The sequence below is a fragment of the Podarcis tiliguerta genome (assembly GCF_965153285.1).
Source record: "Podarcis tiliguerta genome assembly, chromosome: 4".
NCBI classification, from domain to species: domain Eukaryota; kingdom Metazoa; phylum Chordata; class Lepidosauria; order Squamata; family Lacertidae; genus Podarcis; species Podarcis tiliguerta.
In genome coordinates this window covers 82324690-82396400 of record NC_139537.1, presented here as the reverse complement: position 1 = coordinate 82396400, position 71711 = coordinate 82324690, and the positions used below count along the sequence as shown (strand labels likewise).

The 71711-nt window shown below is 45.5% G+C and overlaps 1 protein-coding gene across 2 annotated transcripts; it reads left to right on the top strand.

Moving 5' to 3' along the window:
• The first annotated feature begins 23027 nt into the window (after window positions 1-23027).
• Window positions 23028-52180, top strand: OBI1 (ORC ubiquitin ligase 1). 2 transcript variants are annotated; one of them, XM_083437790.1, is made up of 6 exons: window positions 23028-23215; window positions 35216-35351; window positions 36769-36860; window positions 38331-38579; window positions 41343-41431; window positions 49613-52180. In XM_083437790.1, exons 1-6 carry the CDS (start codon window positions 23144-23146, stop codon window positions 51174-51176), a joined length of 2202 nt encoding a protein of 733 aa, XP_083293916.1. In that variant the 5' UTR covers window positions 23028-23143; the 3' UTR covers window positions 51177-52180. The 2 variants fall into 2 exon arrangements, with proteins under 2 accessions (XP_083293916.1, XP_083293917.1); XM_083437791.1 differs by lacking the exon at window positions 23028-23215 and adding an exon at window positions 23394-23806.
• The last annotated feature ends 19531 nt before the right edge of the window (window positions 52181-71711 follow it).

The window sequence follows — 71711 nt, the reverse complement described above, 5'->3', positions numbered from 1 at the left end:
GGGACATCCTAAGGAAAAGCAGGACATTCTAGGATCAAATCAGAAACCGGGATGATGTCTGTAAATCTGGGACTGTCCCTGAAGAATAGGAACACTTGGAGGGTATGGAGTTCTACAACCCCAAGCCAAGTAGATAAGTAACTATACAACCTTTAGAAGACATCTGAAGGCAGTCCTGTATAGGGAAGTTTTTAATGCTTAAAGTTTTATTAAGTTTTTATATATGTTGGAAGCCACCCACAGTGGTTGGGGCAACCCAGTCAGATGGGTGGGGTATAAATAATAAAGTTGTTATTATTATTATTATTATTATTATTATTATTATTATTATTTGGAACGTCCCTGTTTTCACTGGAGAAATGTTGTTGAAGAAGAAGAAGAGGAGGAGGAGTTTGGATTTGATATCCCACTTTATCAGTACCCTAAGGAGTCTCAAAGCGGCTAACAATCTCCTTTTCCCTTCCTCCCCCACAACAAACACTCTGTGAGGTGAGTGAGACTGAGAGACTTCAAAGAAGTGTGACTGGCCCAAGGTCACCCAGCAGCTGCATGTGGAGGAGCGGAGATGCGAACCCAGTTCACCAGATTACAAGTCTACCCCTCCTAACCACTATACCACACTGGCTCTCATGCTATGAAGGGCATGCTATGGACTCAGGACATGCACAGCAGTCTCAGAATATAGTGACCCCCACCTCTGTTATTGACTGTGGAACCCCCTTTCTTCCTGCAAAGCAACACAGCAAATATTCCATTGACAGTGAGGAAAGGGAGTAACAGGTCTGTAGTCAAAGAAAGAAGCCACTTGCAAGGATCTCATGCTCAGTGTTCGAAACTCCCATTGTTCTAGGTGCATTTTGCGACAGGGAATTTCATTAGTGTGAGCAGTCTCTGGGCGCAGTACTGCGCCAAAGATTTCAAATTAAAACTGCAGAGTAGAAGGAAAGGAGGACCTTTTTCTGCCTCCCCACTTCCAGCTACTCTCCGAAGACTGGAGAAGAGACCCTCTTAAGAATATTAGACCATGTGCAACACAAACGTAATATTTTAGCTGCAGTTGATTCATTTTCAGCTTTGTATTCTTGTTATATAAATAAGCGTTGTGACGTTAACATATGAGAGTGCTGGAGGTGAAATAGTTAAACAGGTTACCCTATCAGAACCCAGGGGGTGGAGTCAGAGGGACTATAAAACCAGCTCTGGGAGGGGCGAAAGAGGAGTTGGGAGTTGGGTGGTTGGTTGGAGTGGGAGCGAATTGGGATAGAGTCTGTGGGTAGGTTGAGTTAGTGTAGCGAAATCAGCTGAGTCAGGAACAGTTCAGGGCTAGGAAGACAAGTAAATATCTGAGAGGTGGTTTAGTGAGTGAGAGCAGGTAGCAGAAGTTATAGGTCTGGATAGGCACCCTATGATTGTAATTGACCAATACCGTTTATGAAACCACACGCTTGTTAAACTGCAATAAATAAACATAAGTTTATGTTCCAATTTAACCCTGACTGGACTCAGTATTGTACCAGGTAGGGCCTGGGTGGTGGCAGCGAGAAATAAAGTGGTGGCACAGGGATCAATAGACGTTGAAATGTCTGGGGACCCTGTGTAATCACCACAAGCGTGCCAAGGCATTCCATGGCCTAGGTTTAAGGTGCCATTGAGTTCCTAGCTTTCCTATCTAAGTTTCTAACACTGCTCTCTCTCTCTCTTTTTTTTCTGGTGCAGCTGCTCTGTAAGGTCTCACCTCAGCACTATAGACTGGAAGAACTTCTCAAGTGGTGAAATATTTTATATTATGTTAATAATTATGTAACAAAAGATGGTCGTGTGAAATAATCTTGAACTGCAAGCCTGCTGGGTTCCACTTCAGCATAATCTCTTGCGTTGGTAATGTCTGCCAGCACACTGCGAAACAGAAGTAGTAAAGGATGAGTAAAGTATGTGTAAATATGAAATAGTAGAGGCAGAAGCAGCAGTTATTGCAGACAGAGTTATCACTGATGTACAGCACAAGAATGACAAATATATGCAAATATGCATAATTTATTCACGTCGTAGAATTCCACTTGGCCCAGAATTCGTTGATGTTTTTGTTTGCATAGCTCTTCCTGAGTATAACTATGTTTACGCATGCAACTTTGTGCTGGTGTTGATGCAAATATGTTTAGGATCAGGTGTTCTCACAGCATGGATTGGTTGACATTCATCTTTTTAATCATTATTTTTTTCCTCTCTGTCGATGGCAATAAAATAAGCATGGGCAGCCTCCACAATGTTGCAAAACAGAACATTACATTGAAATTGCTGGCAGATACATCAGTGCAAATGTTCAAGGCTGGAGGGTTAGTTTTGTCTATAAATCCATGAGAGGGTTCTCTTTCTGCACTGCTTTTTAAAAGAAAAAATGCTTTTGGATTTAGCCATCCTTTGAGCAAGAGTAGATTATTGTTTATGGGCCATCTTTGGGCACATGCAGGAGGCTATATGATTCAGTTGCTGAAGCATGACACAGAAAATCTCTGATAATTCACCAAAAGTCCTAGCATTTTTTTTAATCCGTACTATAAGAATTTCATGGGGCGGGGGCAGGAATTAAGTCCATACCCTCCAAGCAGAGACATCACCTTGCCAACAAAGGTCTGTATAGTTAAAGCTATGGTTTTCCCAGTAGTGATGTATGGAAGTGAGACATGGACCATAAAGAAGGCTGATCGCCAAAGAATTGATGCTTTTGAATTATGGAGCTGGAGGAGACTCTTGAGAGTCCCATGTGCTCAGTCCTGAGTGCTCACTGGAAGGACAGATCCTGAAGCTGAGGCTCTGATACTTTGGCCACCTCATGCTAAAGACTCCCTGGAAAGGACCCTGATGTTGGGAAAGATGGAGGGCACAAGGAGAAGGGGATGACAAAGGACAAGATGGTTGGACAGAGTTCTTGAAGCTACCAGCATGAGTTTGACTAAACTGCGGGAGGCGGTGGAGGACAGGAGTGCCTGGCGTGCTCTGGTCCTTGGGGTCACGAAGAGTTGGACTAAATGACTAAACAACAACATTCTATGATGGTGATGGTGAAAATTTTATTATTTATACCTCACTCATCTGACTGGGTTACCCCAGCCACTCTGGGCAGCTCCCAACAGATATAAAAACATAATTACGGTAAACATTAAACGTTGAAAAACTTCCCTATACAGGGCTGCCTTCAGATGTCTTCTAAAAATTGTATAGTTACTTATCTCCTTGGCTCAGGGGTCATATAACTCCATACCCTCCAACATTTCCCCGATGAAATTTGGGGTGCCTTAAGGAAAAGCATGACATTCTGGGATCAAATCAGAAACCAGGACAGCTTCTGTAAATCCAGGACTGTCTCTGGAAAATAGGGACACTTGCAGGATCTGTAAGTCTGTCAAGGGAAAAGTTTGCCCACTCCCTAAGGTCCTCCTCATTTTGTATTCATGATCATTTTGTGCTCATGATGGTATCAGGATAGCTCTACACAATATTGCTTTCAATACAGTTTGCAGCTGCAGAAGTATCTGAACAGACATATTGCTTCATTTCCAATCAGTGCATGTCTAATAAAGGTCTAACTAATAAAACAGAGTGATGTGTGAACAGTCTAGTTTAATTCATGACTAATGCACTATTAAGGGACTGGGGTGGCGCTGTGGGTTAAACCACAGAGCCTAGGACTTGCCAATCAGAAGGTCGGCGGTTTGAATCCCCACGACGGGGTGAGCTCCCGTTGCTCAGTCCCTGCTCCTGCCAACCTAACAGTTCAAAAGCACATCAAAGTGCAAGTAGATAAATAGGTACCGCTCCGGCGGGAAGGTAAACAGCGTTTCCATGCGCTGCTCTGGTTCGTCAGAAGCGGCTTAGTCATGCTGGCCACATGACCCGGAAGCTGTACACCGGCTCCCTTGGCCAATAAAGCGAGATGAGCGCCGCAGAGTTGGTCACGACTGGATCTAATGGTCAGGGGTCCCTTTACCTTTTAATGCACTATTATTGTGTTTTGCAGCTGAGGAGCGGGACCAGGAGGAGTCATTTACTATTTGTTAACAATTTTTCCACTTCATTATCTGAATGAAAACAAAATCTTGAGAATTCATCCGGCTGCAGTCCTATGGATATGTACTTGCAGCTGGTTCTCGCCTATAGAACAGGAATGGGGAGACCTTTTCAGCTCAAGGTCTTCGTTGACATGTGGATAACCTTATGAGGCCCACACGTAAACAGTAGGTGGAGGCAGAAGCCAAAGTAGATGGAACAATGTATATGACTCTTAACCTTTGTATAGTCGGCTACATTCCTGCCATGCAAAAGCCAGAGGTTTCTACACTCTGCATCTCTCCATCCTCCAACATGATCAGGAAGTTATCACAGCTCAAGGGCACATTTCAGCCAGGCAAAAGTACTTGAGGAAGGAGAGGAACAGGACAGGTGAGGGGTGTGGGCTCCAGAGAGGGTGTGAGCCCTAGGGGAAGTCCTGCAGGCCAGATAGAAAAGCCTGGGAGGCCATAAGCATCTTGGGACCCAGCCTTGGTGTTGAGATCCTCTAGAAAGGATCTTCTCTCTGCCCCACAGCTACTAACATCTTATATGTTTGATGGGGCCTTTTCAGTGGCTGCTCCAAGATTTGCAGGTTCCTACCAGGGCAGGTTCATCTAGCCACTTTGTTGAAAGACTTCCGCAGGTAGGCAAAAGGAACAAGAACCCTTTTTATTTTCACCTGACTGGTGCTCTGGTCAGGGAGCTGCTTTTAACGTTGTCACTTTCATTTTGTCACATTAAAAGATCGTTGGTTTTGCTTCCTCCAGAGTCCCTGCTTAAGTGGATTGTTCAATGTAACAAAAGGTTTATTGTCTCCAGACAAAGCGAAACACTGCTATCTATGATATACAGTTCTTCTGGTCTTTGAGGTAAAGATACATATGTATGGAGATCCACCAACACTATCACCATGCTATGTAAAACCCACAGCCTCTTCCCCTGATTCTCACAGATGCAGAGTCAGACCTTGACAGCAAACAGGACAGGACAGGACAACACATAATGAAAGCAATGACCTAGAGCAGGCATAGGCAAACTCAGCCCTCCAGATGTTTTGGGACTACAGCTCCCATCACCCCTAGCTAACAGGACCAGTAGTCAGGGATGATGGGACTTGTAGTCTCAAAACATCTGGAGGGCCGTGTTTGCCTATGCCTGTCATTGAGACTATTATCCCCATAGGCATATTTTCTGAACCAATGGGAGGGTGAATGGCTCAGCAAATCATACTCTCAACCTTGCTATGATAACCCAGTGTACCTGGCATCCTTGTCTCAGAAGATCAAAAGTGTGCTACTCATAGCATGAGACCAAGCACTGTGTAATTTAACCCCTTGTTTACAACAATCCAGCCCTGGTGACCTGTTTGTAATCTATGAGTTAGGTCTGATTGTAATATGCCAATGTGTTCCAGTTAGAACATAGGAATATCCTACTGCCAGCATGTTGATTTGTTCCCCAACACCTCCTCAAAAAGAAACCAAGACCCCTTCAAAAACAAAGTGGCTGTTTTTTCCCATTCAGTCTTTGTCAGCTTTAAGGACTAAAGCGATCTCCATTTGAGCGCATATCTCCACAAGGTGACTTGTCTATATTATTATCACTCTAGTAGTGGCTGGCGGCAACCACCTGCAGGCAGACATGGAAATCTGTGTCACCCCAGATGGCATTCCTTCACTGCCAGCAGCTTCTGTTTCTTCATAGTGTGATATTTTAGTTCCACAGATCTATCAGAAATAAACAAGCTTTTCACCTGTATTTAACTCTTAGAACAGGGATGGGGAAACTGTGGCCCTCCTGATGTTGTTGGCATCCATCTGTCATCTAGGGACACGGGTGGAGCTGTGGTCTAAACCACTGAGCCTCTTGGGCTTGCTGATCAGAAGGTCGGTGGTTTGAATCCCCATGACGGAGTGAGCTCCCATTGCTCTGTCCCAGCTCCTGACAACCCAGCAGTTCGAAAGCATGCCAGTGCAAGTAGATAAATAGGCACCACTGCGGCGGGAAGGTAAACAGAGTTTCCGTGCACTCTGGCTTTCGTCACAGTGCCCCATTGCGCCAGAAGCAGTTTAGTCATGCTGGCCAAATGACCCGGAAAGCTGACGCCGGTTCCCTCAGCCTGAAAGAGAGATGAGCACTGAACCCCATAGCCACCTTTGAATGGGCTTAACCATCCAGGGGTCCTTTACCTTTTACCTTAGTCCAACCCCCTGCAATGCAGGAATCTCAACCAAAGCATCCATGACAGGTGGCCATCTAACCTCTGCTGAAAAACCTCCCTCTAAGGAAGCCCTTTGGGACTTAATCTTTGGCACTAAAAGAAACTTGCAGATAGGACAGGGAGAAGAGTTAAGAGCCTCGGACACAAGAGCACCGGGTTGATGAACTATATTGAACTGATAGAAAAGACTGACAAAATCCAACACCAGGGAGAAGAGACGGTGGAAGAAGATTGGAAATTTTTAAAACATTATTTAGTATAATATTGTATAATTAAGGAATGTTGGGAGATGGTGGAATGAATTTATATGACTTTAGTTGAAATATGATAAGGACTTAAGATTTTAGGATTTAAGGGTTTAAGATTTAAGGTTCTTTTTTTTCCTCTTTATTAGATTGAAGTATAGATAATTTTTAAGATTTTGATGGGAAGATAAGGTTAAAATGGATTAAGATAATTAAATGATAGTAAGCAGTGAAAGATGGAAATAATTTGCTGACTTAATTATTAACTGGAATACAAAAAAGGGAGGTGGGAGGAGGTCGAGGAAATAAGTCATGGAAGGATAGAATTGTGAAAAATGGAAGGGTTTTTAAATGTTTTTGTTTTTGTTTTTTCTCTAGTGGGGTGGAGGTGTTGTTTTATGTATTTTTTTATTTTTCTCTATTTTTATTTTTCTGTTTTTTATTGTATTTTTTCTTCTCTTTCTTTCTTCTGTAATTATTAAATTTTTAATAAATATCATTTAAAAAAGAAAAGAAAAACCTCCCTCTATTCCTGTAAAAAACCCTCTATTCCTTACTCTCTTGGCAAGGAGATGTTGGCCACCCAGAGGAGTGGTCCGGGAACTGTGAGGCTGGGGAGATGGGCTCCTAGCCACTGCGAGCCAGCATGCAGAAGCACCAATTTTGTGCCAACCTCGGTGGGGGCAAACCTGTTTAGAGCACATAGGCAGAAGGTCTTTGGGTCAATCCCTGGCATCTCCAGTTAAAATGGACCAAGGAATAGGGGGTGAGAAAGACTCCAGAGAGCTACTGCCAGGCAGAGGGCTAGAGGGACAGAGTCTGATCTCATCTTATGCTACTATCCAGCAGGTCTGATCTTATGTGTGCAGGAAGTAGAATCATAGAGTAGGAAGGGACCCAAGGGCCATCCGGTCCAAACCCCTGCAATGCAGGAAACTCAGCTAAAGCATCCACGACAGATGGCCTCTGCTGAAAAACCTCCAAGGAAGGAGAGTCCCAAGGGAGTCATTTCCACTCTCAAACAGCTCTTACAGTCATTTAGTCGGAATCTCCTTTCTCATAACTTGAAGCCATTGGTTCGAGTCCTACCCTCCAGAGCAGGAGAAAACAGGCTTGTTCCCTCTTCCATGTGACAGCCCTTGAGATATTTGAAGACGGCTATCATATTGTATGGGACATGGGTGGCACTGTCGGTTAAACCACAGAGCCTAGGACTTGCCAATCAGAAGGTCGGTGGTTCGAATCCCCACAACGGGGTGAGCTCCCGTTGCTCGGTCCCTGCTCCTGCCAACCTAGCAGTTCGAAAGCGCATCAAAGTGCAAGTAGATAAATAGGTACCACTCCAGCGGGAAGGTAAACGGTGTTTCCGAGTGCTGCTCTGGTTTGCCAGAAGCGGCTTAGTCATGCTGGCCACATGACCCGGAGGCTGTACACCAGCTCCCTCGGCCAGTAAAGCGAGGTGAGCGCCGCAACCCCAGAGTCAGCCACGACTAGACCTAATGGTCAGGGGTCCCTTTACCTTTAACTTTATCATATTCTATGATTATTAGAGAGGAACCTCAGACGCACCATATAAGCAAAAGGAAATGAGAATCACTCAGTTGTCTTCTTCCAATGGCCACCCTGTGGTTACAAAAGCTGCAGGACGTACATGAAATGTTCTCACCTGCATACAAAGGAGGGCACTTGTGAAGCTGCACCCTCCACTGAAGTGAACAGAGATGCTCATCTAAGAAATCCAGTCACCCAATGAGGAACATACAGAGCTCTGGGTTGTATGCTATGTGTGTCAAGGAAAACTAGCTTGTGACACCTGCAATTCTGCTGTACTTCAGCTCCCATCAGAAGAAGAATATTTATTTGCATCTGCCACTTTGTTGTTTAGTCGTTTGGTCGTGTCCGACTCTTCGTGACCCCATGGACCAGAGCACGCCAGGCACTTCTGTCTTCCACTGCCTCCTGCAGTTTGGTCAAACTCATGCTGGTAGCTTCAAGAACACTGTCCAACCATCTCGTCCTCCGTCCTCCCCTTCTCCTTGTGCCCTCCATCTTTCCCAACATCAGGGTCTTTTCCAGGGAGTCTTCTCTTCCCATGAGGTGGCCAAAGTATTGGAGCCTCACTTCAGGATCTGTCCTTCCAGTGAGCACTCAGGCCTGATTTCCTTGAGAATGGATAGGTTTGATCTTCTTGCAGTCCATGGGACTCTCAAGAGTCTCCTCCAGCTCCATAATTCAAAAGCATCAATTCTTTGGCAATCATCCTTTTTTATGGTCCACCTCTCACTTCCATACATCACTACTGGGAAAACCATAGCTTTTACTATACGGACCTTTGTTGGCAAGGTGATGTCTCTACTGTAGAGGCATCTGCCACTAGCCATAGAAATAAAATAAAATAAAATGTACTGAAGATAGAGGTAAAAACTTAACTATACAAAATACGTTCTGGAGGTTTGCATCAATAATCAAATAACAGAGCTTATTCTCATTGCCCCTGCTAAAAAGAATTGCAGTTTTTGTTGTCACCTGATCATCTTGATCTGCTAGAAGAAAGGACACAGTAGCAATGGTTGAGTGACCTGGTAAGGACAGCAGTAGAGGTGTAATAACCTCAGTCCTAAAATCTGTATAAAGAGCGCAAGCTAGAAGCCCTTGATCTACTGATTCAATACTGCCATCTCCACATGGGCATAACCGTTTTTCCAGAGGAATTTTTTGAAATCAACCCTCAAGTTACAACTGAAGGCAATATATTTAATCTACCTTGTTTGGAGGTTCTAGCAGGGGGTAAGTCCAAATGTTGTTTAGCCCAGTAGGCTTTGGCCCAGTCAGGGCCGTCTTACCCATAGGCCCTAGGGGTGTGGGGCACCCGGGTCCCAGGCTCTCAGGGGCGCCAGGCCAAGAGTCTGGGGCCCAAGAGTGGAGTCCAGGGAAGGGCCCGTCTGTCAGTCAGAGCACTGTGGTGGGCTGTTCTGCTGTGGGCAGCTCTGCGCTGTGAGTTCGGGGGCGACTGAGCCAGCAAGACACTGAGGCAGCTGGCCGGTTCCGCCCTCTTGCGCACCTGGGACTGGGCAACCTGGGGGGGGGGGTGCTGGGCAGATCTCTGCACCCTGGCGCTGCATATGCTTAAGACAGCCCTGTGCCCAGTATACCTGAAGAAGTGTCTCCACCCCCATTGTTCAGCGCTGAGTGCCTTCTGGCAGGTCCCTCACTGTGAGAAGTGAGGTTACAGGGAACCAGGCAGAGGGTCTTCTTGGTAGTGGTGCCCGTCCTGTGGACCGCCCTCCCATCAGATGTCAAGGAAATAAACAACTACCTGACTTTTAGAAGACACCTGAAGGCAGCCATGTTAAGGGAAGTTTTAAATGTTTGATGGACTTAACCACTGATGTCTTATCATGTTTTTAATATTCTGTTAGGAGCCACCCAGAGTGGCTGGGGAAACCTAGCCAGATGGGTGTGGCATAAATAATAAATTATTATTATTATTATTAGCTGACTTCCAGTAAGGCAAGGGTCCTTCATATGGAAATATCTGTAGAACAACCTCACATGGTCTCAGTACCAGGTTAGTTGAATGAGGAGGCCTTTCCATTTCTTTAATTTTTGACAGGTTGTTTGTAGACATGTGTTTGGGTTCACTCTGCTTCTCCCTAGGTATTGTTAAGGCGGGAGAAGTGGAAGTACATTGCAACTTGTAATTTAAAATTTTCAAGCTTCTTAGAAGTGTTTTTCAATTGTTCAAAAATATTTTGAACTGTCACACCAGTCAGCAGGCCAGGTCCCATAATCTCTGACCACTGGCCATGATGGCTGAGACTGATGAAAGGCCTACATTGGCTCCCAGTACGTTTCTGAGCACAATTCAAAGTGTTGGTGCTGACCTTTAAAGCCCTAAACGGCCTCGGTCCAGTATATCTGAAGGAGCGTCTCCACCCCATCGTTCTGCCCGGACACTGAGGTCCAGCTCCGAGGGCCTTCTGGCGGTTCCCTCACTGTGAGAGGCCAAGCTACAGGGAACCAGGCAAAGGGCCTTCTTGGTAGTGGCGCCCGCCCTGTGGAACGCCCTCCCATCAGATGTCAAAGCGATAAACAACTACCTGACATTCATGGCAGCCCTGTTCAGGGAAGTTTTTAATATGTGACATTTTAGTGTATTTTTCATCTTTGTTGGAAGCCCCCCAGAAACCCAGCCAGATGGGCGGGGTACAAATAATAAATTATTATTATTATTATTATTATTATTATTATTATTATTATTATTATTAGAGCTGCAGTCCAAACGCATCTGGAGGACCACAGGTTCCCCATCCCTGATGTATGTAAATACGTACAGGTATTACTATTCATCACCTTGCCAACAAATGTCCGTATAGTTAAAGCTATGGTTTTCCCAGTAGCGATGTATGGAAGTGAGAGCTGGACCATAAAGAAGGCTGACCGCCAAAGAATTGATGCTTTTGAATTATGGTGCTGGAGGAGACTCTTGAGAGTCCCATGGACTGCAAGAAGATCAAACTTATCAATTCTTAAGGAAATCAGCCCTGGGTGCTCACTGGAAGGACAGATCCTGAAGCTGAGACTCCAAGGCTTTGGCCACCTCATGAGAAGAGAAGACTCCCTGGAAAAGACCCTGATGTTGGGAAAGATGGAGGGCACAAGGAGAAGGGGACGACAGAGGACGAGATGATTGAATAGTGTTCTCCAAGCTACCAGCATGAGTTTGATTAAACTGCGGGAGTCAGTGGAAGACCTGAGTGCTTGGCGTTCTCTGGTCCATGGGGTCACAAAGAGTCGGACATGACTAAACGACTAAACAACAACAACAATTACTATACAACTTTGATCTTAACTTAACTCTAAAGGATCTACCACACAGCTGAAATTTCCTGTGGCATTTCCCGTGATAAGATATATCGGTGCATAAAGGGAAGGATTTCCATAGGCTATACATACTTAAAGTTATGCATGGTCTGGGATATTAGTGTTAATGGGAACAAAATGTCTCAATTATATCAGAAATTTGAAATACAGGCTATGGAACCTCATCCTTCTCATCTGAATCATCCTTAGTCCCAGTGGACTATTATGCTAGTGGTAGTAAGATTAGTTCTTTTATTTTCATTAGCCTTACATGGATCTTACATGGGGATGTGCTTCCCTCTGATTAATTGAATGATTAACTATGCATAGGTACATTTTATTTTATTAAATATTAGTTACTGACCCATCTAATCTGTTAATAGGTAATAATGTGAATTGATTAAATGCAAGACCGCTAACCATTTCATACAGTATAGAGGCATTAGCTGTGAGGGAGAAATAGTGATCTGGGGAGACGTGCAGTGCAGAATGGAGAGCCTTGCAAAGCATGGGCAGGGTCTTCAGTTTGTCAGGGGCTTGACGAAACCTCCTTGATATAATTGGTCTCCAAGCTATGGTCTGAAGACACCAGGGGTCAATACTTTGCTGAAGCTAAGCAGGTCTGGGCCTGGTCACTGCCTGGATGGGAAACCTCCCAGGAATCACATCTATGCCGCCTTGGGTTCCACAGGTTAAAGAATCTGAGAATATAATAAATGAAATAGCCAATTCTGCAGCTCAAATTGAGATGAGATGAGATATTTTGGCATGGATTAGAGTAGGGATAGCCAACATGCTGCCTTCTCATGTTGTTGGACTCCAAATCCCATCAACTCCAACCAACATTTCTAATGTTTACAGATGTTGGGAGCTGCAGTTTTAATCATGTTTTTGAATGTTTTTAACTCTGTGTATATGGGTTTTTTTAAAAAAAAATAGAGAATGCAATGTTTTGTTTTACGTTTTTTGTAAACTGCTTGGAGATCTTCTTTCAAATGGTACATACGTTTTGCTAAATAAGTACAGTGGTACCTCGGGTTAAGCACTTAATTCGTTCCGGAGGTCCGTACTTAACCTGAAACTATTCTTAACCTGAAGCACCACTTTAGCTAATGGGGCCTCCTGCTGCTGCCGCGCCGCCGGAGCACGATTTCTGTGCTCATCCTGAAGCAAAGTTCTTAACCTGAGGTAATATTTCTGGGTTAGCGGAGTCTGTAACCTGAAGCGTATGTAACCTGAGGTACCACTGTAAATAAAATATAGTTCGAATGACATCACCCATGAACCAAAAAAATAAATAAAATCAATATAGTAGTGTTCTTAGAAAGAATATCATAGGCAAGAATGTTTTGTTCAGTCTGCAGCAAATCCCATTCTGTTTTATAGTATATTGGACCTCTGTTGAGACCCCAAGCTAGCTGCACCGCAAAATTTCATTGCAGCACTAACTTCAAACCAAGGTGTGTGTTCCTACGCATTTCAGTTTTCAGAGTCCTCTTCTGAAAACATTGATTAGTAGGAGAGAGAGAGAGAGATGAAAGTAGAATCAGATGTCATTCAAGGAAATTACCACTCTGTTGAGGACAGTTTGGGGCTGAAGCATCATGTTGCCATGCTGTGCCTTTCAAAGTTGCCGACAGTTCGTGTCATTAATAATCAGTAAATAAGATCTGCAGGTGGGCATTGAAGGCACCCGGTCCTGAGCCAAGAAGCAGGAGCTGGAGCGTCTGTCTCTAAGATGGGTGGCCAGGCTCATTTGCACAACCCTGCTTATGTTTCCACACAAAAGGGCAACCCTATTTAGCATCGCTTCAGGGAAGCTGCCACAGTACAGGGAATGCTAATTACTGTTACCAACTGGCAACGATGCATCCAAAATTAAATGGCCTGCGACTGAACAGATGAACAATTTTTATAGCCCTAAGATTAGAGAACATGAAATTTCCCCCCCAATTAGCACAATCCCATTGGTCTAAATGGGCAAGTAGCAGAAACATCTCCTCGATTAAGCTGTGCGTGTGTGCATTTCGCACATAATTGCTTTTGCAGGTTTACCCCACGTTCAAACCCAAATCCGACTTTCTCTTGCTTTCCGTATCTGTGCACATCGCCACCTTTCCGCAGCCTTTTTGGGGGGCAGCTTACAATAACAGCAATGAAAGAAAACCCAACACGAGACGGTACGGCGATTAATCCCGTTGTTGTAACGGCAGCAAAATCAGTCAAACACAAAACGACAACTTCTGAAAGCAACACCGGGGCAAAAGGCAAGGAGCCAAATGATAAGGGAAGGTTCAAAGATCATCAAACGGTTGGTGGAATTTTAATTAACTACCAATAACAGTTTGAGTCTGACAAATCTCCCTCTGATGTAATTCCTTAATATGGGAGCCTGTGCTAAAATACTCCGTTCTTAGACTAGGGCAGGCAATCTCACAGCAGAGGCACCTGCAGCAATAGTCCTCTGGATGGTCTCCAGCTGACGGATGCGTAAATGGCTAGAAGAACTGCAAAACGAGGTTTTTCGACTATTCTCCTCCCATATCCCATTCTCAGTAAAGGGCACCAGTCAGGCATTGAATGGTGGAATCAGGGTTCTGATATTTGACAGTGTCCCCTTCCCAAGCTTTTCTTTTAATTTTTAAAATTTTTAAATTTTATTTATTTATTTTATTTTCACCAAGTACAGTGGTACCTCGGGTTACATATGCTTCAGGTTACAGACTCTGCTAACCCAGAAATAGTGCTTCAGGTTAAGAACTTTGCTTCAGGATGGGAACAGAAATTGTGCTCCGGCGGCATGGCACCAGCAGGAGGCCCCATTAGCTAAAGTGGTGCTTCAGGTTAAGAACAGTTTCAGGTTAAGAACAGACCACCGGAACGAATTAAGTACTTAACCCGAGGTACCACTGTACGTGGAGAGTTGGACGGTTAACCCTTCCCTCTCAATCTGTGATGGAGAAATCTGTCCATTTTGGTTTATTTTCTCTGTTTTCCAGTTTTAAATACAGCCCACCATGGTTCTGTACCACTTTGTGATTCTGTCTAAATCCTCATGAAAATTCACAAGTGTTTCAGTGTGCACTTATGAAATTAGGCAACCTTACCTAACGGGGACCCGGGTGGAGCTGTGGTCTGAACCATTGTGTCAAAAAAGAAGAAGAAAGAAACACGCTGCCAGGCATTAGCATCCTAGTAGAAATTTTTAGGGACGTGGGTGGAGCTGTGGTCTAAACCACAGAGCCTAGGGCTTGCCTATCGGAAGGTTGGCAGTTTGAATCCCCACGACGGGGTGAGGTCCTGTTGCTCGGTCCCTGCTCCTGCCCACCTAGCATTTCAAAAGCACGTCAAAGTGCAAGTAGATAAATAGGTACCACTCCAGCGGGAAGGTAAACAGCATTTCCATGTGCTGCTCTGGTTCGCCAGAAGCGGCTTAGCTATGCTGGCCACATGACCTGGAAGCTGTCTGCGGACAAACGCCGGTTCCCTCGGTGAGATGAGTGCCGCAACCCCAGAGTCGCCTTTGACTGGACTTAACCATCCAGGGATCCTTTACTTTTACCTTTACTCCTTGGGTCAATTTATAAATTGAAAGCCTCTTGTGGTAGGGACCCACCCTCTCATTATGCCCAGGGCACTTTGCAGAGACACGATAATGCTCCAAAATAAAATAAGTAAGATTTGGAGGGTGGGGTTGCAATTGGCACGTTCAGTTAGATTTTCTTGCTTGAGAAAATGTACCTTTACGTAACAGACACATTTTTACAAGCCATTTCCTCTAACATGAAGAACTGATGTAATTTTAACTGTGCATTTTTATGGAATCCCTAATATATGATTTTTTGTACATGTTACTCACTTGGACAACTGTGATGACTGACCGGACCCAAAGGGTGCTCATCAATGGTTCCTCTTCATCCTGGAGAAGAGTGACTAGTGGGGTGCCACAGGGTTCTGTCTTGGGCCCGGTCTTATTCAACATCTTTATCAACGACTTGGATGATGGACTCAAGGGCATCCTGATCAAATTTGCAGATGACACCAAACTGGGAGGGGTGGCTAACACCCCAGAGGACAGGATCACACTTCAAAACGACCTTGACAGATTAGAGAACTGGGCAAAAACAAACAAGATGAATTTTAACAGGGAGAAATGTAAAGTATTGCACTTGGGCAAAAAAAATGAGAGGCACAAATACAAGATGGGTGACACCTGGCTTGAGAGCAGTACATGTGAAAAGGATCTAGGAGTCTTGGTTGACCACAAACTTGACATGAGCCAACAGTGTGACATGGCAGCTAAAAAAGCCAATGCAATTCTGGGCTGCATCAATAGGAGTATAGCATCTAGATCAGGGGAAGTAATAGTGCCACTGTATTCTGCTCTGGTCAGACCTCACCTGGAGTACTGTGTCCAGTTCTGGGCACCACAGTTCAAGAAGGACACTGACAAACTGGAACGTGTCCAGAGGAGGGCAACCAAAATGGTCAAAGGCCTGGAAACGATGCCTTATGAGGAACGGCTAAGGGAGCTGGGCATGTTTAGCCTGGAGAAGAGGAGGTTAAGGGGTGCTATGATAGCCATGTTCAAATATATAAAAGGATGCCACATAGAGGAGGGAGAAAGGTTGTTTTCTGCTGCTCCAGAGGAGCGGACACGGAGCAATGGATCCAAACTACAAGAAAGAAGATTCCACCTAAACATTAGGAAGAACTTCCTGACAGTAAGAGCTGTTCGACAGTGGAATTTGCTGCCAAGGAGTGTGGTGGAGTCTCCTTCTTTGGAGGTCTTTAAGCAGAGGCTTGACAACCATATGTCAGGAGTGCTCTGATGGTGTTTCTTGCTTGGCAGGGGGTTGGACTCGACAGCCCTTGTGGTCTCTTCCAACTCTATGATTCTATGATGTGTGCATTTCTAAGGAGACTTACGTTTTGGTTTGGCTAATTTTTGGGAAGTGCAAATTTATCTCCATCCCATTCCACATTCCTTTGCACAGATCCTACTAGTACGTGCAGAAATTTCACACAACCAGCATTCAGCCTTCAGGATTCCGTATAAATAATCTGTAAAATTTAAGAATATTAAACTATAGCCCCCATGAATCGAAAACTGAAATCCCATTCTGGAACGTTATAAGGAAGAAAAAAGCAGAGAGAACGGAAAACTGAACAAGAGGCCTATAAAAAAAACAAAATCTAGCTATTATATCTGCTGAGTTTGCTTTAGCGATTTTGCCTGTCTCAAATGTTTTCAGCCAATCAAAGTGTTCCATTAATCCAAACAGATTTATAATGAAAAGTCAACCTTAATTGAATTTCCTCATTAAGAACACCATCAAATAGATACAGAACACCTTCCACCACCTTGTTTAAATTAGATTCATTTTTCCGATTAATTATTAAAAGGAAAGTTTAAAAAATCATAAAATCTTAAGTGCTATTAAAAATTGATTGACTTCACTCTTTCATTGACCCATTTAGTGTGTGTGTGTGTATCACAGGTAATACATTTGGGTAGATGTTTCAGACCTGGCTTTGTAATCATTTTCTCATCTGTCAGCTAATCATGGCTTCATAAATATTGATTTCAGATCCAATTTTCTCTTTTCCTCCTGAAAGGCACCATGATTTTTTTTATTATTATTCTCTCACTCTAAAAGAGCAAAGAAAACCAGAATGATATTTTTCTTCCCTTCCCACCCCATAATCTTTCTTAAATTGAGATGATACTAAATTCCATATCCCACAGACTTTTTTTTTGGGGGGGGGCAGGTTTGCCTTCTTGGGATGGATGTGGAGTTCCATTTACCCCTCTCTTCAAAATCAGAATGGTCCTGCCCAGTCCTAGGCGTCTTTATTCAGACACAGGTGTGTGTGTTCAATGGGGTTTACTCTCAAGTATACATAAGGATTGCCGTGTTGAGCCTGATTCAATAATCACTTGGAGCAGGGCTCAGAAAGCTCTGCAAGGTCCTTTCTCGTGGAAAATTGTGTGGCGTCACTTCCACGTGGAGCCAATGTTAAGTATACCGTATTTTTCGCTCTATAAGACGCACCAGACCACAAGACGCACCTAGTTTTTGGAGGAGGAAAACAAGAAAAAAAAATTTTCTGAATCTCAGAAGCCAGAACAGCAAGAGGGATCACTGCGCAGTGAAAGCAGCAATCCCTCTTGCTGTTCTGGCTTCTGGGATAGCTGCGCAGCCTGCATTCGCTCCATAAGACGCACACACATTTCCCCTTACTTTTTAGGAGGGAAAAAGTGAGTCTTATAGAGCAAAAAATACAGTAATTGGTTTAATTGACACTGACATGGGAATGCCTTATATTGGTGAAAAAAATTAACATGGGGAAATTCACCAGGTCTTATTTTTATATTATTTCATAGCAAGGTATAAAAAATTTCAAGAACAAAGTATGCAAAAAAAAAAAAAAAAAAAAACACCACCCACAAAAAACACCACACCCAAAAAATCGGATACAAAGAGCCATGTCAAACAAGTGTTCTGAAAATGATTTTAAAAATAATAACCCCCAAAGCAGTAAGCTCTGCTAGTGAAACTTTATTGATTCAGAAGGCTGTATTTATGGCACAGGGTCCCTCCAGACTGGTGTTTTATTGCAGTTGTGTTCTGCAATGTATTCTTAACACAAATAATAGTGCATTAGTAGTGGATTCATTCTGCTTTAGTTTGTTCCGCAATGCTTCCCCAGTGCTGCCACGTTACTGCTGTCCGGAGGGGCTATAGTGCAACAGAATAAGCGGCACTTAAATAAACCAGAACATTTCTGGTATAAAAGGTTAGTGACAGTAAGAACCTGTGGGACGCGGGTGGTGCTGTGGGTAAAACCTCAGCGCCTAGGACTTGCTGATTGCATGGTCGGCGGTTCGAATCCCCGCAGCGGGGTGCGCTCCCGTCGTTCCGTCCCAGCGCCTGCCAACCTAGCAGTTCGAAAGCACTCCCAGGTGCAAGTAGATAAATAGGGACTGCTTACTAGCGGGAAGGTAAACGGCGTTCTGTGTGCTGCGCTGGCTCACCAGATGCAGCTTGTCACGCTGGCCACATGACCCGGAAGTGTCTGCGGACAGCTCTGGCTCCCAGCCTCTAGAGTGAGATGAGCGCACAACCCTAGAGTCTGGCAAGACTGGCCCGAACGGGCAGGGGTACCTTTACCTTACAGTAAGAACCTGTAGCCAGATGTGCACTGAAATGAAATTCAAATCATTTAAAGCAATATCATACCACTTTAAACAGCCATGGAACCCTGGGACCCCCTCAAAGAACCCTGGGAATTGCACTTTGCTGAGAGTTGTTAGTTAGGAGATCCCTGTATTGCTTCTTGGCTTTTTGGCTAAGATCAAGTGTACTATCTGTTCCCTACCCTCCAACCTTTCTCCAATGAAAATAAGGAAGTCCTATTCCATAATCAAAATCAAAATAATTTTATTATTTATACCCCGTCCATCTGACTGGGTTTCCCAGCCATTCTGGATGGCTCCCAACAAATAAAAAAAAATAAAAGAACATTAAGCATTAAAAACATCCCACTACAGGGCTGCCTTCAGATGTCTTCTAAAAGCTGCATAGTTACCTAGCTCAGGGGTCGTATAACTCCATATCCTCCAACATTTCTCTGATGAAAATAGGAATGTCTGAGGGAAATAGGGACATTCCAGGATCAAATAAGAAACCGGGACGGCTTCTGTAAATTTGGGACTGTCCTGGAAAATAGGGACACATGGAGGGGCTGCTGTTCCCCTCACAGAGCTACAATAAATCCCTCTTCTTAGGGAACTCTGAGAAAGCTCCCAATAACTCTCAGTACACTTGTGGGACGTGGGTGGCGCTGTGGGTTAAACCACAGAGCATAGGACTTGCCGATCAGAAGGTCGGCGGTTCGAATCCCCACAACGGGGTGAGCTCCCGTTGCTCAGTCCCTGCTCCTGCCAACCTAGCAGTTCGAAAGCATGTCAAACTGCAAGTGGATAAATAGGCAAGTAGATAAACGTCGTTTCCGTGTGCTGCTCTGGTTCGCCAGAAGCGGCTTAGTCATGCTGGCCACATGACCCGGAAGCTGTACGCCGGCTCCCTCGGCCAATAAAGCGAGATGAGCGCCGCAACCCCAGAGTCGGCCACGACTGGACCTAATCGTCAGGGGTCCCTTTACCTTTACCTTTTTACACACAAAGGTAGAGGAGGAGAACTGGTGAATGGAAGGAGGAAATCATCCAGCAGTAGCACATTGTGGAACAATAATAAGGCAAATTTGCTTGCTGAGTGGGTTTGCACCTTGGAGGCTGCTGATATCCATGATCTAGTGAATGGACCTAATGGAAGCTGGCAGACGTTGGTGGGTAGAAAGCATTGGAGTCTGCAACACAGAAGACGGTGAATGCATATTATGCAATTAACATAGCAATAGATGCAGAATTGCATCTTCTCAGGTTCAAACTATTGCATCTGAAGTCCGGGAAATGCAACAGAAGCTCCTTTTTTATGGCTATTATTAAAGAAGACACACAGACCACGCCGACATATGATAAACAGACGCACCTTTATTACGCACACAAAAATGGCCATATGGACAGGCCCAAAGATCACCAGCTTGTTAGGTAGCTGTTTGAATGGCAAACACAAAGAGTCCGACTGCATGCTAGTTCTACAGACTGGGGTTTCTAAATCCATCAAAACCAATGGACTTTGGTGCGCCTTCGAGCCCTGTGCATGACACAGTTTATTTACTTGTTATTTTGAAGGGGGAAAAGAATCCAAACCGCAGCTTGTTACGCACCATACATTTAAAACACCCCACAAAGAATGGTTGGAACTGTAGCTTGTTGTGGGCACTGGGAGTTGTAGCTCTGGGAGGGATGAACTACGGTTCTTTGGAAGAGTGTGCTTTAAATGTTTGGAGGTGTATGCAGCTTGTGTCTTCATCCGAAACACTGATTCCAGGGTAATGTACATGAAATATCAATCTGAGAAAAGAATTACAGTGGTACCTTGGGTTACAGACGCTTCAGGTTACAGATGCTTTAGGTTACAGACTCCGCTAACCCAGAAATAGTATCTCGGGTTAAGAACTTTGCTTCAGGATGAGAACAGAAATTGCACGGCGGTGGCAGCAGGAGGCCCCATTAGCTAAAGTGGTAGCTCAGGTTAAGAACAGTTTCAGGTTAAGAACGGACCTCTGGAACGAATTAGGTTCTTAACCCGAGGTACCACTGTACAAACATGTGTGCTGTTGTATCAGGTCTCCAAAAGCAGTAGCATATACAGTGGTACCTCTGGTTACATACTTAATTCGTTCCGGAGGTCCGTTCTTAACCTGAAACTGTTCTTAACCTGAAGCACCACTTTAACTAATGGGGCCTCCCGATGCTGCCGTGCCGCCGGAGCACGATTTCTGTTCTCAACCTGAAGCAAAGTTCTTAACCAGGGGTACTATTTCTGGGTTAGCGGAGTCTGTAACCTGAAGCGTCTGTAACCCGAGGTACCACTGTACTTATAAGGCTATGAGCAGCTCCAAATCTTCAGCCATTGTTTCTCTTTTGCTGGCCAGGATCAACCCACAACTGTTTCTTACAGCCTCAGAGGGAAGAAAACTTTCCAGCCTTCCTGAGCCACCTTCTGGAGGCTACATGCCAATAGTGGACAGAGCAACTGACATGATGTTCTAGCTACACACACAAAAAAAAATTGGTTTCTGTGTGTGCACACATAAACACAGGGCTGGCCCAAGGCGAGGTGACCACCTCGGGTGGCAGGATCCATAGGGCCAGACGATCCCAATGTAGATCTTCATTTCTCACTTGTTTCTGGAGTAGATCTCCACTCTCTCCTTCTTCCCTGGCAGTTGTGTGGGGTGACATTTTGTGGTTTGCCTTCTTCGTGTGCCTCCTCCTCGAGAGGAAGGTAGCAACATGAGAACGGGGCCTTCTCTGCAGTGGCTCGCCGTCTGTGGAATGCTCTCCCCAGGGAAGTTAGCCTGGCACATTCATTATACAGCTTTAGGCCTTTGGTTGACTTGATTGGTTGATGCCCTTTTAAAATGTGGGGGTTATTTGTGGGGGTTATGGGATTGTTGTTTTTATTTTGATTATATTTTTTTGTGGTTTTATATTTTGATTTTGTTCTGTGAACCGCCCTGAGACCTACGGGTATAGGGCGGTATATAAATTCAACAAATAAATAAAATAAAGATGCCAAAACGTCTCAGGCCAGCCTTGCACATGCATACACACCATCTCCTTCCAGGCAAGGAAGATGCAATGTGCTAGTCCTCAGCGTTCTTGGGCAATTCCAAGACTGAGTACTAGCTAGATCTCTCTGTTCACTTGGGCAAGCAGATAGATTCTAGATAGCAGCATTAGTTGCTATGAAATCAAAATCACATTGAACGTATTGTTTGCACTCCGTAGCACAAATTTGAATATTAAATTTTCTAGCTATGGAGTGGGCGGCATTTCCGAGAGACGCTTTGGTGGATCGGACCTATATGCAACAGATATATTACGTATGAATATGCCATGCATGATGGAAGCAAGTTCTACAATCTGGTTTCAAGGAGAAACATGGTGGAATTTACATCAGCTCCAATATAATTTGGCCACAATAAGGAAATTTTGTCCATGGTGTGATTATTTTCCACCTAGACCTTTTGATATGTTGACCCCGTTTGCAAAATGTAACAGTTCCAAAATCCAGATGCGCTTTCACTTTTGCAATATTAAATATACTGCCTTCAGCTGTAACTTGAGGGCCGATTTAAAAAACCCCCGCTGGAAAAACGCTTATGTCCATTTGGAGATGGCAGTATTGAATCAGTAGCTCATGTGCTGCCAGCTTTCACTCTTTATAAAGATTTGAGGTTATTACCCCTCTACTACTATCCATACCAGTTCTCACGACCATTGCTACTGTGTTGTTTTCTTCTAACAGATCAAGATAACCGGATGGCAGCAAAAACTGCAATATAAAAAATTAGCAGGGGCAATTATAATAAGATCGATTATTTGATTATTGACGGAAACCTTTAGAATGTATTTTGTATAGTTTTTACCTGTGTCTTCAATACATTGTATTTTATTTTATTGCTACGGCTAGTGGCTGATGCAAATTCTTCTGACTGTGATTCGATATGGTTTCAAGGTGGCATTCACAGCAGCTCAAGTATACACAAGCAAGAACCGCTTGCACTTCTGGAAAAAAGCCAACGTGTGAATTCAGAGTGGCTTTTGTATCTCTTCGAGGGTTAATTGGAGAAAGTGCAGTGTGTTTTAAATCATTTGGGTTAAGAGTTTGTTTGTTTGCTTTAATGCCCCTGACATTGAGACGGTCGCACACTCAACCTCATTTATCTCATAGGGTTATTGTAAGGACAAAAGGGGAGGGGCTTTAGTAAACCTGGGTCTGTTGCACCAATTCCGACTGCAATTCTTACACATTCGAAATGGATACGTGTGCGAACATCCGTGTCTGCCATGGCAAGGCAAGCGAGGACAAACCCGGCGACAAACTCGCGTTTTCCACGATCAACGTGCTCAGATTTCTCAGCCCCTCCCTCCTCTCCTCCCCCTCTTCTGATGAGAATCCTTAAAAAGCGTCCGCGTCAACGCGAGGAAGATTGGCCTAGCTGGCTTTCCGTACCGGGAGCCCTAACAGCGTGAGAGTTGAAGAGAGCGAGTCTTCCTTCGCCGCCGCCGCCGCGGTCGCCGCCGCCTGTGGATTGGAACTTCCACGCTCGCGGGATTCGAAACGTCACAATGGCTCAGAACGTTCAGAATGTAACACTTTCTCTCACGCTGCCCATCACTTGCCACATTTGCCTGGGAAAGGTAACGGCACCTTGCGTTCGAGATGCAACCGCCCCCCACCCCACCCCAAAAAGGGACACTTTTAAGCGTGCGTGGTCCTCGGGAGAAAGCCATGCCTTGCCAGGGAGGAGAGCGAGAATGGATTCCAAGGAGGATTTCCTCTCTCTTCTCCCCCAAAAAGCTGTCGCGTTTCCCTCTGACACGTAGCCAATTGTTCCCCGGTTCCCAGATTTGTCCGTGCAGTTCACCGGAACCTCGTGTGTGTGGCTGCTTTTAGAGCCAGGAGGAGGAAGGGAGGCCTTGGCTGGACCATTGCCGTGTCGGAAAGATTCGCTTCCGCTTTTCAAGACTTATTGGGCTGTACAGTACTTAAATGAGGACGCATTCGCTTTTTGTAAAATGAAGGGAAGCTCCTGTGATGAAGGGTCGGCCGTGGGGTGGGGGCGAAACGAAGACTTCCCCCTTCCTCCTCATTTGTTTCGGGGCTTTTTAAAATTATTATTTGAGAGTGATTGGAAATTGCATGGATCAGAGTTGATGCCTTGTCAGTGGTTTTGAGAGACGAGCTTTTCAATCTGGGTTTCTGCAGGCTGAGAACCTGCTAGTAACAAGGTAGGCCAAATAATATGGAGTAGAAGCCTAGGCCAGACAGACTCACCCCCCGTTTAAGGACAGCCCTGCTTGCTTCACTAAGCTCTCCACAACCAATAATGTTATAGGAGTTCAGCTGGAGTTCGTTTGTTTGTTTCCTCTTGCTTTGTACCTTCGTTTATGGCATGTATGCTGAGAAAATGTTGACTAGCACTGCAAGAAATGATCCTGAGCTATGATTTCAGATCTTATTTACAACCACTCTGTGGTCTACTGTCTTCTTTTCCTCCCTCCCAATCGTTTTGTTATGATGATGTTTAGTCATGTCCAAATCTTCGTAACCCCATGGACCAGAGCACGCCAGGAACTCTTGTCTTCCACTGCCTCCCGCAGTTTGGTCAAACTCATGCTGGTAGCTTCAAGAACACTGTCCAACCATCTCGTCCTCTGTCGTCCCCTTCTCCTTGTGCCCTCCATCTTTCCCAACATCAGGGTCTTTTCCAGGGAGTCTTCTCTTCTCATGAGGTGGCCAAAGTATTGGAGCCTCAGCTTCACGATCTGTCCTTCCAGTGAAAACTCAGGGCTGATTTCCTTAAGAATGGATAGGTTTGATCTTGCAGTCCATGGGACTCTCAAGAATCTCCTCCAGCACCATAATTCAAAAGCATCAATTCTTCGGCGATCAGCCTTCTTTATGGTCCAGCTCTCACTTCCACACATCACTACTGGGAAAACCATAGCTTTAACTATATGGACCTTTGTTGGCAAGGTGATGTCTCTGCTTTTTAAGATGTTGTCTAGGTTTGCCATCGCCTTTCTCCCAAGGAGCAGGCGTCTTTTAATTTCATGGCTGCTGTCACCATCTGCAGTGATCATGGAGCCCAAGAAAGTAAAATCTCTCACTGCCTCCATTTCTTCCCCTTCTATTTGCCAGGAGGTGGTGGAACCAGTGGCCATGATTTTCATTTTTTTGATGTTGAGCTTCAGACCATATTTTGCGCTCTCCTCTTTCACCCTCATTAAAAGGTTCTTTAATTTCTCCTCACTTTCTGCCATGTTTGTTATGATACTTTTCAAGCTGCACTGGCTCCCGGTGGAGTACAGGGTCAGATTTAAGGTGCTGCTTTTGACCTTTAAAGCCCTTCACGGCCTAGGACCCTCGTACCTACGGGACTGCCTCTCCTGGTATGCCCCACGGAGAGCCTCAAGGTCCATAAATAACAACACCCTAGTGGTCCCAGGCCCTAAGGAAGTTAGATTGGCTTCAACCAGAGCCAGGGCCTTTTCAACACTGGCTCCCGCCTGGTGCAACGCTCTACCTCATGAGACCAGGGCCCTGCAGGATCTGATTTCTTTCCGCAGGGCCTGTAAGACAGAGTTGTTCCACCTGGCCTTTGGCTTGGAGCCAATTTGATTCCCTCCCTCCCTCTCTTTCTTTTTTCTTTTCCTTCTCCTCCTGCGATGAGGCTACATTTTAATATTTTAATGTTCCATTATTTTAATGTTGTATTTTACTTTTGTTTTTAAGTTGTAATCATTCATCTTGTTTTTATTATTGCTTGTAAGCCGCTCTGAGCCCGGCCTTGGCTGGGGAGGGCGGGATATAAATAAAAAATTATTATTATTATTATTATTACTTATGGGAAACTGTGTTCGCCGAATAGACCTGCAACCCTGTTTTCAGCAGGCTCTGTATACACATTGAAAGTTTGTGGCTGTGAATATGATGGAGCTTGTTGGAAAACTTTTTCCCTCTTTCAGATCTGGTGGTGGCTTTTCTCATGGAGAGAGGAGTGTCTTCTTCTTTGGCGATCACTCGTAGCTGAGTAAGATTGTCTTCCATGAACACGATCTTAATGATGTGTCCATAAGTGACTGTGGAGGCCAATTCTGGATCCACACGTCCTTACACAGTGGGGACATAGGTTTCTGGGTGGGAGTTGATCACGGCGAGTGTTTGTCTTCCTCTTAGCACATTTCTCCCTTTCGTCCTGAGTTCAAACATCTTCAAAGTCCATGACACCTTTGGCAAAGGCTATTCTCCAGTTGGAGCACTCACAGGCCAGTGTTTCCCAGTGCTCAGTGCTTATACTTGATTTTTTTAGATTTGCCTTTAGAGAGTGTTTAAACTTCTTTTGTTGACCACCAGCATTATGTTTTCCATTTTTAAGTTTGGAATAGAGTCGTTGCTTTGGAAGACGATAATCAGGCATCTGCACAACATGACCAGCCCAACAAAGTTGATGTTGAAGAATCATTGCTTCAACACTGGTGATCTTTGCTTCTTCCAGTACACTGACATTAGTTTGCCTGTCTTCCCAAGTAATATGCAGTTTTTTCAGAGACGCCGTTGATGGAAACTTTCAAGGAGTTGGAGATGGCATTTATAAGTGGTCCATGTTTCACAAGCATACAGTAAGGTTGGTAGTGCAATAGCTTTGTAAACAAGCATTTTGCTTTCCCTGTGAATGCCCCAGTCCTCAAAACCTCTGCACTTCAATTGGGAGAAAGCTGCACTCATAGAGCTCAGGTGATGCTGGATTTTGGCATCATTGTTGGCCCTTGTGGAAAGATAACTGCCCAGGTAGGAGAAGTGATAGACACTTTCCAATGTTACACCATTGAGTTGGATTTGTGCCACTGCAGAGGAGTTGTTTTGTGCTTGTTGGTGTAGCACCCTGGTTTTTTGGATGGTGAGCGATAGACCAAGCTTCTCATAAGCTTCTGTGAAGATGTTTAGGATGGTTTGGAGGTCATCCTCTGAGTGTGCGCACACTACGTTGTCATCAGCATACTGAAGCTCTATGATGGAAGTTATGGTAACCTTACTCTTTGCTTTCAGCCTACTCAAGTTAAAGAGCTTTCTATCTGTTTGATATATGGTTTCTACCCTGGTGGGGCGTTTCCCTTCAACAATGTGTAGGATCATGGCAATGAAAATAAATAATAAATAGAGTTGGGGCGATAACACATCCCTGTTTAACACCTGATCCCACTGTGAATGGATCACTTTGAGAGCCATTGTTATCTGCAATTGTTGCTGTCATACTATCACAGAGGCGGCGAAGAATGTTCACAAATTTATCTGGCCAGCCAATTTTCAGAAGAACAGTCCACAGGGTATTACGATTTACAGTGTCAAAGCCCTTAGTGAGGTCAATAAACACCATATACAGGGGTTGGTTTTGCTCTCTGCATGTTTCTTGAAGCTGTTGAGCCGTGGAAATCATGTCCACCGTCCCCCTAGAAGGTTGAAAACCATTTTGGGATTCAGGAAGGGTAGCCTTGTATATAGTTAGGAGATGGTTTGCTAAGATCCTTGCAAGAATTTTGCAGGTCACAGCTAATAAAGAGATGCCTTCATAGTTTCTGCTATCTGTTCTATCACCTTTTTTAAAAAGGTTGATAATTTTGGCAACCCTAAAGTCTGCTGGGATCTCCTCTCCCAGATTTTTTCGATGAGCTTGTGAAGTTGTTGTGTAAGTTCAATTCCACCCACTTTGAAGACTTCGGCAAGTTTCCCATCAGGTCTACTGGCTTCGTTGATTTTCATTTGATTAATAGCTGTGCACAACTCTCCCAGGTTTGGAGATACTGCAAGCTCATCTTCAATTTGTTTTTGCGGGATTTGTGAGAGGACCTTGGCCGCTACAGGGGTGTTGTAGTTAAGGAGATGCTGGTAATGTTCTTTCCAGTGCAATGCAATAGCTTCTTTATGTTTTTTCTTTAAAAAAATAAATAAAACAGAATGCTTTATAAACATGTTAAAAACTTAGAAACATACCCGAATAAAAACCATACACCAATATGAGAACATTCTGATTTTTTTTAATTACTGATACAGAAACATGAGTAGAGGTTGAGTCCTTATGGACTGTAAATCTTTTATAATGATTATTGTTTTTAGACGGAAAAGCCACCATTAAATATTTTTCCCTGCTTCGGTAGAACCAAAATAACCTCAGAATAAACAAGTAGGCCCACTGATAAATTGGTCTTCAGTAATCTGCTAAAGCTATAGTGGATTGATCTGCTTGTATTAAAAGCAATGCATTCTTAATTATGAATCTGCTGAAATCTTCCATTCGACATTTGAATGGTGTTGTCAGTTGTGTTTATATATCTTCTAAACGTTGAGTCACTTTGAAACTCCAGGGGGATCTATTTGATGGATTTCTTGAACCTCTGACATACCTTTGTTCACTGAGTCAAGGTAAGGATCCAGACACTAGCCAGGCCTCAAACCATATTGTGCCTTTATTTGAAGAAGAAGAGGAAGAGTTTGGATTTGATATCCCGCCTTTCACTCCCTTTAAGGAGTCTCAAAGCGGCTAACATTCTCCTTTCCCTTCCTCCCCCACAACAAACACCCTGTGAGGTGAGTGGGGCTGAGAGACTTCAAAGAAGTGTGACTGGCCCAAGGTCACCCAGCAGCTGCATGTGGAGGAGCGGAGACGCGAACCCGGTTACCCAGATTACGTGACTACCGCTCTTAACCACTACACCACACTGGCTCTCTATTTGCTGTCTGCAGGCATTTTCACCTGAAGCAGAGAGGACATTAAGACTAGGACTTGGTAGAGCATCCTTCACCAACCTGGTCCCTCCAGATATTTTGGGCTAAAACTCCCATCAGCTCCAGGCAGGTTGGGACAGTAGGTTGAAACTGAACATTCTCCTGCCCATCAGAGAGAAGGTTTTTTGAATGCCCTCTCCAGAGAAGTACACCTGTTTCAACTTATTTTCCTGGACCAGATGAAGACTTTCATTGGTATAAGCTTCTGGACTGGCGGACCATAATTTGACTGGCTTTTATTGATGTATATTGTTGTATTTTAATTGTAGGCCACCTGGGAGCTTGAGGCCAAAGAGTGGCTTTCAGGTTGACCTGATCAGCATCCTTTGTTCTTCACTAGCTAGTGTTTTGCAAGCAGCAAATGATGCTTTGTTTGTGAAATGGGCTCCCAAGAATCAATAGGCAAAACTCACCTGTGTGGTTTTCGTGTGCACCCCACCCCACAAGTTTGAATCCTGTGTACCAGAGGTGACCAACCTTTGACCTTCCAGATCTTGCTGGACTCCCATCATACCCAACTGGCATGGCCACTGGTTAGAGATAGTGGGGGTTGTGGTCTAGTGACTTCTGGAGACTGAGAGGTTCCCTATATCTTCTGTTTACATGTTCTCCTGGCATAGGTCTTTATGTAGCCAAAATGGCACCACCTCCGAGATTAGCAGAAGTACCTGCATTTTAAAAAATGTAATAGAGGGCAACCCCAGGAAAAGCCGAATGAGAACTGAGCATGCTCAGTGGACAGGAAATGCCAATTGCCCAGGCGAGGAATAAAACAGAAAATCATGGGGGAGCAGGAGTGGAATAGAGTATCCTGCAAGAGGGCTGGAACAGAGTGTCCTTTGAGAGGGCACAACTGGCTAGCTGCTGCACTTATCAGGAAAACATCAAACAGCAGCGTTTGGTTGCTGGCTTCACCTTAAAACTCATATTTTCCGCAAAACCTTTGGACAGCTCCGTAGCCTCCCTAGCCCCGATACCCTCCTTCTGAAACAAACTCTGTGTGTAATTGAAACAATGGCATATTCTGCTTATTTTTCCCCCGTTTAGTGTTTCTCACCCCTTGGGATGTGGGTGGCTCTGTAGTCTAAACCACTGAGCCTCTTGGGCTTGCCAATCAGAAAAGTCGGCGGTTCAAATCCCGGCAACGGGGTGAGCTCCCGTTGCTCTGTCTCAGCTCCTTCCAACCTAGCAATTCAAAAGCACACTAGTGCAAGTAGATAAATACGTACCATTGCGGTGGGAAGGTAAACAGCGTTTTCGTGAGCTCTAGTTTCCATCATGGGGTTCTGTTGCACCAGAAGCTGGCCACATGACCCAGAAAACTGTCTATGGACTGGCTCCCTCGGCTTGAAAGCGAGATGAGCGCCACAACCCCATAGTCACCTTTGACTGGACTTAACCATCCAGAGGTCCTTTACTTTTACCTTTACTCCTTGGGTCAATTTATAAATTGAAAGCCTCTTGTGGTAGGGACCTACCCTCTCATTATGCCCAGGGCACTTTACAGAGAAACAATAATGCTCCAAAATAAAATAAGTAACATTTGGAGGCTGGGGTTGCAATTGGCACGTGCGGTTAGATTTTCTTGCTTGAGAAAGTGTACTGAATCTAAGAAGAAGTTGACCCAGACCAGATATGCGGCAGACTTCTCAAAATGGCGATTCATAATAATAATAATAAATTTTATTTATACCCCGCCCTCCCCAGCCAAAGCTGGGCTCAGGGCGGCTAACAACAAGCAAAACAATCCAACATTCTAAAAACTTTTCACCATAAAATCAATCAAAAACAAATTGATGGCAACCAGCAAGCAAGACCCTGTGCAGATTGCCAGAGGAGGGGGTCAGGCTGCACCCTGACCAAACCACAGCTGGTAGGTGCCATCTTAGAAGAGGCACACTCTCTGTGATACACAAACAGCACTACTGTGTGCCCTTGAATGATTTGTGCATAGGACAATCTATCGTATAATGTGCTGCTTTGGGGGACTTTTGTCTTGGGTGATGTGAAACTTCTGGTTGTGGTTGAATCCGTAGCCTGTCACAGAGAAGTTGGATGCTCAGAAGAGTCTCTGGCCCCAAGCCTGCACTTACCGTATTTTTCGCTCTATAGGACGCACCGGACCATAGGAGGAGGAGAATAGGAGAAAAAAAATTCCCCCCTCTCTGCTCAGCGCCCCTTCAGCGAAGCGGCAGGAGAAACGGAGCCCCTTCCATTTCTCCTCCCGCTTCGCTGAAGGGGTGCTGCGCAGCTCTCCCTCTCTGCTGAAGCCGGGAGAGTCTTGCTTTCCCGGCTTCAGCAAAAGGAACCCGAAGCCTTTGGAGCGCAGCGTGAATTCCCACTGCACTCCAAAGGCTTCAGGAGGCTATCCCTGAAGCCTGGAGAATGAGAGGGGTCGGTGCGCACCAACCCCTCTCGCTCTCCAGGCTTCAGCGAAAGCGAAAGCAACGCGAAGCCTCCAGAGCGCCTCCTTAATTTTTGGAGGGGAAAAAGTGTGTCCTATAGAGCGAAAAATACGGTATCCTGTAAAACGAGGCAGTTGCAAACAATGCAGTGGAGGAGAGATTTATACCTGACCTCCTGGCAGGTGCTGCAGCTTCCAGGAGGGAGAGAGGTGGCAACAAGTTTGGCCCAGTGCAAACACACCAGCTGAGCCAATCTAGCCATGTGTTTGCACTGCGAGACCCTCCTGTCTACACCCCCGTTCCCAGTAAGCAGTAGCCATTCAGCTGTCAGGAGGACAGTTAAGCATCTCTGCCATGCCACCTGCTACTGGTCATACAAAAAGTTGCTTACTTGTCTGAGGGGTTTTTTGGGCACCCATTTCTCCACCTAGGCTTGTAGCAGTCCAAAGGCATTCTAGACCAGGGTTTGCGAAACTTGGGGCTATAGCTGTTCTTGGACTACAATTCCCATCGTCCCTAGCTAGCGGGACCGGTGGTCTGGGATGATGGGAATTGTAGTCCAAAAACAGCTGGAGACCCAAGTTTGGGAAATACTTTTTGAGACAAAGGCACTTGACAAGGGCATGGAAAACGGCTGGTATGGTCTGAGGAGAGTTCAGAGGGCAGATTGAGAGCCCTAGATGACTGTATTTGGCCCCTGAGACGCCCCACATGAATTGCAAGGCATTGTAGAGGACTTAGGTTTGTTTGCCTAGGACAGAGCAGTAGACCACAATGCTTGAGAAATCAGGCTTTTTTTTTATTTTATCCTGTGTCTCATATCTCTGGAAGTAGAGCAGAGTTTAGAAGCACAAATATATCAAAGGCTTTTGGGAGCAAAAGTAACATTTGTTTTGGTCTCTAAAGAAGTTTTCGCAGTGGGCGAAGTAGCATTATGAAATGCAGAATTTCTCTGTTTATAGTTGATTATTGAATCCCAGGGTTGGACTCCAAGCAGAATTTTAAATTAAAGGGAGATCTTATTAGTAATGCCTTTCAGAAACTTATTTTTCTAAAACCGTTTGTGCTCCTTTAGGAAAATATATAAGCATCTTGTTAAGATACAAATGCTTAAAGCCCCAATTCTCTGTGGCATAGCAGCTCTTTACTTCTGCCTTCTGTACAATAGAACATATTATATTGGATGGTTATCAGTGCTTAGAACATCTCAGCAGGGTGGAGAAAACCTCTTGCCCTTCCCTGGTAGCTTCACTAATTTTTGTCTGCAGGGAAATGGCAAACTGGCGGAGTTTTTTGTGCTGCAGATTCTTCAGCAAGTCTAAACTCCGTTTCCAGTTCACTTATTATTGCGTCCCTTGGGTCTTTTGTCCTGGGGTTCTGTGCAAAAGAAACACAGTGCATAACTTGGGCTTTGGACAGTCTGGACTTCCTATTTGTTTTCTAAAGTTTCTAGTTCTCAGTGTGGTGTAAAACCGGGAAGGCGGAAATCCTGGAAACGGGTTACGTTGGGCCGCTGTGCCAGAAGCAGTCAGGGGCAATCTTCTAAAAGTCTAGCAAGCAATATCTGTACTTTTTTGTTACTTTTTTCAAACATTTTCACAAAATCAAATAATTACATTGCTTCATAAATTGACTTCCTACCCTCACCTCCCACAGTGTTTTTACTCAAACCCTTTCTACTGCATTATACAGTGGTGCCTCGCAAGACGAAAAGAATCCGTTCCGCGAGTCTCTTCGTCTTGCGGTTTTTTCCTCCTGCGAAGCAAGCCCATTAGCAGCTTAGCGGATTAGCGCTATTAGCGGTTTAGCGGCTATTAGCGGGTAAAAGGTTTAAGGGATTAGCGGATTAGCTGCTAAAAGGCTATTAGTGGCTTAGCGGGCTTAGTGGATCAGCTGATAAGCGGCTTAGCGATCAGCTGTTAAGCGGCTAAGCGATCAGCTGTTAAGCGGCTTAGCGATCAGCTGTTAAGCGGCTTAGCGGCTTGGGAAAAAGGGGGGGGAGGGGAAAAAACCCCGCAGGAACTTGCAAGACATTTTCGTCTTGCGAAGCAAGCCCATAGCAAATTCGTTTTGCGAAGCACCTCCAAAACGGAAAACCCTTTCGTCTAGCGGGTTTTCCGTCTTGCGAGGCATTCGTCTTGCGGGGCACCACTGTATGTATTTATCTGTTACAGAAAGCTTCTCTATTACAGTTAATTTTTCCTTTTTCTTCTGCTGCTTTTATCTCATGATTTCATTTGATGTGTGTGTGTAAATAGTCCGCAAAGAGCCTCCATTCTTCTCCATTCACCATTTTGATCTCTTAATTTCCCTGTCAGCTTTGCCATTTCTGCATAGTCCATTACTTTCAAAAACTGCCACTCCTCCTCTTTCCATTTCTGTGCATATAATATTCTAGCTGTTTGGACCTGATATAACTTTCACTTTTCATCACTTTTCAAATTTGCAATACCGTCTTTCTATCTTACAATACCCAAGGCGGTTTACAAGCAGAAGAAACAAAGAATGTACACCTTATAACCATCTAATGCAATACAAAAAAAAATGTGATAATAAAACATAACCTTAAAATAAGCAACCTACTTCAAATAAAGTAACATTCAACAATCCATTAGAATAATATAGAATAATATAAATATCAGCGTATAAAAATTAAACAGAAATCCACTCTTAACAATTATAATAAATAATTTCTAAACTACAATCAAGAAAACAACGGCAAGCCACAGTGCATAAAATAATACAATACAAATTGAGAAGCAGAGACTGGAGGGTGGGACCAAGGCAGGTGGAAGAAGCCTTGCCTGATGAAGTCTCTCCCCTCACTTTTTACATTCTGCTCTCTGTACCCCTTCCTTACCCATGTATTTTCTTTCTTTCTCTCTCCCTCTCTGCCTTGGTGGCACTGCTGTTTGCTGGCTTACTAGTAGTACATGTGAGAAGGATCTAGGGGTCTTGGTGGACCACAAGCTTAACATGAGTCAACAGTGTGATGCAGCAGCAAAAAAAAGCTACCGCTATCCTAGGCTCCCTCAACAAAAGTATAGCGTCTAGATCAAGTATTAGTACCACTCTATTCTATTCTGTTCTGTTCATTCTAATCTATTCTATTTGTGGGTGGCGCTGGGGTCTAAACCACTGAGCCTAGGGCTTGCTGATCAGAAGGTCGGCGGTTCAAATCCCCGCAACGGGGTGAGCTCCCATTGCTCGGTCCCTGCTCCTGCCCACCTAGCAGTTCGAAAGCATGTCAAGTGCAAGTAGATAAATAGGTATCACTCTGGTGGGAAGGTAAACGGCATTTCCGTGCGCTGCTCTAGTTTGCCAGAAGTGGCTTAGTCATGCTGGCCACATGACCCAGAAGCTGTACCAATAAAGCAAGATGAGCGCCGCAACCCCAGAGTCGTCCGCAACTGGACCTAATGGTCAGGGGTCCCTTTACCTTTACCTTTTATTCTGCCTTAGTCAGACCACACCTGGAATACTGTGTCCATTTCTGGGCATCACAATTTAAGAAGGACGTTGACAAGCTGGAACAGGCTTCCTCAACCTCGGCCCTCCAGATGTTTTTGAGACTTCAGTTCCCATCCTCCCTGACCACTGGTCCTGCTATCTAGGGATCATGGGAGTTGTAGGCCAAAAACATCTGGAGGGCTGAGGTTGAGGAAGCCTGAGCTGGAACGTGTGCAGAGGAGGGCAACCAAGATGATCAAGGGTCTGGAAACTGAGCTCTGTGAGGAACAGTTGAAGGAGCTTGATATGTTTAGCCTGGGAAAGAGGAGACTGAGAGGAGACAGGATAGCCATCTTCAAATATCTCAAGGGCTGTCACATGGAAGAGGGAGCATGCTTGTTTTCCCCTGCTCTGGAGCGCAGGACTCGAACCAACGACTTCCAGTTGCAAGAAAGGAGGTTCTGACTAAACAGACAGAAAAAGCTTTCTGACAGAGCTGTTTGACGGTGGAACGGTCTCCCTTGGGAGGTTGTGGACTCTCCTTCCTTGGAGGTTTTTAAGCAGAGTTTGGATGGCCATCTGTCAGGGATGCTTTATCTGAGATTCCAGCATTGCATGTGAGTGTCTGGAGGCGGTTGGAGGATGGATGGCGGCTAACAGATTGAGGTTGAATCCTGACAAGACGGAAGTACTGTTTTGGGGGGACAGGAGGCGGGCAGGTCAGATCTGTGTCCAGGGCAGCTGTTTACCAGCTCCATCTGGTACGCAGGCTGAGACCCTATCTGCCCGCGGACTGCCTCACCAGCGTGGTGCATGCTCTGGTTATAAATTATTATTATTATTATTATTATTATTATTATTATTATTACCCTTGGGTTCCTTCTAACTCAAAGATTCTATGTTCCTTGCATGATTTTTATGTGTGTTCCAAGCCAAAAAGGGAAAAGAGCAATTGCTGCTAGAATACCTTTTTAATTGTTATACCCCCTCCGTTGCAAGGTCCGTCATCCGGTCATCTGTGCCAACAACCATGTCTTCTGCTCCATTTGTATCGAAGTGTGGCTGAAGAACAACAGTCAGTGTCCTGCTTGTAGGATTCCCATCACCACTGACAATCCTTGCAAGGAGGTCTTAGGTAAGGCAGCCTTTCCCCCTCCCATCAAATGCATGCATAATCTTTTTATCCTCTGAATGGCATGGAGCCTGTGCAGCATCCAGCTGCACTCTTTCTGCTGAGGCTCGCAACCAGCTTTTGTATTTTTATTCTGCCCTTTTTGCAACGGTGGCGTCCGTTTCACTATATCCCATTTTGTTTTTGCAACATTCCCGAGAAACAGATTTGACTGTGATCGTGTGAATGGGACATGTTATCCAGCAAACCCAGGTGTTCCCAGCCATAGCCTTGATTCTCGAGCCAGTGCGCTGCAGTGGGGTGTAGTGGTTACAGCAGGTGTCACCAACGCAGCACCCACAGGGGCACGTGCCAAGACCATATTCCTGGCACCCACAGGGTCCCTGCCCCTGCTGAAATGAGGCTTGAAAGAAGCATTCTGTTGTAGCCAATAGAATAGATTCAACATGTGCTGAGTTTGTTGTTTGTGCCAGGCAAAGTTTCCACAGTTTGCAAATAATATGCCCCCAGAGTCGGCAACCCTGAAGCGAAATGTTGGCCTGGGAAACTTGAATTCAAATCTCCGCTCAAGTCGTGAAGTTTACTGCTTGAGCTTGGGCCAGTTACTTTTTTTTTCTACTTAGCTTACGTCACAGGGTTGTTGTCAGGTATATGGGTGGCACTGTGGGTTAAACCACAGAGCCTAGGACTTGCTGATCAGAAGGTTGGTGGTTTGAATCCCCACGACGGGGTGAGCTCCCATTGCTCGGTCCCTGCTCCTGCCAACCTAGCAGTTCGAAAGCACATCAAAGTGCAAGTAGATAAATAGGTACCACTCTGGCGGGAAGGTAAACGGCGTTTCCGTGCGCTGCTCTGGTTCGCCAGAAGCGGCTTAGTCATGCTGGCCACATGACCTGGAAGCTGTACGCCGGCTTCCTCGGCCAGTAAAGCAAGATGAGCGCCACAACCCCAGAGTCGGCCACAACTGGACCTAATGGTCAGGGGTCCCTTTACCTATATGTGTAACACATTCCAGGAAACTACATGGGAGCGATCGCAGAGGTGGTAGCAACCCCAGATTATAAGTAAAGAAGACTTTAGGCTGGAATCCTCTACCTGGCAGCAAGGCCTATGGAAATCAGCATTCTGATTTCTGAGTAGACATGCAGAAGATGCAATGAATTTTATAAATATAAATAAGATTTCATTGCATGTCTCTCAGGGTGCTTGTCAGGAGGAGAGTGACTTTAGGATTTGACAGCCTTTGTGAATCGTAATCTTAAAATAAATTACATTTAAACTTCAAAACGAAGTTTGCCAACTTGCTGCCCCTCCAGATGTTGAAGCAGAGATGTTGTAGTCTGGAGACATCTGGAGGGGCTGCACATGTTTAGAAAAAAGCTGAGCACTGAACGGAGCCTTGCTTGTTGTGTTGCTGCAGGAGGGACGAGTGAAAGCAACCCTGTGTTCAGCCCGACGGTCAGGAAACAGCTCCGCAAAACGAGGCTGGAGCTAATGCACAAAGAATATGAGGTAAGACGGTGTCAGGAGGGGTGGTTTGTGAGGTTCTGGTTTGTATGGAGCCAACTCCCTTGGGACACATTAACAATGGGGAACCAACAACCTATGGACCTTATTAGGTCCGCAAGGCCATTTTGGCCAAGCCACACCCACCTGCCCTACACCTGTGAAGTGTGAGGCAGGTAATGACCTGGCTCAGCTAAAAACAAAGTGCTCCGCAAGACTCAGCTATCATGCCCAGCCTTTTGCAGAACACTCCCCAAGACAAGGCTTCGCAAGAGGGTCTTTGTGGATGTTCTGGGGGCTTTACAAGCCCTGGTGAATCAGTGGGTTCTCTGGTCCGGTGTCAGAAACCCAGCCTGTACGCTATCTGTATATTGAGGAGCTTAAGGTGTACACTGGATGGAAGCCCATATTTTGAAACTGCTTTGTGTTCCAAGGTGCTGTTCCGTACAGATCTGGGTAAAATAATAATTATAAGAATAATAATTTATTATTTGTACCCCACCCATCTGGCTGGGTTTCCCCAGCCACTCTGGGCGGCTCCTAACAGAATATTAGAAACACAATAAAACATCAAACATCAAAAACTTCCCTAAACAGGGCTGCCTTCAGATGTCTTTTAAAAGTCGGTTATTGATTTCCTTGACATCTGATGGGGGGCGTTCCACAGGGTGGGTGCCACTATCGAGAAAGCCCTCTTCCTGGTTCCCTGTAACCTTACTTCTCACAATGAGGGAACCGCCAGAAGGCCCTCGGCACTGGATCTCAGTGTCCAGTCTGAACGATTGGGGTGGAGATGCTCCAGGTATACTGGGATAAGGCCATTTAGGGCTTTAAAGGTCTGCACCAACAATTTGAATTGTGCATCTGCCTAGGCTCCGCTGAGAAAAAGATGCTGTTTGAGATCAGCCTTTGGTCTGATCCAGTACTATAAGATCTCTCTCTCATTCACACACATACAGGGTGAGTCGTTTAAAAGAGGCCCCATGGATACAAGAGTACACATGTTCCACAGGGCCTGTTTTAAAAGACTTACCCTATATATACATGTACAGTGGTACCTCAGGTTAAGAACTTTACCTCAGTGGTACCTTCAGGTTACAGACTCCGCTAACCCGGAAGCAGTACCTCGGGTTAAGAACTTTACCTCAGGATGAGAACAGAAATCGCGCACCGGTGGCAGTGGGAGGCCCCATTAGCTAAAGTGGTACCTCAGGTTAAGAACGGTTTCAGGTTAAGAACAGACCTCCGGAACGAATTAAGTACTTAACCAGAGGTTCCACTGTTCTCTTTGATGACAGATTCAAAGCCAGCTCATTTTCTGTACCGGGATCAGCCTACAAAAACCTGAAGAATTGAGCAGTATAACAAAGAAACTTAGCCGATATTGTTGTTGTTTTTCCCTCTTCTTTTCCTGCCTCCTGCAAAAACGTGTTTCTTCTGCTCCCTAATCGGCCATGGGTTTGCCTCACTCGGAAGGATGAAATAGAATCTCTGCAGAAGGAAGTGGAGGAGCTAAAAGGGAGCAAGCTCAGCCTGGAGGCGCAGCTCAAATCTGTCCTGCGCCCGGAGACTCTTGACGTGTCTGACAAAACCCGGGCGAGTCCAGGACTCTCGGAGGACAAGCACAAGGTGGATCCAGAGACTTTGGCGGTATGGACACAGAAGCTTCAGGCGGCTAATGATATGTATGAAAAAGTGAAGGAGGACATGGGAGCGCTAACGGAGGTAATGAATGCGAAATCTGACAATATTGAATGGGCAGGGATAACTGGCGGTGTGACCTCTTGTGTAATTTCCTAGGTGGGTTGAGAAGCGAAATAGGGTTGAGGCACTGGGTCAGTGGACTTCCTGTTAATTGGCCATTGTCCAATATTCCATGAAACCAAGAATGTGGTTGTATGAGGTCCATGTTCTGTCTTCTTTTTCGACACAGCTAAGGGAGCTGGGCATGTTTAGCCTGGAGAAGAGGAGGTTAAGGGGTGTTATGATAGCCATGCTCAAATATATAAAAGGATGTCACATAGAGGAGGGAGAAAGGTTGTTTTCTGCTGCTCCAGAGAAGCGGACACGGAGCAATGGATCCAAACTACAAGAAAGAAGATTCCACCTAAACATTAGGAAGAACTTCCTGGCAGTAAGAGCTGTTCGACAGTGGAATTTGCTGCCAAGGAGTGTGGTGGAGTCTCCTTCTTTGGAGGTCTTTAAGCAGAGGCTTGACAACCATATGTCAGGAGTGCTCTGATGGTGTATCCTGCTTGGCAGGGGGTTGGACTCGATGGCCCTTGTGGTCTCTTCCAACTCTATGATTCTATTCTATGATTCTACACCATCATTGGACGGCATGGGCAAGCCCTGATCCATGCAGGGACTGAGTTCTGGGTCATTGCGCACTTGAGTGAAATCGTGTGCGATTGAAACACCCCGTGCCCCATTCCGCCCTTTTCGTGATATCTTTTATGACGTTTCCGGGTCACTTTGGGGCTCGGCACTGTGTGCAATTGCGCACGTATCGGCCATGACTGTAATTAACTTAATGGCGCCTGAATGTTCCCTTCATGGCCGTCGAGATTATATAACACCGGTCCTGAAAGACTTACATTGGCTCCCAGTATGTTTCCGAGCACAATTCAAAGTGTTGGTGTTGACCTTTAAAGCCCTAAAAGGCCTCGGCCCAGTATACCTGAAGGAGCGTCTCCACCTCCACCATCCAGCCCCGGACACTGAGGTCCAGCGCCAAGGGCCTTCTGGCGGTTCCCTCACTGCGAGAAATGAGGTTACAGGGAACCAGGCAGAGGGCCTTCTCGGTAGTGGTGCACTCTCTGTGGAATGCCCTCCCATCAGATGTCAAGGAAATAAACAACTATCTGACTTTTAGAAGACATCTAAAGGCAGCCCTATTTAGGGAAGTTTTTAATGTTTGATGTTTTATCGTGCTTTTAATATTCTGTTAGGAGCCGCCCAGAGTGGCTGGGGAAACCCAGCCATATGGGCAGGGTATAAATAATAAATTATTGTTATTATTATTATTATGGTGCATGCATGTTCCCTTCATTGAGGGCCCACAATCTTGTAACTGTCACTCCTGAAAGCTTAGACCTCTTTGCCTTCGCTCCACCTGTTTTGGCTCCCCCACTCCACTTTTTCTTTCTCCAGATTCTCCGCACCCCCATGACATTTGCTCAGTGCCAAAGAGCCACCGCATCCCTATCCTGGTTTAGCATAATGTAAACAAGCTGTAAGGACCCTCTGTCTCATGCTGTGCTCACACACCTTTCCTCTTGCATGGTCAGAAGGAAGCGTTAAGACACTTCCAGTTTTGCTTTAGTGCAATTTGTCCGACCTGGCAGGTCCAATCTGTGCCCACCCCAATAGGCTGACTCTGACAGGCAGGGCAACCTGTTTGCACATCACCTGGATGCCAGATGATGGGCAGGGGGGTTTCTCCGCCTGCCCATGAAAGACCCATGTGCAGCTGCTGACAGTCAATTGGTCTGTCGGAAACGCAGCACAAAGACGCTTTGCAAGCCCCATGTCTGCCTTTCTCAAGCGCCAGGTCTTGGGTTGGTGGAGCTGCTTTGTGTTGTTTGTCAGCTGCAGGGTCCTGCAGGCTTGAACCAACAGCCCATCAGCTGGTAGAGCCATGACTTCAGCCCCTGTTTTTTGCAGGTATCGGCTGTGCTTCACGGGGCAAGTAGGTGTGGTTTGGACGAAACAGGGATATGGGTCAAAATTCGGCCTGTGGGCCGCAGCCCTGGTGCGCAACTGAATTTCTGACCTTTTCTTTGTTGGGAGTGTGCGAACGTGTGTGCCTGTGGCTTCCTTGCCCTTAACGGAAAACGAGACACTTGATTCCGTTTGAGGAGACAAGAGGGGCTTTAAATCCTGAGGCTTATTAATAGCTGCATTCTGCAAGCGACACCAATGGGGCCTGGCAAATAAGTTGTCATTGCGGATTTTGTTCTCTAGAGTGTGTGTGTCTGTGCCTCTCTTTTTATTTTATTTTTTCTATAAGGGGAAAAAGCCGCTTGACAATCTTAACTCGGTTTGGGAGATTCAGGAAGCTGTTCGACACTCATTTTGCTGATACCTGCACATTGTAATGTTAATGCATTTAAAGTATTTAGTCATGTGGAGGAGAAGGAGGGGGGGAACATGGAATTGCCATTAGTACTACCCCCACCACCACCCCTTAATGACTGTCAGGCTGAACTAACATGGCTCTGTTTATTTCCCTGGGTAGAAGCCTTGCGGTGTATTTTGGGAATATAAATTAAAAATGCCTGTTCTTTCTCCAGTTTTTGCAAGCCATTTCCCAGGGTAATTTTTAAGTGGTGTCTCTGTCGAGGGTCTCGGAGAAGAGGGAGCGGAGTTAACTGTTGCGCCTGTCTAAATATGCTTCCCCTCCTTTAAAGTCTTATAAACATTACGAGTGAGTTTGTTTGGGGGTTTTTTCCCTGCGCACTTATAATCCTATTTATTTCCATATAGGTAAATAAGAAGCTGAGGCTCGAAAACAGTGGCCTTGTGAGGGAGAACTTGCGGCTAAAGGCTGAGGTTGGAAGCCGATCGCCCCAGAAGTATGTAAATATTTTAAAACCTGTCGTGCATTATTCATTTGATCATACGCAGCTACTGGAGGACCATAACCGCCGTTGCAGGAATGCAGACTGGGCTGGTGGAGAGCTTTGTCTTTGTGTTGTGTGTGTATGTGTGTGTGGAGATTAAATAGGAATTCTGAACGGCTTGTCTTCCTTCAGACTTAGATGCTACATGCCGTCTCTGTCTGAATGCATGGTGATTTATATTAGATTTGTTTCAAAACCACCTACAACGATATTACAAAAACTGCTTGATATTTGCCTGTTTCCTACTTCCCCTCCCCCGCCCAACCACCACCACAACCTCCTGCTTTTCTATAGAATAATAATAATAATAATAAAGATTTATTCCTGAGTCCTCAAAACAACTTGCGCCACAGGTATTCAGGTAGAAATTTATTGGTTTTGTTAAAAGTGTTTGTAGCCCGAAGGTCCAAGGGTGGAGATGCAAAAACAGGACAATCAAATCAACAGCAGGTAAAAAGGATTCCCCATTCCTTCACAACAACGGTACTGCTAACTACAGCCTTGTATTCAGATGCTTAGATGCCATGGGTGGCAAGGGAAGTAAGTTAACGGACAGGCAAAGAAAGGGTAGAGCAGGGATAGCCAACATGGTACCCTCAAGATGTTGAGGGACTTCAACTCCCATCAGCCCCAGCAATGGATCAGAGATGATGAGAGCTATAGTCCATCTGAAGGGTACCATCCATTCTTCCTCCACCAACCCGTAGTGTTTCCAGGCTGGTCTCTGAGGTGGGAAAGTCTAGCCTATTCCTGGTTGCTCTCAAGGTTACTTAGAGAGCTTGGTGGAAAGCCATATTGTTCCCTCTTCTCAAAACATTGGTTGAAACAGATCATAGCATTGTCCACCTTTTCCACAATGACTCCTCCAGTAGCGTTGTGTCCATCGTCCATTTCTCCCAGCTCTCATACAACAAGTTTTGGAACCCAGGGTCCCCAACATGGCACCTGTGGGCACAGGTGGCACCCTTGGAAATTCCCATCGGGACCCACCAAGGCCCGCCAGCCTCTTCCAATGTTTAGTTGTTCTTCTTCCTTTGTTGAATTTCAAGAGTGTGATGAACAGCTCCTATCACTGACCATTGGCCATGTTGGTTGGAGGTGATGACAATTGGAGTCCCAACATCTGGAGAACTTCATGTTCCCCACTCTGCTATGTTAAAAGAACCATTGCTTCAAAGAATGTGATGAGACTGGGAGAGCTCAGTTGGTAGAGTAGGAGACTCTCAACCTCGGGGTTGTGGGTTTGAGCCCCGCATTGGACAAGAGAGTCGTGCCTTGTAGAGTCCTTTCTGACTCTACAATTCTGTGATCCTATGAAAGAGAGGGCGGTCATCTCATCTTGGCTGTCTGATGTGTGCAAACCACAATGTTGGGTCGGACATGAGATACATTCCTACCTAACTTCCTTCCTGTGTTAAATGCACTGGAACTAGACTGGTGGGTTAGTTAATGTGCTGATGTAGCCCTGCTCAGTCTGTACTTCTCCATGTGTCCCTTATGGCTGCTAGAATGGTGGTCTTTCTGAGGTCCAGAGACACTTCTTAAGAGAACCTGCGCTTGAGAGTACAATGCTTTCTCTTGGTAAGCAAATTAGAGGTTGCCTCTAATGCAGGTTGCATTAAATAAACATCTTACACATTTCTTCCATTGGACTTTTCTGCTAGATCTGCATATAAGTGAACTGTGCATATTTTGCACAGACAAGTCTCTCTCTTCCACGGCAACTACGGCTGGATCTCAAAGTAAATGGCAGCTTGCTAACAGGCCCCCGCGTCTTCTCACCATGAATCCTGTCTTGCAGCCCCTTCCGAGGGGGCTGCAACTGAAGATAGATGGTGACCAGCCTGAAGGGAAAGCGACATGCTCCCTGGCTTCCAGTGGGAGACAAGTATTGCTGGAATTTGAACAGCGGAGGCAGGGTTCTGTGGAGGCTGCCTCCGCCTCTGTTGGCAGCATCCAACAGTACTTTTTGAGCATTGGAAAGCAGGGAGAGGGTGCCCCGCGCCGAAACTTGCATTTCGTTGTGTGCCCTTCCCCACTCCACTCCGCTTAGGAGGACGGCAAGAAGGCCCCGAGAGAATTTCCAACTTCCCCCAAATGCTTCTGCTTGAAACAGAGTTAGCTCGGCAGCCATTTTGAACATGCAACTGGTTTGCATGATACAGTGGTACCTCGGGTTACATACACTTCAGGTTACATGCGCTTCAGGTTACAGACTCCGCTAACCCAGAAATAGTACCTCGGGTGAAGAACTTTGCTTCAGGATGAGAAAAGAAATTGTGCTCCGGCAGTGCGGCTGCAACGGGAGGCCCCATTAGCTAAAGTGGTGCTTCAGGTTAAGAACAGTTTCAGGTTAAGAACAGACCTCTGGAACGAATTAAGTACTTAACCTGAGGTACCACTGTACCAAGATTTTCAACCTTTCTGAGTCCACGGCTCTCTTGACCACCTATGTTCTTTTTTTGGCACCCCTGTGGGGCTCAGGAGCCCAGTTATGGCAGCTCCTCACCTCTTTTGAAGCACACGCCCTTGTGGAGTGTTGCCTCAGCCACTTCTCTTCCCTCACCTTGATAGTCCTCCAGGCAGCAGCCGCCACTGCCCATGGTCTTTGAGCAGCCGCCCCCAAGAGAAGTGCCTCCTCACATTGCCCCAGAGGGGCCTGGGAAGATGATGCCCCCAGCCTTAGCAGCCTGATGGGGATTGGCCAAAGGTGAATGTGAGGCCATCTTACTCACCTTGGGAGGCAGCAGGCCTCACTGGGCCTGCATGGCAGGAAGGCTCCCCTTCAGCACCAGACTCTCAGCTCCTAGGCAGGCCTTGCACACAGGAAGCACAAGAAAGCCCAGCACAGTTCCCAACCTCCCATTTGTCTTTTTTTTTTTTTAATAATATTTATTAGAAGTTTAATAGTTACAAAAAGAAAAAAAGAGAAAAAAACAACAAAGAATTTAACAAACAATACATCAAAGATAAAAAGGAAAACAACAAAAGAAAAAGAAAAACAATGCATCTAAACAACAAGAAAAACAAAAACATTTAAAAACGCATCCAATTTCCATATCTTTACCTTTCATTTACTTGTTTCATTAACCTCCTCACACCTCCCTTTTTTGTATTCTAGTTCAATTAGCTATTTCAGCAAATCCTTTCCATCTTTCTCAATTTTTTGTTCTATAATTTATCTTAACACAATCTAACTTTAAATTTTCCACTTTGGCCCATTAAAAATCAGTTTTTGCTTAATTCTTTATAACATTTCTTCTAAAGCCATATAACTTCATTCCAGCATTCTTCTAACATTCATTAATTTTGCAGTATTTCTGTAAATATACTTTGAATTTTTTCCAATCTTCTTCCATCGACTCTTCTCCCTGGTCTCGGATTCTGCCAGTCATTTCCGCCAATTCCATGTAGTCCATCAGCTTCATCTGCCATTCTTCCCGGCCCAACCTCCCATTTGTCTGTCCATTCCCAGCAGCAAGGGCTGGTGGACTGGCTGTCAGGGCTCCCTCGCCCACTTGCTTGCTTACTCCAAAGCTGCCTCAGCTCCTGGCAACCAGCACCACCTGGCCAGCCCCAGAGGCACCATTCACCTGGGGAGCTTGTAGCAAGGGCTGCTGCAACAAACAGCTGGGCAAGCCCTTGGGAGGCAGAGATGCAAGAGGGCATCAGAGGAGGGAGGGGAGGAAAGAGGGACTGAGGCCAGCGTTGCCCAGGGCACTCCTGACCACCATTCATGGCACCCCAGGGTGCCACGGCGCACTGGTTGAAAACCACTGCTGTAAGCCAAACAATGGTTTTCTGAGACCATGTAAAGGTAGGAGATCCCAGAGAAGAGTCCACAGCCAGTTCTTCCTTAAGGTCCTTTTTGGGACGCGGGTGGCACTGTGGGTTAAACCACAGAGCCTAGGACTTGCCGATCAGAAGGTCGGCGGTTCGAATCCCCGCGACGGGGTGAGCTCCTGTTGCTCAGTCCCTGCTGCTGCCAACTTAGCAGTTCAAAAGCACATCAAAGCGCAAGTAGATAAATAGGCACCGCTCCGGCGGGAAGGTAAACAGTGTTTCTGTGCGCTGCTCTGGTTCGCCAGAAGCGGCTTAGTCATGCTGGCCACATGACCCAGAAGCTGTCTGCGGACAAACGCCGGCTCCCTCGGCCAATAAAGCGAGATGAGCGCCGCAACCCCAGAGTCGGTCACAACTGGACCTAATGGTCAGGGGTCCCTTTACCTTTACTAAGGTCCTTTTTGCTGCCGTGCTGAGCTAAGGTGGCTTAGCAAACAAGTCACTGACATTTGATGGCAAATATTTTCAGGGCGGCTTATAAACAGGAAAATAGCAAAAATTTAAATGGCAAGTAAAAGTGGCCAACCCACCCACCCCCGCCACCTAAATTCAGACATCGTGAGAAACCAGGAATGAATGAATTTTATTATTTTGGTCACAGACCAGTTCCAGCCCACATACAATATCAAGGAAGTCATAAAACACGATAGGGATACATTTGAATTTGCAGTTAGGTATAACAGGGACAATACATATATAGCAACAGTTTAAAAATATATAAATTAAAACTTAGTCACTAACATATAACCTAAGGCCTTAATCATTACGATTGCACAGCTTGTTCCCTAAGTTTTATGGCAAATGCACAGAATTTGGTTACCCTTAATGTGATCTCAGGATCCTTGTTCGGATTCATTTGGAGATTTTTGCATAGCAGGGGTAATAAATACTGAGTGTATATCCTCGTAGAAAGGGCAGTGTAACAAGGCATGAGAGACAGAAAGAAACCAGGAAGAACTTTGTCCAGCACAAAAATTATAACCGATACATTTATGTATGTGTGTGTGTGTCTGATACTTCTACCTAGCTCTTCAGTTCAAATGAATACTCAACAAGGCTTAGAAAAGAAACACAAATCCAATATGCAATATTAAAACCTCAGATATAGTGACTGAAAGTAGCGTTTGTTAACTGCAGCACCAAAACAGATGTTAAATATATTTATAAATCTGTGCAAGAAGGGTTCAGCTTGTAGTCTGTTCACCCGACACAGTTAATTTTTGATCAGTTTTTGTTATTTCTTGCACCTGTTGTGCTTCATGTTGCGTCTTCAGTCTCTTGGTCGGGTGTGCACTTCAGCAATTGCAGAATGCTTTTAAGTTTCTCTAGCCACATCCTTCAGAATTCATCAGCTCTTCTGTCTAAGGACTTACCCCCAATTTTGCTTCGGGTGAAATTTGAGCAGCAGCTCTCAGTATGAACCAGGCAGAGGGCATTCTTGGTAGTTGCGCCCGTCCTGTGGAACACCCTCTCATCAGATGTTAAGGAAATAAACTACTATCTGACTTTTAGAAATCATCTGAAGGCAGCCCTGTTTAGGGAAGTTTTTAATGTCTGGTGTTTTATTGTTCTTTTAATTCCCCAGAGTGGCTGGGGAAGACAGATGGGTGGGTATAAATATTATTATTATTATTATTATTATTATTATTATTATTATTATTATTATTATTGTGATAAACCAGTCAAACCTCCCCAGGGTGAATATTCTGCATCTGGGGTGCTATCACCCCATCTTATGCCCTTTTAAAATGTGGGGCTTTTTCGAGTGGGGGTGTTATGGGGTTGTTGTTGTTATTATTTTGATGATGTATTTTGTGGTTTTATATTTTGATTTATTCTGTGAACCTCCCTGAGACCTCCAGGTATAGGGCAGTATACAAATTCAATAGTAATAAAATTCAAATAATAACAAATTCAAATAATAACAAATTCAAATAATAATAACGTAATAGTAATACCACTGAGAAGGCTCTCTTCCTAATTGCCACATGCCTCACGTCAGATGGCTTGGGGCAGCCAGAGGAGGAACTCTGAAGATAAGCCTGAGTGTACAGGTTGAGAAAGGGCATATCCTTCAGAGATCTAGGTACCAAGCCATTTTAGGCAGGCCCCAGCACTTCGAATTAGGCCCAGAAGTCTAACTAAAACTTGTGAAGAAAAGCGTTCTAGGGAGTCAGCACAAACTCTTCATCAAAAGCACCGCTCTGCTCAACTGACTGCTGTGGTTTTTTTTTTTGAAGTGTGCGGGTTTGGAGTTCCAAGGAAACAAGCAGCTTTGCAAAATATTTTTTATTTTTATTTTTTTAAAAGTTCCAGCGCTGCGTAAGCCGGGAGAAAGCTGTACATCAGAGAGGAAAATAATCGCAAGGCTCCAAATGAGTCTTTAAAAAAAAAAAAAAAATCTCTAAAGGATGGTGACAATTACTGAATTTCATATTGGCATTTTTATATTTGACAAGGTGACATTGTGGATGAAATGTATATTGTAAAACACTGCTGAGCTGTAAGAAAATGATTGAATGTAAATATTTCAAGATGTGGACTGCTGTTCAAATGTTATCATAAATCTCTGCCATTGTTTTAGGGGATAATTCTTCATGCATATTTGAGTTGAATGGATAGGTCCAGCCCCTGGTAGGGTAATCTTCTGCTTGTTATTGCCTTAGTGCTGCTAATGGTTTAATTTTCAGCCGTAGACTCTCTTTTTTTCTAAAGTATTCTCTGCTTCCTTTTATCATAGATGTAGAATTTTGGGGCTTAACTAGGGCATAATCGCCATGCTCTCGGTTTTGTCGCAGAGTGGTGCTTTGCTGACTTTTAAAGACATGGGCATGTCCTGTTCTAGTTTGGGCACAGCTTCTAAGTATGGAGGAGCTGGTATCACTATCATTTTAGTTGTACCCCATCCATCTGACTGGGGTCGCCCAGCCACTCTTGGGCGGCTTCCAACAGATATAAAAATATAATCAGAACATCTTCCCGATACAGGACTACCTTCAGATGTCTTCTAAAAGTTGTATAGCTATTTATCTCCTTGACATCTGATGGGAGGGCATTCCACAGACAAATTTTATGCTGGATGACGGAGGGGTGATTGGGATGGTCAGCACTCTTATGCTTCAGCTGTTTACTGTTAAAATAAGCTACAGAGGTCTTGACGTTGAGGAAAGAAGGGTCAAGAAATTAGGATTTACCACGAGTGTGTTGCCAGGGCCATAATAATAATAATAATAATAATAATAATAATAATAATAATAATTTATTTATTTATACTCCGCCCATCTGGCTGGGTTTCCCCAGCCACTCTGGGTGGTTTCAAACAAAACACTAAAATACAATAACCTATTAAACATTAAAAGCTTCCCTAAGCAGGGCTGCCTTTAGATGTCTTCTAAAAGTTTGGTAGTTGTTTTTCTCTTTGACATGGGAGGGCATTCCACAGGGCGGGCGCCACTACCGAGAAGGCCCTCTGCCTGGTTCCCTGTAACTTCACTTCTCACAGTGAGGGAACCGCCAAAAGGCCCTCGAAGATGGATCTGGCTGAACAACGGGTGGAGATGCTCCCTCAGATATACAGGGCCGAAGCCATTGAGGGCTTTCTCCTGCACCATTCTCCTGCCTCAGAGCCTTCCCAGTCTGATATTTCCATGGGAGGTTCCCTAGGCTGTTGCCTCCCCACATTCCTCCTCATCTAGCCAGTCCTTGGCAAGAATCTGTATTGGAATTCTTTTGATGACGATATTGTTTTATCGCTTGTTGTATGTTAGCCAGGAATCTATTGGGAAGATGGGCAGGATATACATTTAAGTAATTATTATTTATGGCACTTACTAGTCCCTTCTTTAAACGAAACCCCTTCTTTAAACGAAATGTAAACTCAGCACAACTTACAATAGTTAGATAAATAGCCCAGCAATGCCTGGAAAGACCACAAATTCCTCATCTCTCTTCCCATTCCATTCTCCCTTCCTTCTCAGAGTCCCTCTTACTTTTCCTAACTCCATAAACGTGTCTGTCTTCTGAGCCACCTTCGTCAGAGCTATGAGTTGTTTGCACATAACAAATTGTCTATTTAATTACCTTTAACTTTCAAGCCACAGGTTTCTTCTAGGAGGCCTATAGAACCATGTTTTGCTGATCTTGCCTCTGTCGAAAAGCTATGCCAGGGTAAATGGAATTGTAGACAGTTGCTTCTTGTATAAATAAGTGAAACAGTAAGATTTGGGGTGTCGGTTGACTCTCTGTTTCCTTTAACCCTCTTTAAACACCTCGCCTTTTGGTTTCCTGCAGATTCGGGAGGTTTACCGTCGCCGTGCTTCAGTCCAAGCTGGAACAGTGCGAGCGCGAAACCAACCGCCTGAAGAAAGCTTTGGAGAGAAGCGATGCTTACATCGAAGACCTTGAAGCTCAGGTTGCTCGGCTGAAGAGGGAAAGCAGCCAACGAAAAAGCACAAGCCCGGAAAGCGACGCCGCAGATCCCATGGAGGACAAAGAGAGTGGCCGAAGCGCAGCCAGCGAGATAGCGCTGCTGGAGAGCCCGGAAGAACCCATAGACCCAAGCTGCTTGTGCGCTAGCCATAGCCCAGATGACCTCGAGCAGCCGGCGGGTAGTGGGCTGTTAGGGAGCAGCAATGACGTGTGCCTAAATTCAGCCGGCCGGGGCTGTTCGGACGAGCCCGTTGCCCAGTGCTCGTCCGGCACGGACGTTTTCGCCGGCTCTCAGGAGGGCCTCTTGGATATAGGGAGCTCCGAAATGGACACCTGCTCGGAGCAAACATGGGATAAAATAGAAGACTGTGTGCCGTACAAAGAAGAGCTTTATGAACTCCCGGATCCCTGCACGCCTCTGTCTCTCAGTTGCCTGCAGCTGAACACTCCTGGCAACAAAGACGACCCCGCCACAAAAGAGGAGGATCCCAGAACGACACCCACCTTTCTGAGAAAACTGGAGTTTGAGGATTTTGGTGAGGCGTCGGATGACGGGAACAAAGACTCTCCGGAACATAGCGCCAGCAGCTGCGAGGGTGGCGAGACCAAGGTGGCCTGTTTTGCTTCGGACAAGCCGGTGTTTTGGAACAGGTGCCAACCACGCTATGATGAAAACTTTGAGGGCGCTGAGCCCAGCGCGGCCCCCGGCGACTCTGGCGAGCCTTCGGCGAAATCCAGCGACAAAACGCACAACCCGAGCGTCCCGAAAAAGCTGCATCCTGTCCGCTCTTCTGAAATGAATCGAACCAGGACGTCCAGCGAGGCGTCTATGGATGCCGCCTACCTTGATAAAATCTCCGAGCTGGATTCGATGATGTCCGAGTCGGACAATAGCAAGAGCCCCTATTACACTTCCAAGTCGTCTTCTGACCTGGATAACTCTTGCAAGTCCACGCAGTGTCCTGACCTCCTCAATGAAAAAGATAAGACTGTCAAGGAGAGGAAGGAGCAAAACGCTCTGAAATGTCCTCTTGCAGGTGATAATTCGGAAGAGGGGAGCGACTGGAAGTCTGCCACCTTTTCCATCCTTTCTCCATCTGCCTTAGAGACGACAGAGCCGTTCCCGCTATTTGCCAGCCGGACTTCAGAAACGAGTGAAACGAAACCTCGGAGTTTCCTCTTCCAAAGAGAGCTTTCCCCAAGCTTTCTGTTTAGCAACTCTCGAGGGTCATTCGAAGAGCACAAACTTGGGTCCCCTCTCTATAAGGTGGCTCCCGAGCTGCAGACCCTCCACAACCAACTCCAGTCTCCTTGGTCGTCATCCTTCATACCCGACAGAAAAGCCAAAAGCATCCACGCGTCGGCGAAGAGGAAAATCCAGAGTAGCCTGTCCAGCGCGAGTCCCTCAAAAACGACCAAGAACTGATTCCCCTCTTGACTTTCAGTGGGTTTTTTTGTTTTGTTTTCCTAAACACAATACTTTAGTGCCAATGTGAAAATGTTCGTTCCTTCACCATCCCTTGCAAATTCCTTTTGGGTTCTCCAGTGACCTCAGTCTGTCCTACTTCGACACTGAGCGATGGAGTGTGGAAATCCTTTGGTGCAAGGGGTGAGGATCCTGTGGCCTTCCCAGATTCATCCAGACTACAATTCCCATAATTCCTGGCAATCTGCTAGGCTGGTGGGAGTCTGGCCACATCTGTAGACCCACAGTTTCCTTCCCCCTCTGCTTTGGAGTACATTTTCTTGAAGAATAAATCTTCGTCACGTTTATCTCTTGATAGATGTCTTCAGGTTTAGGCACCTCGGGGTTTGTTTTTGCTTCTTTAGCGTAGGGTTATGGGAGGTCTCTGTCCTGTGAGGAGCTGTTAAATGCCCAGTTACTGAGCCTTGACAGATCTTCAAAGCAGTTTCTCGTGGAGACAAATCACGATATGGGTTTGACACCAGTGGGGTGGCTGCGTTGCTTCTCGTTTTCTTCTGCAAAAATGTGACAGGAGCTATCATCACAAAGCCCAGCTTCTCTCCGAACCTGGCTTCCACTGTAAAACATTTGCTTGCTCGCACCTGCATGAGTCTTTGCTGAATCTGTAGCTTTGAATATGTAGCTGTTAGTCTCTTTCTTTGGCAGTTTTCATTTGGAAAAATAATGTTGTTTTGCTGAAGACACACAACCCAGTCCTTTTTGCTTCTTTGCTCTCCTTTTTTTTTTTTTAATTAAACACTGCTTTCAACTTTCCAAAATGAGAAAGTGCCACTGTTGTACAAGACCGTGTTGTTTTGTGACTGTGTAGTTCATAAAAATGGGTTGGTATGCTAATGCCTTGTTTACCAAACGTGCACTGAGCATTTTACATGAATACTGTACTGTTTTACATTAATACTGCATGCTTTTTTTCTATGTGGAATGAATAAAAAAAAATGTCACAAGCGCTGCATTTCCTTGATGCTGCTTCAGATACTGAATTAGCATACAAAGAATTGGAGACTTTTGTAATTAGAAATCCTACTCGGAATGTTCATTAAGTCCTTCCTTGTGATAGCAGCGCGTACCAGTTTTGTCAATGTGGTATCGAATAATGTAGCTGGTATCTTTTGATTTCCATCCTGCATTAATGTTTGGTTTCAAATTCGCTTGTATTCTACTCTTGCCTTCAAAGAGCTCCGGGTAGCAAAATGTTCAAGGGGCTATTGCTGCTCATTTGTGTATGGGGTTTTTTTGCATCCCAACTCCTGTCAACGAGGGTCAAGCAAGAGGAACTGGCCTGAACTACACATTACGGCATAATCAACCCCTCGTAATTAGTACAACTGAGAATGTGTGACGTATCACAAGTGTTTTTTTCTTATTCTGTGGTCTATTTTACTGGCTTGCGGCACTGGGGGAAATAGGGGGGTGGACAACCTCCCAAGAAGGGCTGAATCTGTCAATTTCGCTTCCTCTTGCATTCTCCAACCTTGATTTCAGTTCTCCACATTTCCGCAACGGTTTACCAGAGAGGCAGTGTGGTGTAGTGGTTAAGAACAGTGGACTCGTAATCTGGTGAACGGGTTCGCTTCCCCGCTCCTCCACTTGCAGCTGCTAGGTGACCTTGGGCTAGTCACACTTCTTAGAAGTCTCTCAGCCCCATGCACCTCACAGAGTGTTTGTTGTGAGGAAGGAAGGGAAAGGAGAATGTTAGCCGCTTTGAGACTCCTTTGGGCAGTGATAAAGTGGGATATCAAATCCAAACTCTTCTCTTCTTCTTCTACCACGGATGGGAGGAATTCTCATGAAAATTCATCAGCATCTTAGCATGAACCTTTTCCAAAGATACATTTATACCTGCCAGTCACATTATTATTATTTTTTGCAAGAAATTTCTCCAGATAGAATGCATTTTTCCACTGTTACATACAGATTTGTCTTTTTTTGTAATTTGGTTGGAGAACTTCCCAAAATTCAAACAATTGCAAATTTTGACAGATAGTGTTGTTTTGCTTTCCATGCAGTTCCAGGAAGTGAACAACTTGTGGAATAATTTTATCAGAAGCTGCACCTAGCGCCATCATTATTCAGTTTTTGGTGCAGCGCAAATAATTTCCCTCCTCCCCCCCCCCCCGGCTTTGATACTTAATAGGAAGGGTATTGTGGCCTCTTTTAGTGGGGCAAGACTTGTATTCCTTTCTTTTAGTTCAACACTGTTTATAGTATTTTATTTGAATTGTGTTTCTATGTTTTTATTGTTCTGAATTGGCTTTCTGGCAGGTTGCTTTGAGTTACCTTGTAAGCAAAGCGACTAACCAATGCAGTAAAGGTAAAGGGACTCCTGACCATAAGGTCCAGTCGTGGCTGACTCTGGAGTTGTGGCGCTCATCTTGCTTTATTGGCCGAGGGAGCCGGCGTACAGCTTCCGGGTCATGTGGCCAGCAGGAACCAGAGCAGCACACGGAAACACCGTTTACCTTCCTGCCGGAGCGGTACCTGTTTATCTACTTGCACTTTGACACGCTTTCGAACTGCTAGGTGGGCAGGAGCTGGGTCTGAGCAACGGGAGCTCACGCCGTTGCGGGGATTCGAACCGCCGACCTTCTGATCGGCAAGTCCTAGGCTCTGTGGTTTAGACCATAGCGCCACCCGCGTCCTTAACCAATGCAGTAGATAACTGTAATTATTATGCAGGTTTGCATTTAAAAGCCGGAGCAAGACGAGTTTCTCCCACATCGCTACAGCTGACCCATATCCCTGTAACATGTAATTTGGAGCTGAGTTTTGAGGCTGATCTATGGGTTTCAACCCAGCTATCATCATCAATCAAAGGGATTGTTTGGTCCAGCCTTACTATAGAACCTATCAATGGCTCTTCAGTGGGATCAGTAGTGTTTTGCTCCCTTCCACCCCACCCTTCCAAGCTCCTCTCCTTGTGCTTAGAAGGTACGAACTTCTTCCAAGAACTCTGTCAGAGTAAGTACTGTAAGAGCTAATTCAACATTGGTCTTCAGCTTTAAGTGCACAGATCAGGGAAACGGAAAAGGATGAACAGCATATGGAAGAATAGTCCTCATCAATGAAAAGCCAGGCAGGAATAATGTATGTACAGTCCAACTTCCCACCAGGAATGTATTACTTGTCAGCAAGCCGTTTGCCCCATGAGCAAAACAAAAAATAAGCCAGTGTTCTTGAACCTTGTGTTCCCAGATGTTGTTGGACTACAACTCCCATCATCCCCTGTCAACTAAACCCAATGACCAAGGTTTTATTGTGTGTTTTTCATTGTGGAGGTTCATATTTTAATGTTTTTTTTTATTGTAGTTTAATGTTTTGGGTTTCTATACTTGTAAAATGCTTGGAAGCAGTGTTAGAAACTCAGATATGTAAGCTAGATGCCAAACGGCTCCTAAACCAAGGTTACAGTCGCCAAAATGGAATGTCTAGTTGCCATTTGGGGGCAAGGTAGCTCTAAAGTCTTGTTTTTCAAGTGATGGACTTACTGTGATTGATTCTCAGTTAAACCTCTGGCTAGTTCAAATGACAACTTTGAGCTAGGTTAAGAGCTTTGAGGACTTAAAGAAGAAAAGTCACTTGATCCACGGACAGTTGGCATGTTTGTTGTTGTTGTTTAGTCGTTTAGTCGTGTCCGACGCTTCGTGACCCCATGGACCAGAGCACGCCAGGCACTCCTGTCTTCCACTGCCTCCCGTAGTTTGGTCAAACTCATGCTGGTAGCGTCGAGAACACTATCCAACCGTCTCGTCCTCTGTCATCGCCTTCTCCTTGTGCCCTCCATCTTTCCTGTTGTTTATATTTCTTCCGGCAATCTTAATTCCAGCTAGGGATTCATCCAGCCCAGCCTTTTGCATGATGAATTCTGCATATAAGTTAAATATGCAGGGAGACAATATACAGCCTTGTCGTACTCCTTTCCCAATTTTGAACCAATCAGTTGTTCCATATCCAGTTCTAACTGTAGCTTCTTGTCCCACGTAGAGATTTCTCAGGACACAGATGAGGTGATCAGGCACTCCCATTTCTTTAATAACTTGCCATAGTTTACTGTGGTCAACACAGTCAAATGCTTTTGCATAGTCAATGAAGCAGAAGTAGATGTCTTTCTGGAACTCTCTAGCTTTCTCCATAATCCAGCGCATGTTTGCAATTTGGTCTCTGGTTCCTCTGCCTCTTCGAAATCCAGCTTGCACTTCTGGAAGTTCTTGGTCCACATACTGCTTGAGCCTTCCTTGTAGAATTTTAAGCATAACCTTGCTAGCATGTGAAATGAGTGCAATTGTGTATAAAGTGGTGCCTCGCAAGACGAAATTAATTCGTTCCGCGAGTCTCTTCGTCTAGCGGTTTTTTCGTCTTGTGAAGCAACCCTACTAGCGGCTTAGCGGATTAGCGCTATTAGCGGTTTAGCGGCTATTAAAGGCTTAGCGGATTAGCTGCTAAAAGGCTATTAGCGGTTTAGCAGCTTAGAAAAAGGGGGTGGGGAGCAAAAAAAAATCTCAAGACTCGCAAGACATTTTCGTCTTGCGAAGCAAGCCCATAGGGAAATTCGTCCTGCGAAGTGCATTGAAAAACGGAAAACCCTTTCGTCTAGCGGGTTTTCCGTCTTGCGAGGCATTCGTCTTGCGGGGCACCACTGTATTGGGCTATTCCGACCTCTTTTTCTTAATGGTGACTGCTTCTGCTCAGACTGCACAGAAAAAGCATTTTTGGTTCCTAAAATTCATTCTGATTGTGCAGATAAAAAGTAACATAGAATGCTACAGGATGGGGTATTAAGTCCAGATCCAAAGATTCCCCAGGCATGTACTTTCCAGATGGTGAATATGTCAGGCACCATCCTGGTACCCAAGTATCTTCACTTGGTCGCAAGTGGTCGAAACCCAGGTGCAAAATGCACTGGACACCTGGCTAATTTCAAACACTGCTTAGAAACCTGTTTTTTGTGCTCAGTGGCCTATAAATGAATGACTCATTATGGACAGGGAAAAGAAGCTGAGAGCATGGCCGCCCTGCGCTGTGGATAGCCAGGGGTCAATTGCACGATCATGATCCAGAGCTCAGTTTTGTAGGTCAGTGTTACTTTTTGAGGGCTTTTCTGCTGCCTCTTCTGACCGAACAGAATTGCAGTCATATATAGTAGGGATGTCCAACAGGTCAATCGCGATCTACTGGTCAATCCCCGGGAGGTTTTGGTAGATCGTGGTCGATCGCTGTCTCTGCCTGCCGTCTAGATCGCTATACCGGAAGATAGAGCTCTTGCTGCGAGGCTGACTGTTGCGATTACTGAGGTTGCAATGACTGAGGCTGATTAGCGATCTCTTGGTAAGCGACTTTTTTTACCTATTCCTCCAAAAAAAACAGGTTTTTCCTCCCTAGACAAAGTTCAACAACTTTGACCTGAACCCCAAAAAGGGGGTAGATCACTGCCAGTATTTAATTGTGTGAGTAGATTGCAGTCTCTTGGAAGTTGGCCGTCACTGATATATAGGTTCTCAAACCACTGCGCCAAATCAGAGCTCCAGTGAAATGTTGCGAGAGCTTTTCTTTGACCCTGCAATTTTAAATGGATCACGTTTTTTGGAGCACAGGCAAAATGAAGCAACGTTTTGTCCAGTTAGCCCAGTTCTGTATAGTCTGCCTGGCGTTAGCTCAAGAATGTCAAGAAAGGCTCCTAATTAATTCTGAGGACTGTGCCTGGGCAGTCTTGCATCCAAACTATAGGCCCTGCCCCTGCACTACAGCCCTTCTGCAAGCAGAAGGCAATAGCAGCAAATGCATCTCTGAACTTGTAACCCAGGTGTGCAAAGGGTTACACAAAAGGAAATGGCCGCATTAACATAACCTCTTTAAATTCAGATCTTTCTTTTCCTTTGCATGACCCACTCAAGGGCACAGTGAATGCTTCGTGTTCATTTCTGTGCACATTGTTTAAATATTTAATGAGGTGCGGCCTGCACACAAACTGATGTGTATCAAAATAGTTACGACACAGGCAAGGGGCTACACAAACAAAAACTAGTTGTATAAACAGCATTGCCCTATTTTGCACCTGGAGATTTTATTCCAAACAGCCACATCTGGTACCAATGGGCGGTTACTAGAGTGTATAAGAGCCTAATCTGTCTGGATTTTGCAGAAGTCTTTGCTAACGCTGCACCTCAACATTAGCAAGCCGCACATGTAAAATACAATTGCAGCGTTGACTTGTTGGGTCCGCCTTGTTCCCAGCAGGGAATTAGAAGTAGGCATGTGTCAGGAAACTGAGGTCTCTTTCAGGTTTCCTGCAGGATTACCCAGGAACCAAAAAAACACACCAGTACAAGGCTTTGTGTACTTATTGGAGTGTACTTTTTCTCAATGATTGGCGGAAGCCCTCTCTCACGCAATACTGCAAGGAACTTTTGCAATGACTCATAGGAAGCTGCCTTAAACTGAGTCAGACCATTGTTCCATCTACCTTTAGACTGTCTCCTAAACTGACTGGCAATGGTTATCTGAGCTTTCTGACAGGAGCCTACCTGGAGATGGGCAATAAACCTGGGAACCTGCAAACCCACACTAAAAAACCATTGTGTCAAAAAAAGAGAGAAACATTCTGCCAGGTATTAGCATCCTAGTAGAAATTTTTAGGGACACAGGTGGCGCTGTGGTCTAAACCACAGAAGGTCAGCGCTTCGAATCTCCGGTCGTGGGTGGCACTGTGGGTTAAACCACAGAGCCTAGGACTTGCCGATCAGAAGGTCGGTGGTTCGAATCCCCGTGAGGGGGTGAGCTCCCATTGCTCGGTCCCTGCTCCTGCCCACCTAGCAGTTCAAAAGCACATCAAAGTGCAAGTAGATAAATAGGAACCGCTCCAGCGGGAAGGTAAACGGCATTTCCGTGCGCTGCTCTGGTTCGCCAGAAGCAGCTTAGTCATGCTGGCCACATGACCCAGAAGCTGGGTCCCTCAGCCAATAAAGCGAGATGAGCGCCACAACCCCAGAGTCAACCACGACTGGACCTAATGGTCAGGGGTCCCTTTACCTTTACCTAAAGAGGCATTAGCAGCCAGGTGGGGGCTAGCCGGTCTTCCTTTGCTGGTAGTCTTGCTTGCATAGAAGCACTCCAACTGACCCAACAGCCAGCAGATTGGCCGACTTTAACAGATGCCTGGAAAGTTTAAGAACATTTGCCTCTCCAGATGTTGTAGGCTTTCAGCCCTCATGCTTGCTCGGTTGGTGGAAGTTGCCTTACAGATGTTGCTGAACTACAGCTCCCAGCAACCCCAGCAAGCATGATGAGTGGCCAAGCACGATGGGGGCTGTAGTCCAACATCATCTAGAGGTCTCCCACAGCTGGTTTAAACCTTATCTTTCCCCCATCTAATACCTGTTTTAATGCAGGGATGTGGAATCTCTTCCCAATCTATTCTCATCAACCCCAGCCAGCATCATCCAACTGTTAAGAATCATGGGAGTTGGAGTCCAAGACACTTGAAGGATCACAGGTTCTCCATAGCAGCTCTCATGACCGCAGATAACAATTCGTTCTTGTGTGGAAGCATAAGGAGTGGGAAGGGGGAGAAGACTAGGAAAAGGTGTCGGAAGCTGAAGAGGTAACAGGGCTTAGTGAGCAGGAAGAGTCTGTGGCAGAGAAGATTCCAGGATCAGGAGCAGAAGCTGAAGCAAGAGAGGAGGAAGGCCAAGAGGTACAGATGAGTCCCGCTGGCGAAGAGGCACAGGCATCTCACCCTCGTGCTTCAACAAGCTCCTCTCCCCACCCCCCCACCCCCTGTCTCCCAGAACCAGGAGAGGCATGAAGAGGCATAAGGAGAAGTTAGCTTCAAATGGGCATAGTCTCAGATTGCTTGGGGAGAATGCTTAGGCAGCTGTGGGGAAGCAGGAACCTTCAGTCTCATGGGGGCAACCCAGAGATGGGTTTTATTGTGTTTTTAATTCTGTTGGGAGCCGCCCAGAGTGGCTAGGGAAACCCAGCCAGATGGGTGGGGTATTTATTATTATTATTATTATTATTATTATTATTATTATTATTATTTTCTGTGCTCATCTGGCCTGGCATTCCTGTGCAGTGTTCACGCATTGAAGGCTGCGATCTCAAACTTGCTACTAGGGTGTAAGTCTCTGTGATCTTAATGAATATTTACAGGGCTGGGCCGTAGTTCATCTGATACTGTCGCGCAGTCGAAAATGGACAGTGAAACAAAATATGTGCTGTTCAAAACAGGGCTCCTGTTGCAATGAAGACGGGTTTAGTTTAATTGCTGTTTCCATCATCCCTCAGCCCACCACCACTCCAACTCAAAACCAGCGTTCAATGGAATTCAGAAGCTCTAATCACTCTAATGGGTGCAAAATGGAGGTTCCAAATCAAACCAGAAGGCTTTTTAACCCCTGGGCTGAAATCTTGGCCATGGTAAATCTTATTCACTCACTTCTGTGTCTTTTGAGAGTGCCAAACCAGCTGCACCATTCAGGGGGTTGAGGTGAAAAGATAAGGAAAGGTTTCCAAAATAAACACATTGCAAAAATTAGGCTACATTAAGCCATTGGGTTAGCTTGTAGACTGTGGCCACATCTTTAAAGCACCACCAACAACAACGAATTCTGGGAGGCAAACTACAGTTTCCAGGATTCAGCAGGGCAGTGTGCTTTAAAAGTATAGTGTGTACTCAGCCGATATTGCAGGGTGGGAATGGCTGTCCCAGGAGCTACAGATATCAGTTTATGCACCTAGGAATTCAGGATCAAGAAGCAGTGGCTGTTCCCCATTTCTGAAAAATTCAAACTGGACTTGTAAGCCTTTTAACACACCCCTTAAATGTAGCACTCAGGGTTGGCAGAGAGTAGAAGTAAAGAGGACCGTGGCAGTCTTTAATTTTAGCAAAGCTAGGAATTAAGTTTGGATGAAAGTGGTTGCACCACCAGGTAATGCAGTACAGTTTGGGTTCAGCTGACTCTCTCTACCTAGTGCGCCCTCCAAAATTAATTCCTTGATAGAAAGCTTGCAGACACTCCGCAATGTTTTGTGCAGGTGGGAGAGAATAGTTATTCACTATAAAAAATGTATATGCAGCTTTTCGTTTATAGGAAAGTACTAAACTAGTTCCCAACATATTAGGACAACACAAAATCCATTAAAATGATGGATGAAAGAGAACAGTGAAAACAACAACATGAACAAGTGCTTTTGCAGAGAGTAAGACAGCCAGAGCCAGGGCTGACATTGGCACGGGAGGAAGCTAACGGCTATAGGAAAATCTATGTGGCAAGAGCTACCTTCTGTTCCTGGCCTAGATATTGTAACCTGTTCTGTGTCTGGAGCTGATCTGGGAAGCGGGTACTGGTTTATCAAGGGCAAGATGGCCAGAACCCATAACACTCTGTTACAAGAACTAGAACTTGAAGAACTTGAATTGCTTGAGCTTGCATTTTCTTCCCTCCCCACAATTCCTTGTTCTTCATCTATCGTGACTTTTCAGATGATGAACCTGAGGTCAGGGGTCATCTTAGTAATGAATTTTATAAGCCACTCTGAAAGCCTCTTTTGCTAAAGTGTGGGGTATGTGCAAACAAATGTACGTACAAACATATGTGACTGCTGTAGGGGTGTGCATAGAAAGTAGGACAGGATATATTAGCTAGATATTATCCTTCCTTATACAGTACACGTTTGTGAGTTTAGCAGAGTACACCCCTTTCGCAACAAAATTAGGGCACTGTTGATTCAGCTGGTTATAGCCTTTTTGATGAAACAAGCCAGGATGCCTTGGTGCAGCTTGGATTTTTCCTAGTATTTCCCCCTTTTGTCCTCCTTAAAACTATAACAGCACAAAAACAATCTCTTGGAATAAAACACAGTTTACTCACAGTGCATATACAGTAGCAATCTAGAGGCAGGCTTAGGTTGCAGTTTCAAGTAAAGGTAAAGGACCCCTCGACAGTTACGTCCAATAGAATTCGACTATGGGGTTGCAGTGCTCATCTCGCTTTTCAGGCCGAGGGAGACGGCATTTGACCACAGACAGCTTTCCAGGTCATGTGGCCAGCATGACTAAACCGCTTCAAGTGCAACAGAACACCATGATGAATGCCGCAGTGCACGGAAACACTGTTTACCTTCCCACTGCACCGGTATCTATTTATCTACTTGCACTGGTGTGCTTTCAAACTGCTAGGTTGGCAGTTACCATATATATAAAGAGAGAATGGAGTCTGAGTCTTTTGACCTCAGACTCAACAAGTCACTGCCTCTCTGTAGAGATGTCCTGGCAGAAGATGCATGATGAAGGCAAGCGAGCAAGATGCAGCAGAAGAGAGAGATGGAAACCTGACCAGTCTTTTTATAAGTTCTGCCCATCTCTACTTGGCGGCACCCAGGGGGGAGTGGCTCCCACAAGGTTGACAGGAAGTCCTCCCTCTTGGACCAACATTCCGCTGAGTGCCCATTCTAGCAAACAGGAAATGTTGGACTTGACTGCTCTTTCTGAATATCCCGCAACAACAACAACCACACGGTGACCAGGACATCCAACATTAGTATTCACCATCAGGAAGTGCTTGGGTGAAAAGATAAGTTTTCGTTTTGCCAGAGAGGGAGAGATCGCCCGACTGTTGGTGGCTGCTGAATCTCAGCAGTGAGAGCATTTCCATGGTGGTGCCACAGTAGAAAAGTCCCCTTTCCTCTTTAATTGAACCTATGCAATGCATAAGTAAGCAATCCATTGGATCTGGCTGCAGGTTATACTAAGCTTTCATTTTATTGCTGCATTTGATGTTGCTTTGCAGTTTTTGTTTTGCTCTGTGTATGTTGCTACATGTGCCATTTGGGGGCTGAGTATGTGTCTCAGATGAAATATAATCAATGAACCATTTCCTTGGCAGAGCTGAACAGCCTGGTATACGTTTAGCATGTATTGTAAATAGGCAGAAAGAGAATATTGTTACTCAAAAGCCCAGACTTTTAAAGTGTGAGCTGGGATAAAGCAGACTAGCAGAGACCACTCAGAGAACATATTTTACTGCACATTTATTTATTTAAATATTTAGAAACTCCACCATCATGTAAAAATGAGGTTGGCGGTTGATGTACAGGTAAATATTTTCCTATTTGATATTATACAGATAGCCAAAGGAAGTCACTCTCTGGTTAGACTCAAAATTGTGCCCCCCCCCCCCCAGAATACGTGTTCCAGAGAGCCAGTGTGGTGTAGTGGTTAAGAGCGGTAGTCACGTAATCTGGGTAACCGGGTTCGCGTCTCCGCTCCTCCACATGCAGCTGCTGGGTGACCTTGGGCCAGTCACAGTCTCTCAGCCCCACTCACCTCACAGAGTGTTTGTTGTGGGGGAGGAAGGGAAAGGAGAATGTTAGCCGCTTTGAGACTCCTTAAAGGGAGTGAAAGGCGGGATATCAAATCCAAACTCTTCTTCTTCTTCTTCTTCTTCTTCTTCTTGTGTTCTTGTCCTCACATCAGTGATGGATGAATGAATGTAAAGTATTTACATGTCACTCTTCAGGTGAAGACCCATGGAAGAAAAAATATTTAGCATTAGATCCATAACAGTGCAATTTAGCTTCCTGTACACCAAATGACTGAGAGTGTGGTCGACTTGCACTTCTTCAGCCGGTGATTTAATAACATTTTCCAAGGTATCTTATATTTTGCCTGTAATATGCTCAAGGTACAAACTTTCTGGCTATACTTCTCGCTTCAAACAATCATCCTACAACTTTAGAGTCACTTACTTATGTTGCAGACACTCTAACAGAATTGCCACTGTCTGTATTTATTTGTTTTTTATTTATTTTTGCATTTCCCTTCCCTCTCTCACTGCAGTGCTTACAGTACCACATGATACACACACACACACACAACACCTACAGATGAATATCACATTTCATACATCTGATGATGTAGCTTTTATGGACTACATCTTTGTTTTGTTTTGTTTTTAATGTAGTCGTTTAAAGTGCCAGAAGATTCTTTGCTTCTGTTGCAAAACAGACTATTAACAGCTACTGCCCTTTTGCAAATCACTGCAAAGCTGAAAAGGGTTTTAAATAACCAGTGTCAATATGAATTACTAGAGGATTGGCATGCAAATTTAGCAGATTAAAAAGGGGGTGACTCTGGAACCAATCCTGGGGTGTATGTAAGGTGTGAACAAACTGGGTGAACTTTCATTTCACCATCAGAAGAATTATTGGGATGATTGATATCACAGCTGCCTGTCCGCAGTCCTCCCAAACCCTACCGATAGAGTTGAATCTCACACTTCCTCTTGCAACTCAAGCTGCAACCACTCCTGTGATTTTTTTTTTTTTTAAATTATTATTCCTGCTAACAAAACCTGGTGATTAAGCCAGGAAACTAACAAAGAGTTTTCCTTCCACCTTAACCTTGCCCACAATCCTTTAACAAATTAATTAATCCTAATGAATTAACACTTCATTTATTTAAACGTGCTACAGTTCATGAATTAAATTTTCATGCAGTGATTAAAGGCTGTTAAAATATGCATGATTTCGTTAAAATTTTATAATAAATCAGCGCAATGTGTTACATGACAAGGCAACTATTTCCCAGTCTCTTCTCTCTCCCCCCCCCTTCCTGAATGTGCTCGGATTTGCACAGATAGGAGAAAGGAAGGAGGCGGGGGGGGGTGCGTTGAGACTGGAGAGCAGCTCATTCGGTCTGGATTTTTTTTTGGCAAGCCCAAACCTCTCGGATGGCGTTTGCATTTTAACTCCTAATCGATCACCTCCCTTCCAGCCCTTCCCCCTCCTTCTTTGAATGTGAAGCAGCGTGATTTAGCTGCTCCTAAGAGATCAAAAACGAAGAAGAAGAAGTCTCTACCAGGAAAGGGAGGGAAGGTCCAGAAAGTGAAACTGACCAGAGCTGAACTAGGATGGTTGAATTTAGAATGCCATGCGCGTTTGCATTTGCAAGGCACTACCACTGGATCTTTAAAATTCAGCGTTCTAGAAGGCTGCAGGCAAAAGCTTCATACGTGTCTGCAACATTCAGAGATGGCTTCCACGCCTTAGTGAGTGGACCGTCAAGGGATCTGTTCACACAGCCAACAGCAATTGGCCAAGGGCGCAGCAAAGGTGAATCTGCGTGCATGAACTAACTCTTGGTTTAAACTCAAGTTTTGGAGGTTCCTCGCGTAACGTGGGAATGGGCTCCATTTAAAAGTTTGCTTCTTGCGGTGGGAGGGAAGTTCTTTCTGCGCGGTGAGATCCGCAATGCCCCATCCACGCATCCAAGCCATTCCCTCGGCGTTGCAGTGGCCAAGGAATGATTAGACACGCACGTGTGGACCCAGCCGAAGGTGCGAATTGATTTCTACCGAAATAAGACTGAAATAACTGCAGGACTCCCCGTGCGGGAATCAGTAGGAGGTGCAGGCCGGTACTATGCCTGTACAGTGACTCAGAAGTGCAGTGGTACCTTGGGTTAAGAACTTAATTTGTTCTGGAGGTCTGTTCTTAACCTGAAGCACCACTTTAGCTAATGGGGCCTCCTGCTGCTGCTGCCGCGCCGCCGGAGCACGATTTCTGTTCTCATCCTGAAGCAAAGTTCTTAACCCGAGGTAATATTTCTGGGTTAGCGGAGTCTGTAACCTGAAGCGTATGTAACCCGAGGTACCACTGTAAATCTCAGCGAGGGAAGTAAATCCTCATACCAGCTTACTTCGGAGTAAACTCCATCCAACAGTCCTGGGCGAGAGGACATGTAGAGGAATGCGTTTTCAGCCTAAAAAATGCTTGTGCTTGTGTGTGTGTTTAGGATCCACTTACTCAGGGAGACGGATAAGCGGGTGATCTTTCGACGCCCCTCCCTAGTCGCTTCCACCCAGCCAGCCTCGCTGCTGTCCTCTCCTCCCCTAAGGGGACAAGGGGAGGCTGCCTTGGGACCTGCAATCACAATCGAGCTTTTCCATATTTAATATGACAACATTCTACACTTTGGCTGCAAAAGCAATCATTGCAGCTCGCGCGCCACTTAATTAGCAGGGCCTTTGCTGTTGTCAGGGAAAGTCCTCATTAGGACATGGAAAGACTTTTTGCGCACTCAACCAGGCGGATTTGTTTTAAGGTCGATTGGCGAGTTCCCTCCCCGACGGCAGCACCTCTCGATCCTGAAAAAAGGGAGGCCGGGTCTTCAGTGGCAGCGCTTGCCATCCTCCAGCACGCTTGAGGACAAGGATAGGGCACCTGTGGCCGCCCAGATGTGCTTGGACTCCAGCACCCATCATCCCTGGCAACTGCCCATGCTCTCCAGGGTTTATGGAAATCTAAGTCCAACCACAGCCAGAGGACCACACAAGTTTGTTCCAATGAAGCGTTTCTCAAACTTGGGTCTCCAGCAGTTGTTGGATTACAACTCTCATCATCCTTAACTAGCAGTACCAGTGGTCAGGGATGATGGGAACTGTAGTCCGAAACCAGCTGGGGACCCACGTTTGAGGAACACTGCATCCCATATCTCAAAACTTACAGAAGACTGGTTCTCACACGCTCTCTGTATTACTAGGTTCCTTCAATGTCTCAGTACCTGGTGGCTGACACTGAATGTGTGAACTGACTCTACTCAAACAGCCAACTGGCCTAAGCCAGTTGAGAAGGTCCCATTCGCGCTGTTTTTGAACCCTGGTGGTGGCAGATTCACACGTGCAGGTCGCCGCTAGGATGCTACAGTTCTCAAACGGTGGACTTGCACCTGTGAAGCGTTGGCAGTTGGGGAGGCAAGGAAAATGAAGAGAGCGATCTACAAGATCAGTACTTGGCTCAAACCAAAGGACCAAAAAGGACGCAATCCAAATTCGAGGATCAGTGAGATTTCCAAGAGGCGTTTAGGGGGGAAAGGTGACGCGAAAAACTGCCTTAAGACTTTGGACTTTATTTCATAGTTAGGCATGCTTAGGACTGAGCTGCAACGTTTGCACCACCGAGCTGTGGGTGGCCTAAACACGTGTAACGTCACACTGCTAAATAAGTCTGGCTGCCTTACTCCCTGGTAAAGATGCAAAGAGGCGAAGAGAGTGGCGCAAACCGGATGTATTTGGAGGAGGACCGTAAAACCTCAAGATCAGCTGAAAAGCACGTACCGTTCAAATTCACGGGACTTACCTCGAAGTAAAGATGTATTACCTCGGGGTGAAATATGGGTATTTTCATTACTGGATAAACGCTGAGACGAAATCACTAAGGGCTGAAGCCCATGGCGAGACGTACGAGCCAACTCCTAGGGGCCGAGGGGTCTTCGGTCCCCCCAATAAAATATTTGAGAGACCCCAAAGTTGATGGGCATTGTCATTCAAATAGTGTCCGTGCACCGCGTCATGTGATCGATTGTGCAGGGCGGGGCTTATCTGGGGCTCCCCCTCCAATATTTTATTCAACTTGGCACCCCTGCCTCTGTGATTATCAGAAAGACTCTATAGCAGTCCATAATACTAGGAAGGAAGGTGGGGTTTCCTTCCTTTGGGGATCGAGGCCTTTCATGGGGCCTTCCAACAAGAAATCGAACTATTTTGGGTTCCACATAGCAATAGCTTTATTTTTTACTCCGAACAAGCGAGACAACACGACGCTAATTTAATATCTTTTTTTCTGCCCCCAGTTTGTTTGTTTTAAAGGGAATCTTCCTACTTTTTCAAGTGTGTGCAAGAGAAAGAAAGTGGTGAGCTTCTGCGCCGCGACTGTTCGACCAAATGCACTTGTCTCCCTCTGGTTTTGAGTGGTCATTTTAAAAAAGAAGAAAAAGAAAAAGACCAGGAGTACAGCCCAGCCGCGGGTCTCCGGTGGACTTTAGATCCTCCAAGCTGGAGTGTTTATAGCCATCAGTATTCATGAGCATGGAAAAAAGCGCCCATTAGGAATAACAGCGAGTATTAAAATATATTAGGAGGCCCGTGGGAGAGGCGGTCTGCAGGTCAGCCAAGTTCCTGGAGGGGGAGAAAGCGCTTTGTGTGTAAGTTGTGCAGAAAGGGGTCTCTGGACCAGACGAGAGCAGGGACCCAACATCTATCCAGCCTCTCAGTCCCTTTGCAAGCAGAGAAAGCCAGAGCAGCTGGTTTCTGGAAATGCGGGGACAGATCCTGTTTCTTCCTCCCCACCTTAACCCCCTTTTGGAAACAAACGGCTGGCCTGATCTCGGTGGGGAAAGGTCAAATGCTCAGAAACGCAGCTAGCGAATCCCGATCGTGGTTGGACTCGCTTATACCCAAGCGCCTGCTGCTTACCCAATTAAGAACCAAGTGAGCGCCGCAAGAAACAGCGGGGAAAACAGGGGTGATGATGGGCCTCGGGGCGCGTTCTCACGACCGCGTGTCACGTATTAGTCAACCTTTACTTGTAACCTCGCACAACTGGCAATCAGAACCTCTTCCGAGAGGAAACTTTGGGCTCCTCCACTGCAATGCTGTATTCGTGTCTACAGAGGAGCACGCCCCACTGAATTCAGTAGGACTTACTCTCAGGTCACGTGTTCGAAGGTGTGCAGCCCAAGCCAGGCTGATAGATGAAGAAGGCATTCTAAGTTGCGTGTAGGAACTAGGTGTCAGAAGTAATTCTCGATTACTTCCTCTTTCTCCCTTGTCTCTTTTCCCTTGTGTTGTATTTTTGTTTGTTTCTTTGTTAGAATGTAAACCTGCGAGTAGGGAGTGTCTTGTTTTGATCTCGTGTAAGGGCTCTGGGAGACTTTCGGCTGCACAGAGGGGTACAAATGCTTAAAATAAAATAAAATAAAGGAGGGGGGGAAACGGACACCTCTGTGGCCTCGCACCTCCAAGGTTGGGGGTCTTTGCCACCCTATTCTCCTAACCTGGAGATTCTTTCTGTGTCATCTGACAAGAAATACAGATACAAATAAATCATCTTCATATAATTTGTAGGGTACGTCCACTATCTTTGGGATCCATTCCCTCCCCCACATCTCATCTGACATCAGCTAGGAAAGCAGGGGGCGAGAGAAAAGATTGATTATGGAAAGACCTTGCTGTAGGAAGAAAAGCCACACACACACACACCATCTCCGGCTTCTGTTGAGTAGAAAAGGTCTCTGGCGAAGAATTCTGTGTAAGTGGGAAGACAGTCTAAAGTTACACCGAGGCAAATTGATCGAAGGGAACCGCGATGTCGTTGTTATAGCTGTCCCCTATAGGCAAGTGGTCTGGCAATGACGCGACGGGACGGGGAGCTGTCCAGCACTGAGAATTCCTGAAAAGCCTCAAGATAGTCTGTGGCCTTCAGTTTGCAGTATGCGTGGTGCGGATGAGGAGGAGGAGGAGGAGGAGGAGGAGGAGGAGGAGGAGAAGAAGAAGAAGAAGAAGAAGAAGAAGAAGAAGAAGAAGAAGAAGAAGAAGAAGAAGAAGAAGAAGAAGAAGAAACATTTGTACATCGCTTACTAAAAAGTTTCACATACATTATGTAGTAGTAGGTCATTCCTTGGAAAACCCAATGGCAATGTTTAGGGTTGAACGTAGGGTTCAGAAGATAGAGATATCCTATGATGCAAACCAAGACAAAAGCAAAAACTTCATCTATAGCGAGGGAAAGAATGCAAATTTAATGAATGAACCTAAGGACCTGTTCTTGTCTTGCAAATACTCCGCTTTGTGTCTTCTCTCTCTCTCTCTCTCTCTCTCTCTCTCTCTCTCACACACACACACACACACACACACACACAAACTTAGCAGGTTTTCCAACGCTTTCTCTGTTCTTTTTTGCAATCTCTGTGCCACGACTAAATTCTTCGCATCTTCTGAACACTGGCTCCCCTCCCCTCTTTTTTTTTTTTAAAGACCAGTAAAGGCTTTACACCCAACGTTTCCCAACTCAAGATCAAGAGTCATGTCCCAGAAGTGATTCAGATCCACAAGGTCTACTGGAAAAGCTTTTGATCTGGGGGAACTTAGTCTAAGGCGGCCATCCTCTGCACACTTAACTGGGAGCAAGTCCCATAACTGAACTGAATGGCTTGCTCCTGCCTAGATATGCACAGGTTGGCACTGTAAGTGTGTGGGGATTCTTTTGAAAAGAGTACATGCCCAGGAAGGCAGCAGTTGTATGTCTAAAGCACTTCCACCACAGTCAATACTTTACGTCTGTCTTCACCCTTAACGCTTCTGTCTTCACCCTTAAGACGCCTGTCTTCACCCTTAACATCCCGCAAGGCGAACAATTTGACTGAGCCATTCTGCCTCAGGTGGTGTGCCCCGCAAGCTCTCTGGCTTTCCAGATCTCTCCAAGGACCCTCGCCAAGCGGTCGGGAAACCCCCAACATTACTCTTGGTGAATGGATCCCTTACAACTCAGCCTGTTCCAAACTATCGACTGAGGCATAATATGTGCACCAAGGCTCCGAAGACGAGGCATCTCGAGCCAGTACCAAGCAGACGTCTCTAATAAGAGAACAATAATTAGCCATTATATAGGAGAATCAGCAAGATAAATAATGCCAGCCCTCCATGCACAGCAGATCAGAATGTTTGAGTTCCCAGGACATATTTCACCGAGATAAATTTGAATCCAGGAACCCCACGGGACACATTCAAGGATGGAGACAGAAATTAATGAGCGCTATAGCCTCTCTGGCTGCGGGAGAAAACAGGGGGAAGGCGTATGATGGAAAATGTGGGTTTTCGTGGCGGGCGGGTGTGTGTGTACACAAATCTCGGCGCCAGGAACATGCGGCTCGCCCACTGCTCCTGGAGGAGGACTCGAGGCGGGGGACGCAGATTCCTTGCTGAAGACCCGCCGCCGCCGCCTCCTTCTCCAATTATTTTACATATCTATCTTGTGTTATTATTCAGAGGCAAGGCTGGTTTTACAGCCTGCGGTGGAATTCTGCTGAGATAAAGTGGGGGGTGGGGGGGTCGCAGCTTGTACAGAGCCGTTCTTTCTTGGGGTGCTTGGCGGAGGCCCCATTCTGAGCAAGCCACCAAGAAGAACAATTCGTATCAGCCTGCCTTCCTGTCACTCCGGAAAGTCGTCTCCACTGTTTTAAGGTCCTTTGCTTAGAATATATAGCGTGGGAGGTGGAGGATCGTCTAAAAGCGATGGAGACAGGTTCAGATCCGTTTACAGACTTGGCTTACCAAGACTGCCTTCCCGCCCGCTCAGCCTCAGTTTTTCTTCCACGGGAATGGGGATAATATAGGGGCTGGCCTCGCAGTTGTAAGGTTGCATGAAGCAAAAATGGCCTTCGCTCTATATGCCTTAGGGTCAGTACTCTATATGAACAAATCACGTGTCAACAGTAGCGGAAGCGAAACCGGGAACTGGGGTGGGTGAGTTGACAACGACAAGAGAAATTCTAAACACACTTACACACCCCATTTATTACAGTTGAATTTGCTTCCAAGTAAGCGTGCCCCTGCTAGATCCCGAGGAACAGACCCTCTCTCCCTCTCTCCAGTCCTGTTCTCCATTAACCCCTTCCTTCCTTCCTTCCTTCCTTCCTTCCTTCCTTCCTTCCTTCCTTAACGCTCCCTGGAGTAAGCAAACTCCCTTTGTAAACGTGCAGGAGACCGCGTCTTTTTCGAATCAGTCTGTCTGGACTCCCCGGTTCAATTGAGCCGTCTGCACTGTCAAGAGCCGTGACTTTGCCCCGCACCAAGCAAGCACCATCCGAGGGGCGGGAGTGGGCGCTCAGCACCCAGGTGATGCCACGTGGGTCTGAATGCACATGGAGATCAATGAGGTTGAGGTCCTTCAGACACACATACACACAAGCGAGGGTGTGTGTGAAACCTTCTAGGAGACTCGTTCCAAACAGGAATCTATTGATTTCCTAAAGCAGCCTGCATTTGGGCTGAGTGACTCGGTGACTAGCAAATGACATTCTTACAGATGAGAAGGAGTCTCTTCGAAGAGGCATGCCCTCCCGAAAGATGTCGCCTCCCGAAGCACAAAGAGACAAATAGCATCTACAGAAATGCTGCAAAGTCTCCTTTTTTAAAGGAACCCTTTTAAAGAAATCAGCAGCAGCAGCAAAAAATAATAATTCCCAATGCGCAACGACAACCCGGCTAAACATAAGACCCCTGAACTCCAGCTGATTTAGCTAACCCGATCCTGTCGGCTTGTTGATGTGGGAGAAGGAAAACCCCACCGACTTCTTTGTGAAGTGTGGGTTGTATACATTCCTACATGAAGTCCCCCTGACCCCATCGGAGAATGAGGGCTCTCAGTCTTACAGTCCCAGCCCAGCTAAACACGTTCGCCTGGAAGCAGACCCCACTGATTTCAACGGAACTTACTTCCAGAATTGCTTGTTTTAGGAAGGGTGGTGGTGGGGACGACGACGGGACAATCGTTTTGTGGAAGGCGATGGAGCCAGTTCGGCTTACCCTTCAAGCGCTTCTTTCCGGGGGGGAGTTGTGGATCGGCTAGGCATGACGGGCCCAGCGGAATAGGACCACCAGGACGACTCGCCTCCAGCAAAAGAGAACTTAAAGAACACAACCA

Bases quoted from the DNA above. Each gene is read 5' to 3' on its own strand.
- OBI1 (XM_083437790.1), top strand. From the start codon at position 23,144: ATGGCTCAGAACGTTCAGAATGTAACACTTTCTCTCACGCTGCCCATC. The intron at 36,861-38,330 runs GTAAGACGGTGT...CTCACTCGGAAG, and splicing joins TAATGCACAAAGAATATGAG to GATGAAATAGAATCTCTGCA. The intron at 38,580-41,342 runs GTAATGAATGCG...ATTTCCATATAG, and splicing joins ACATGGGAGCGCTAACGGAG to GTAAATAAGAAGCTGAGGCT.